Here is a 72089-nt window from a genome sequence, read left to right as displayed (position 1 = left end):
TCCGAGGAAGTGGCATTACATTCGGCCCCCGGACGATTATCAGTGCATTCCCTTTTGTATATACAAGAGGGTGCTGTGATTATCGGACAAATGTGGGTACTAGTTGCTTTCTCGTGGCTCAATACATTCTATGTCATAACAGAATACTACTTGTACAAAAAAAATTAAAATATGTGCCTAACAATATTGCCCTCTAAAAATTTCGTCAATTCCAAACTAATGAGTTAAATATTTCACCACTAATATAAAAATGCCTAATGAATTCGCCTGTTTAAAAGTTTCACACGTAAGTATTTCAAGCACTAAGTAATTTAGATACTAATACTAACTATTGTTATAGTTATGACTAGCGGTCACACCAAAGATAGAACGAGAGTACTAGTATCGATAAACGCTGCTGCTACCACTGAAGGAGGCAAGGCAGCAACTTCGCTCCGCCAATAAGTAAGGAAGAAACAAGACGCTACTCGATGTGACAAAATTCCAAAGAACAAACGGCATGAACGCGAGCCGCACACGGCTCAGTAATTTTCGTCAAAAATATAAAAGCCTTTCCAAGTTTCATTAAGTTTTTTGTTTAACAGTTATAAAGTGCAGTTAATATTGCTCATAATGGGGCATATGGGTGAGTTGGGTTTATGTAACTTAATTGGAGCTCTAAGCCTAGACAACTGTCGATTCATAATTTTTAATTTCCTTTTACGCTTAGGAGAAAATAGGCATTCATTTTCATCAATTAATTTTCTAATGGTGATTTGAAAATTTTAAAATGGCGTTTTCTGGCATCTCAACATTTTTTTGTTAAAAGATCCTACTGCTTCAGTTGTATACATCAACCAAAGTATTAACCTAATCCACGTTTGTAAGAATGCGCCGATGTAATGTAAGTTTATTGTTAATTACTTTAACTAGTGACATTTCACGATTATTTATGTTTTTATTTTTAATTTTTTTTCTCTTTACACACCCTGCCATTTTCGCGGCAATATTACAGCTAGTAATCGCTCTGCAGCGGAATTAAAAATGTCTGGAAAGTAACATTGAGGATGTTGACGAGATAAAATGTACCTTTGGGACAATTTTATGTAACTGACATAATACTACCTTTAAAAATGACAGAATTTTTGAACGTGTTTGGTGATTTGGAAAATAATAAAGAAATATGTGGTCAAGGTACCTGAAAAGGTATTAAAATCCATCCAAATGGTCACATCGTCTCATAACATTTTCATGGATTGGATCTATGACCAATCCTGTTCGAAATGTTCCCAGTGTAAGATAAGATGGCCATAGACTTTGGTGCCATCTCTATATTATCGTCAGTCACCCGGTTCACAATTGGTCAGCATCTGATCTGTCTTTTGCTATAATTATCCTGCCGAAAGGCGCGTTGTTTGTGGGCTAACTTCGCTGACAAACTGTGAGGGTCCGAGATGACCTGGGCCCTGCGAACTAAGGTACGAAGCATCCCTTCACGTTGAGCCGAACAGTGACACTATCAGCCTGGTGGTACAAGGCAGTGGGAATAGGCTTCCTATAAAAGGCCCATGTTCCATCCACCTTCCTCCTGACCAACGCGTCAAGCAAGGGAAGGCAACCACCAGTTTACGCTCCCATCGCAGAAAAATACGAGTACTGGCGTTGTCTGAATTCAGGTTTTCTAAAAATTTGTTCAAATTGTGTGACCCATGAGGGAAAACAACCAAAGTATTCTCTTCACATCTGAAAAAAAAAGAAAACAAGCAAGTTTCAAAGTCGACAACTGCTAGACATGTTCCTCGAGGTCTTCCAGAATTCGGCAACAATGGTTGATGAAGGGTTTCCTATCGCAACTCCATCTGTCTGCTCTCAGTACTGGTCATCGAATAAAAACTTAAGTGGAAGTGGACGGAGAGGAACCCCTTCATCATGGATATTAAGGAGCTCATGTAATCTACGGGGAACATCCCAATAACAATTAAGACTCTTGATAGTCTCCTGCGACAAGGAATTTTTCTTCAGGTGACTGTTGGTCTTTCAACACTTTTTTCCGGTCGTGCGATACGCTGAATCAGACTGCGTCGTGACTGAGTCGTTTGAACTCATTCCTGCTTGTCCAGATCAACGGTAGCATTGCCCTTGTTCGCGGGTAAAATAACAGTATCCGGATCAGCTCAAAGTGAACGTAAAGCAGCCCTTTCTCCTACTGTGATATTATATTTTAGTGGACGGCCCCCTGTCAACACACAACTTATCTGCCTCCTGGCCTCCTCTGCAGCAGCCTGTTCAACAGATCTAATAAAATCAATCAATACGATGAGGAGTAGGTGCACAATTTAAAACTTTCTCTAATACAGATAAAGCAGCGACGTCAAAAACAGTCCCCATGAGATTTAGTACAGAACGTCTAAATACAGTATTCCACCCTAAGCCACAGAAACGTTCACACTTCGCCCATAGCTGGGCAGCTACATAATGAAATTCCTTGTCAGTCTGTGGCCATAAAGTACTGTCAAACCAATCCCTAGAAAAATCGAAGATTTTTGAAGCAGTCATTACACTAAGTCGAAATAATTGTTTGTAAACATAATTCAACTAATTGCTGATGTAATGGATTCTTTCATGAACAACAGCTAGACCAGTCCATTGCTTGATGCGATTAGTGGTATGCGAATTACGTTGGGGACTTTGAAATTAGTTTCCCCTGACGACTGTGGTCAGAGAGATGTTTGAAAGGAAAAAAAAGAGAATGCGACGTTAAAGGTAAGACATATATTTATTTTTCTACATAATTTCCAAGTATATTGAGACATTTGTCATACCGCTTCAAAAAACCTTCCTTAAAAAATCAGGGCGTTGGGCGTTGCAAACGGAAGAAGTGTTGAACGGCTTGTTTGACGTTAGCATTGCTGCCAAAGCGCCTTCCGCCGAGATTCTTTTTCAAAGCAGGAAACAGATGGAAGTTACTTAGTGCGAGATCCGTACTGTAAGGCGGACGGTGTAGGCGCTCCCAACCAAGAGTTGCAATATGGTTTTGCGTTGCCGTCGCCGTGTGTGGTCTCGCGTTGTCATCCAACAGCAGAACGCGAGATCTGAGAAAGCCAGGCCGCGTTTTCCGAATCACCTATTTCAATTTCGATTGGCACAATACCGCGCAGCATTGATGGTTGCATCCTCCAGAAAGTCCAGCAGCAAAACTCCTTTGGCGTCCCAGAAAACGGTGAGTAGCACTTTACTTGCACACTAAGTGCTTTTGAACTTCTTTCGGACAGGTAATGACGGATGTTTCCACTCCATGGATGTAGCCTTCGATACGGGGGTGTAATGGTGGACCCACATTTCATCTCCTGTCATAATCCGAAACAGAACGTCATTGCCAGATTCGTGGTAACGCACGAGCTGTTCCAGGCTGAGTGCCATGCGTTGTTCCATGTGTGTCGGAGTCAGTTGGCGGGCCACCCATAGTGCTGACACCTTCCTGTATCGGAGAATGTCGTTGATGATCTCGTGGGCTCATTCACATCCGATTCCAAGTTGTTGCGCTACTCCATCGAGGGTGATACGCCGGTTCGCTTTCATCATGTCATCCACCTTCCTGACATTTGAATCTGTAGTGGCCGTGCGCCTCCGTCCAGATCTTGGTGTGTCTTGCACTTGCTGACGTCCATCATTGAATTGCTGACACCATCTCAGCACCTTTTGCCTCGATATCACACCTGGCCCATACACCTCAAAAAGGCGGTTATGAATTTCTGTGCCTGATACTCTACGTGCCTGTTCATAGCGGATAACAGTTCTCACTTCCGCTTTTGACCACGACCCCAAAACGCACCTTCTCTCCAGAGCTTTGGGAAAAGACTGAGCGGCTGGCCTCCACTTTGAGCGGGCACTGCGACAGCGCCATCTGCTTGATCGCGGTTGACCTCTATCCATTGGTGTATCGGTGTCTTGCACGTGCTCGTTAACCTGCCGTGTTGTCTCTCGCCCATATCACACAACTCTGCCACAGTCGACAGGGGATAGTTATTTTCGAACGCCCCTCGTAATATGATCCACAAACTTCGACAAATGTTTGAACAATAAACGACACTTCTCTGTATTCAAGATCTCTACGAACCTCTTTGGTCGTCTTTCGGCTAGTTAAGCGCTCGACGCTGTGGGGATAGGCATCACCTCGCTACGAGTACCGCCCTTCGATTGTGCCATTCCAGCACTAAGCGAAACGTTAGGGTTGCAGGTGGCAGACAGCCAGCCAACCAGCCAGCCAGCCGAGCAGCAGCATCAACAGCAGCAGCAGCCCCGGCCCCGTCTGAGGCAGCAGCAGCTGCGGCGTTCCTGCCAGCCGTCGCCAGCGCCAGCGCCAGCAGCGTGAGACTCTGGTCCTTGTCTTCGTTTGTCTTTGTCCGATCCCCGTTTCTTCCTCTCCTTTTCGTCCTGTGCTGTTTTAGTTCATTACTTTCGTCATGTCAGCCCCCACCACCACTGCTGCTACTACCACCACTGCCATAGTGTATACTTCGCCCTCCGCCACCACTACCACCATTACATGGTGTGCCCAGTCACCCCCCCCCCCTCTTTCCAACCTTCCTCTTCTAACTCTCCCTTTGCCCTCGCTCTTTGTCGCCCCCTCCCCAGCTTCTTCCTCCCGCTCCACTCCCTCTGATCCTTTCCCCCCACTCCCCCAGCCTGCCACTGCAGCTCCAGCTCGGGTGGTGGCCTGTCGAGCCACTGCCCATGCCCAGCTCTCCCCATCGCCTTCACCATCACCGCCACCAACATCGCCGTCGCCGTCACCTTCACCATCACCATCTCTGCCGCCGACTACTGCGTCCACGCCAGGACCTTGCACTTCCTGCCACCTCCCTATAGCTCCTATCCCTCATGTCACCACCCACCCTTTTGCTTCCGTAAAACGCCTTAGTGGCACCACCATCTCCTCCGCTCCCAAAAATGCCTGCCCTGTCCTCCTTACCCCCACCCCCCCAGGATGCCATGGATGTCTCCCTGCCTGGCCCTGCTCCCTCCACCTCCTCCTCCTCCACCGCCTCCCGCACTTTATACAAAGACCTCCTCTCCCATCCCGATCCTTCCCTTCTTGAGGCCCGGAACCTCTCCCTCCTCCTCCGCCAACATTTCCCTGGTGCCCCCATCTCCCTCCTCACTCCCAGATGGGAATCAGTTTTCATCCCCTCCCCCAGCCCCACCCTCCATACTGACATCCTGTCATACTTTCCCATCACGCGGTTTGGCCTTAATGCCTCCCTCACACCTTCTCCTTTCCATCTCCTACCCACCATCCCAAACCCCCGCGTCACCCACCGGCCCTCACAGCGGTGATCACTCGGCTTAGTCTGACGATCATGATGGAGGAGGCGTTGGCAGAGCTCAAGGCGTATCCCTCACTGGAGGTGCGGGTGGTCCGCCACTTTTTTAACTCAGCCGGCCCCACCTGCCTTATGTGGGTTTTCTCTGAGGATGCCCCCTCCATTGACCATCTCCTCAAGGAGGGTGCCCTCCGCTTCAACCAGCGAAATAATTTCGACCCCACTCGTTCCCCTCTTCAATCCTTTTGCTGCCAGAGGTATCTGCAGTACAATGTGCACCCAACAGCTGAGTGCCGCGAGGCCCCCACCTGCCCACATTGTAGGCAAGGGCACTTACTCTGGCAGTACCATAAACTTCAAACCCCTCCCTCCTGTGATAACTGCAATCTGAAATCTCCCCCATGCCACCTTCTCCCCAAAGTGTAAGGCCCGACCCCCTCCGACCACTCCTGAACTCACCGTCCCAATCCGACCTCTGGATGCCCCCACCCCTCCTGGCAATTCCCTTCATCCACCCCCCTCCCAAAGCTGAGGACATCATCAGGTTCCCCACCATTGTCCGACAAAACGTCCACCCTTTCTAGCGCCTTCACACCTTCCAACAGGTCTTCCATCTAAAAATGGATGACACCTATTCCCACAACCAGGCCCATTTCACCTGCTCCCGTTTTGACACCGTCATCTAAATCCCTGTCATGGTGCGACAGCACCGTATCCTGTTCAACAACATCTGTTCCCTTCCAACCAGCAAAAACCTCATCAGGCACACCCTTGCAACCCACCACGTGGATGCCTTCCTCCTCAATGAAACCTTCCTCCAACCCCACCACACCATCCACACTTCGCCCTACCTTCTCCACTGCTCCGATAATCCCCTCCTGATTGCGCGTGGCGGAGTTGCCATTGGTCACCACTGCCAGATCCCGGTTCGCCTCCAACCTCTCCTTCCCGACCCCACCGAACACCACCATCTATGTCCACCCTAACGACTCTATTCCTTTCGACTTCCTCTCCCATGTTGATCGCACCTTCTACTCCTACGTGATCGCCGCCAACCTCAACATCCATAGTAGTTCCACCACCCAGTTATGGCGGTGGCAGCAGTTCCTCTCCACCCTCCAAGGCGACCTTGTCCCCATTCCGCAGTACACTGACCCCGAATCCAACTCCACTCCCGATGTCATGCTCTCCTCCCCCAACCTCCTTGGCTGCATAGTGGTGGATGTCCTGGATCCCATTGGTAGCGACCATCTTCCTGTCCTCCTCACCAATTCAGATGATCGTCGCCCCTCGTAATGACCCTCCCATAAAGTACATCCATGATTATTCCTGTGCTGACTGGAATGCCTACCAGGATACCTTCTCCACCCAGGTTGAAGGCCACACCTTCACCTACCACCACCCTGACGATGCTACCCATGCCGCTTCCTTTCTCCAGCAGACCTTGTCTGACGCCATGGAGGCCCACGTCGCTACTGTCGTTATCCACCCCCACCATCCTACCTTACCCCCAAAGGCCGTCCTCCTCCTCCATGAATCCCGCCGTCTCTACTGTGCCTTCCTCTACACGCGTGACCCAGACACATTACGACGCCACCACCAACTCCTACGTCACATCCGAAACTTGCTCACGGCTAAGGAACGCCAGGACTGGCGACAGACATGCACCTGTTTAAATGCTACCCTACCTATAAAGTCGTCCAAGTTCTGGTCAGCCTTCAGTCGCCTTACCGGAACTAAACCCTCCCCCTACTATCCTCTTCTCCATGATGATCACTCCTGCCCTGACACCCTTAGTAAGGTCAATCACTTTGCCTCCTACTGCTCCGATGTCCTTTCCATCCCCGACGATCCCCAGTTCGATTACTCCCTCTTCCTGGATGTCCACGATCAAACTGTCCCCACTGTCCCTCCCCTTGCCCCTGGTTTCCAGTACTTGGACAACATTGCACACACGGAACTCAATGCCTCTGTCACTACACAGGATCTCATTGCTACACTCTGCACAAAACGCAACACCACTCCTGGTCATGATTGTATCATCTACTGCCACCTTCGTGAAGCACATGTCACTTTCCTCTCCACCCTGGCCAGGCTCTACGATGTAGTCCTGTTCACTGGCTACTACCCCAACCTCTGGAAAACCTCCCATACCCAATGTTCCTCAAATCAGGTAAACTGCCGTCCGCCGTCTCCTCCTACCATCCCATCAGCCTTACCTCAGTCTTCAGCAAGATTCTGGAATCCATCCTCACTGGACACATCCACCAGCATCTCAGCCAGCACCACCTCCTTCCCGTTACCCAGTGTGGCTTTCGCCCGTCCTGCTATTCTGATGACCATCTCCTCCATCTCACTCATCTCCTTTCCAACCAGCTTAATTCCCGTTCCTCCACAATCTTCCTCTCCCTGGACCTCCAACGTGCCTATGACCACATATGGCATTACAGTCTCCTCTTCAAGCTCCAAACCTTCGGTCTTCCCATTATCTACGTCCGTCTGATCGGCTCCTTTCTCTCCACCGTCCTTCCTACGTCACCATCCATAACACGGTCTCCCACACCTTTTCTCCCTCCACCGATGTGCCCCAAGGCTCCATCCTCTCTCCCCTTCTGTACCTTTTATATACGGCGGACATGCTGCCGCCATCACCCCCCATCCACCTTCTCCAGTTTGTCAATGACACCTCCTTCCTTGCCCTCGACCCCGCCCTGCAGCATTCCCAACACCTTCTCCAATCCCATCTTGACCGGTTCACTGCTTGGTGCAACCAGTGGTTGCTCAAGGTCAATCCCTCCAAAACCCAGGCGATCATTGTAGGCAAAACCACCCCTTCCTTCCGTCTCCTTGATTTCTATCTCACCATCTATGGCCGTCATATCGCCCTCATTCCACCCTCATTCCAAGCCAAGGCACACTCCCGACTCTATCTGCTCAAGCTCCTTTCCGGCCGTAAGTGGTTGTCTGGACCCCTCCTCCATCCTCCACACCTTTAAATCCCTCATCTGCCCCATCCTCTGTTATGCCCACCATGCCTGGATCTCCGTCCTCCTACCTTTTACAAATCCCTTCAGATCCTTGAACTCCATGCTCTCTGCCTCGCCTATCGCATCCGCCTTCCCTCCCCCACGCAGATTCTGTATGACCTCATTCCGTTCCCCCCTCCTCCTTTACCTTGAAAGGACATGGATCCCCTACACCTCCCATAAACTCGATCCTCCTCACAAGCTTGTCTCCCCTATTCTTTCCCACCCCCGCCCGCTGCCACGCCTGTATTCCCATGTCCCACCTGCCCTCCATCTCTCCACCCTCCTTACCCTCTCCAAGGTGTCTTCCGCCAGCTCCCCCTCCCTAATGATGCCCTCCTCCCCTCCATCTACCCCTCCTACCAACTTTGATCCTCACTCCCTCTTTCTGTGTTTGCTCCTTTGAGCACCTTCCATCCCTTCTCTCCCCCTTCCCTCCCCCCTCCATTTCTCCCCGTTCCTCCCCCGGGCGTTGCCTGCTGCTTCCTTCTATTCCTCCTCCCATCTCCTCAGCCATAAGCATCTTTGTTCTCCTCTCTCCCCTACCCCCCCCCCCCCCCACTCTTCTTCCCCTATTCGCAGGTCCCCAGACGTGGACATTCGCATGCGCCGGAGATCATCGCCATTAGTATCTCGTGTGTGCCGTCGTGTTTAGTGTTCAGTGTGCACCGTCACACTCCGTCGTTCACCTGTGCCATCGACATCTTCAGTGTTTGTGCATCGTGTCAACAGTTTGTAGTGTGGATTGACATCGAGTGTCAATGGCTTCCTTTTTTTATGTTCATGTGTCTATTGTTTTTTCCCCGCCGTTTTGTTCCAACTCACGTGTCTTCTCTGTTTTACCATTGTAATATCTTGGGGTGAAGAGCGGCGTATTGTGCTGGTGCCAGCCCACCTGTTTTTATACGGATATTGAAATCACAATAACGAAAAAAAGTTGGGATTGGGTGGGTTTTGGTCGGTTGGCTGGCGCTCCGGTGGGCAGTCTGGCTGACGGAGGTCGCTCTTTGCGCATGCTCTGCCTCTTTCTATCATGCTGACACTAGGGCTGCGGACGGAGATGTGAGTGCGGTTCGCAGTGTGTTCTGCGTCTAGTGAGACGGCGATGGTCTCACCTGTGCTGCTAAACGATATGAACGTGTGAAAAGTGCCTTTGGAATGTATCATCCTGCAGCCAGATAGGCTACAGAATCAAATGGCAGGAATTATTCAGGTTCTTAAAGTCCTACTGTATGTATGTGTGTTGAATTTCGTGCTTTTTGCAGTTAACGGCTCTCCCAGTGTTTGGACGCCCATGTTATCTGCTTTGTGTCGACCGCTCGTGCGCAACTTATTGACCTGTGGTTACCTATGTGAATAAGATTGCCTGTTTTGGACGCACTTGAGATACTGACAAGGAGTGTATATATAAGTGCGAGTCTTTAATACTCCGAAATAACCAACAGTTTCGATTTTCTGGCAGTTTCTTCTGCCTTTTGCTATCAAGTGAAATACATCTATAGTGACATGCTTCGGTAAAATTGAGAGTTTTATGAGACTGTATTTCTTCTTGCATGTAGTTATTATCTATGATTATAAGACAGAGTGAGTATGTGTTCTGCTATCTACTCTCATGGCGAATTTTTATGTATCGTGGCTCCTGTGAAAAGGGAATGCGAACTGTTGTTGTAGACAGTGACTGCAAGGGATTTAATTTGGCTGCAAAGAGTAACTGTATTATTCTAATGTTTTAAGGATTGTCGTACTCTTGATACATCCCGGTTGCTTTGTGGTTTCATGCTGTTGTTTCAGTGGTGTAATCAGCGGAGCGGCGTACGTTGTAGCTGGTCGTTTAACTAGGGGACGACGACTTGGCTGCGGCCATTTTAAACTGTAACCGATAGCGGGCTCGCCGTGTTTATCAGTAGACTCCACTTCTTCGGCGAATTTGAGTATTTTATTATTTATTCCTGGTGAAGCCGAGGCGTCCGTCTTTCCTTCTTCACCGTTCCTGTCAGCTTTCATTCAGGCTCGATATGAGCTGTAGTTTTCACGCACCTCTGATGTGACATTACTTGTCACTGAGGTTGTGTAATATCTGAAAGATTCCTTTCATTGTATTGGATTACTAATATCTCATTCAGAAAGAGATATTATGAGTTGTTTCTGTTGTTACATCTTAAAAGGTGTGCTGATTCTGTGGGAGTTTCCTCAGTAAACCTTTTATTGTTTGTGTGCTTCTTAGGATTTAAGTACAGAGGGTTTTATAATTATTTATCGTTTGGGGTGGGCTTTGATGCCCGTAGAATTTTGTTTGCTTAGTAACGTTTTAAATTCTAGGATAATTATGTATGTTGTTCTGGGCAACAGAAGTTTGCTGTTGTCATGCAATTGTTAAAAACTGTAGGAAATTACGAGCCCGAGTTTTTGTTTGATTGGTATTATCGCCTTGTCTTTATTGAGTGATCCTGGAGCGTGCGTCCCACGTTATAAACATATAAGCGAAAACGCAATCTTACTCTACTGCTGTGATGTTTATCCAACCTCCCCAAGCAACGATATATTTCCTCCCCATAGGGATAAACATTGTGTGACCTGAGTTTCTACTGACGTATACAAAGTTCAAACAGCTTACGGGAATGTACACTGGTTCAATTAATGAACCGAATCTTTAGCGTTTCTTAGTAATTGATTCTATTAATTCTGTTGAACAGGTTGTTTTTAAACAGCCTCCTGATGTTACAGAGAAGGCTCGGAGTGAGACATATCGTGTGTTGACTGTGGCATGTCCGCCCAAGCGTAATATCCCATCAGCTGAGAAGGCTGCTCCATGTTCACTTATAGTTGATTGCGATATATTTATATTACCTGTGGATAAGGGTAATGCTACCATTGTTTTGGAAAAACAGTTTTACGTTCAAAAGAAACAGAATTCACTCTCTGATTCAGCATACAGCAGGACCGTTGCTGACCACATAAAAACTGTTGAAGATAAGTTCACTGTCGCAGGAGACTATCAGGAGGCTTAATTCATATGGTGGCGTTCTCCCTAGGTTCCCTAAAGTCCATACGGGGCCGGTTCGTCTTCGTCCAATTGTCAGTAACGTTAGTGCTCCTAACTTTCATATAAAATGATACCTTGCTATTATGTTGAGGCCTATAGCAGGACGATGTCGGCACCACATTAATAACTCGGCGGATCTCTGGCGCTGGTTAAAGGGACTGCTTGTAAACGATTCTGATATAGTAGTATATATTGATGTTTTTCTCTTTTCAGTCGTTTTCCTCTGCCTAATTCGTTGTGGTTGACTGAGCGTAGCTTTGGTACTGGATTAAGGAGATTGTTATGACATGTTCTTGACTGCCACTTACTTTTTATTCAGTGACCAATACCACGAGCAGAGAGATGGTGTTGTCTGTTGTCACTCGTCAATGGCAGCTTGTTTACGGAAGATTTCGGGAATGTGGATTAGGGTCGAACAATTTGAGACGGCCGTGATTTCAGTTATGTAGTGTATACTTTTTCTTTGCCTCATGGCGGGGAGAATTTTTCGAAGTTTTAGGACACGTGATTTCAGTCCACCCGAATACCCGTGTTTCCTTTTATATGGATGAGGAAAAGGATGGCTGTCTGCCCTTGCTTGATGTGTTGGTCAGGTGGAAGGCGGATGGTACGATGAGACACGCCGTTTATAGGAAGTCCACTCCCTTTACTTGTATACGCAGGCTGATAGTTGTCACCATCCGGTTCGATGTGAAGATTCACCAGATACCATGATTCACAGGACTCATGTCATCTCGGAACCTAAGAGTTTGTCAGCTGAGTTAGGCCAATTCCAACTCAAATTTCGTCACTATGGCTACAGTGAAAGATTAGACGTGCGTTGCGCAATCGACCAACTGCGCACCGGGTGAATGATGACAATGCCGAGGTGGCACCAAAGTCTACTGCTTTTTTGCCTTACTCATGGAGAATTTTGAACAGGATTCGTCGAAGTTTGTGGAAATATGATGTGAAGTGTGTTTTTCGACCACCATCTAAGATCGGGGTTCTTTTGGGATTGGTAAAGGACGATCACGGTTTGCGTAAGGCGGGTGTTTATCGCATTACCTGGAATTGTGGTATGCAGGACTGAGGGGGACCGGTGTACTGAACAAACGCGAAACACACGCTTACAACAGCCGCTTACAACAGCGAATGAAATGTGGTGGGGTTCGTTGATGATTGGGACAACCAAACTGCGATGTTTCATGGCACCACGATTACTCTGAATGATCGCATTATTGCCAATGCTTACGTGACCATTTTGGCCGATCAGAACCATTTAATGGTAGCATGTCTTTCTTGCAAAGATGATTCTGTGTATCAAGACACCACGGTCTCCTATTGCTTGCCCCGTTCACGACTGGTTTTGTGATTACGAGAATAAATTTTTGTTGTTGCCCTGGTCACGACAGCCATCATCTCGATGTTATTGAGCCTTTGTATGTTACTTTAGAGCGAAGGAAGCGTGGTAGCTATCCACCTCCATCATCGTTTCCTGAATTTGCCTCTGTTTTGCAGGAAAATGGTTTAAGATTCCTTGATAAACATACAGGACCTTTATTTATCAGGACCTATATTTACCCATTTCGAGGCGAGTGGAAACTGCATTGAATGCCCACGTGCTTGCTGCACCATACAATCTTGGTAATGTGTTTTGGTTTTGGCATTTCTACATTTTAGTCCCCTCTCTGCACGTGACGTGGAATACAGATGAGGCAAGCTCCATTTTACCGATTCACAGTGGAACGGATCAGTGAATAGTGTACATCTGCGATCTGCAGTCGTGCTCGTACGTGCTTACCACTCAGCGGAACAAGACGCTTTCGAGCAGCGAGAAATGCAGTTGGTGGAAAACTGTTTCCGGCATCATACGAAAATTGTTGCAGTATGTCAAATAATTATGTACTCCGCAGAACAGCTGACTTCAGTAGATCTCTATAACGAACTAACACGACTGTTCAGGAAGGAATGTCGACAGAATGCAGTCTGATAGTATTAGTTGTAGTTTCACTTACTGTAATCCATTGTTATCTCTCTCTTTTCCAAGCAAGACATGCACATTCAAAAGAAATAAGATATACTCCCGGCTTAAGGAAACCTAAATCGACTTCGAAATTCCAAAAAACTTTGCATTATTCTTGACGAGAGTGAAATAGACTGAATGGCATGTTTCCTTAAGACTCTTTAATTTTCTCCGTATATTGTGCCATTGTAAGGTACAAGATCGATCCTTGACTTCTCTTTCCTTGTCTGTTCAACCTCTTTCTATGGTGTTGATTTTAACTGCAACGATCGCTCAGTTTGACGATCTGCGTACCTTTTCCTTCTTTTCCTTTGTAGATGTAATTTTTCGACGAGTCTCTCGTAGTCCGAAAGTGACCGAGCTCTGTGGAACAGAGCCTCTAGCACCGAATTTCTCTCTGGTGTACGGTGACAGCTCCGTGTGGTGTACCTACTCTTCTTCACACGTTATGACCATACTGAATCCTGGGTGACACTAGGAGAATTTGAATTTAATGGAGTTTTATAAATTGTATAAATAGAGAGACCTATGATCAGGGAATATTGGCATTCGTACGACATACTATAGAACCAATACGAACTTAGAAACGCTTTAGTGTAGTAAGCAAGTGGTAGTTATTAGAATGTAGTGATAATCAAATTTTGTTGATATAGAGGGAAAAACGGAACAGCTCGAAGGTCAACATTGGAATTATGAGACATTTAGCTGAGTACAAATGCAGAGCTATAATGTTTTCTGAAGTCCGATTCGAATTACTGGTTGATGTCAAAAAACGTCAAGGAAATTGGTATAGGTAACTGTATTCAAATCCAGACATACGTAAACTGGCAGAATGCGGCGCTGCTGTCGACATCGACTATATAAGACGACAAGTGTCTGGCGCAGTTTTTACATCGGTTACTGCTGCTATAATGGTAGGTTATCAAGATTCAAGCGATCAACGACAACTGAAGAGAATCGTTCAATGTGACAGAAGAGCAACCCTCCCACATATTGCTGCAGATTTCAATGCTGGACCATCAACATGTGTCAGCGTCCGAACAATTCAACGAAACATCATCGATATCGGCTTTTGGAGCAGTAGGCCTACTCGTGTAGCCTTGGCGACTGCACGACACAAAGCTTCACGCCTCGCCTGGTCCCGTCAGTACTGACATTGGACTGTTGATGACTGGAAACGTGTAACCAGATAGGACGAGTCTCATTTCAAATTTATGGACAGCCCTGCATGATTCATGGTGTCAGTTTCCCCCAGTACTACTACAGACATTAGTCGAGTCCATGCCACATCGTGCTGCGGCAATTCTGTATCCTCGCTGGGGCCTTCCACGATATTAGGCAGGTGTATCACTTTCTTTGGCTCTTCAGTATATGTAGAGTGAGTCACCTAACATTACCACTGGATGCACTTCCCAAGCCACAAAAAACACTGAATAATCAATTCCGCAAACAAAAGTGGGGAAAGGGGCTGGTGTAATTGGCTATTGCAAACCACTGTGAAATGAACGGAAGTATGAATTTCAACACATACTTATGTGTTTGTAAAAGGAAACCAGTTATTATTTTTAGCACAACTGAAAATAGAAGAAAATATTTAATAAATGACATTTATTACATTGTAAAATGTTAATTACATCCAGTGTAATTTGTAACATAAAGTTGACGCTTGAGTAATTCCTCAGCAGTGCAATAGTGTTTATAGGAGAGAACCCAATTATTTAGGGATACAGAAAAGACAGTGATTTAACGCAGGTACAGAAGAGACAGGAACAGCACTTTACGTCCACATGATAACATTTTTATTAGTCTTTTTCTCTGAAGAATACTGTACGGCACTGATTTATTAGAAGAAATGTATATTAACATGAGAATGTTGTAAAACTTACAAATTTCTTTTTGTTTTCAATTACAGGATGTGAAAGAGTGTGTCATGACATTTCAGGTCAATAAATGTTCATAGTGGTGCTCCTCATTTGCTGCACACATTTGCAATCTAAAGCGTAATGAATGTCTTACACGCCGCTGTAAATCTGGTGTAATATTGCCACAGGCTGCCTCAATACGATGTTTCATATCCTCTGGGGTTACAGGCACATCACGGTACACGGTTTCCTTTAACGTACTCCACAAAGAGAAGTCTAAAAGTGTAAGATCAAGAGAGCAGGCTGGCCAATGTATGCGTCTTTCACGTCCTATGGAACGCCTGTCAAACATTCTGTCAAGGGTCAGCCTAGTGTTCATTGCAGAATGTGCCAGAGCACGATCATGTTGTTACCACATACGTCTACGCCTTTCCAGCGGGACATTTTCTAGCAGTGTTGGCAGATCATTTTGTAGAAACCCGATGTATTTCGCTGCTGTTTGGGAGCCTTCGCTGAAGTGAGGACCAATGAGTTGGTCTCCAATTACTCCGCACCATACATTTATATTCCACGGTTGCTGTCGCTCTACCTGTCGAAGCCAGCGAGGATTGTCCACAGGCCAGAAACGCATGTTTCGTAAATTCACAGCACCGTGGTTTGTGAAACCTGCTTCGCCGTTAAACAGCTTGAGCTGCAACGCATTCTCTGTTGATGGCCATTGTCAGTAAATCACTCGATTGTTGAAGTTATCCCATGTACTTGCTAATGCAGCGACACATGATCCGGGCAAAGTACATAGCACTACTTTTACTCATTGCATTGCCTCTATCGATGTCACGTCAACTTATGTGGGGGTTCAGGGCAACAGCAGCTAGCACACCAACTGCACCTGCTTCTCCTGTGATGGGTTTGTTACGGACCCGTTGCGTGTTACGACAATGTCTGTTGCATACCATTGTTTGTAGATGTTTTCAAACGTGCGGCGAATGGATGATCTCTGTCTCGGTACCTTTCTGTCTACAACCAGCAGGCTGCAGCTGCGTTTTGTCTAGACTCGCCGTAGGTGAGTATCACCTCTGCCTTTTCACAGAATAAACCATTATCACAGATCTTAAAACACGGTGCACACTGTTGTATTTGCAACCTTATCACTTTCCCACTGTGCGTACTTTTGTTTTTACTTGTGTACAGTGTACTATCACAGACGTCCGGTAACACAGTGTCTACGGTCGCAGGTTCGAATTCTGCCTCGGGCATGAATATGTGTCATGCCCTTAGGTTAGTTAGGTTTAAGTAGTTCTAAGTTCTAGGGGACTGATAACCACAGATGTTTAGTACCATAGTGCTCAGAGCCATTTGAACCATTTCGGTAACACAGTGTATCAAAGTTATTCTGAGAACAAGGAGTAATTCAGCAAGCGCTACATGCAGACACTGAGACAACCAAACTCCTCGTAAACATACTGCTACAGATCTTGTTTGTTACAACATTCGACTGAACCTCTAAGGTTTGAAACGTTAACTTGACGTTACAAATTACTCCGGATGTACTTCACATTTTACAATGTAAAATATGCCATGGTTTAAGTATTTGTTTCTGTTTACAGTTGTGTTAAAAATATTAACATGTTTCCACTATAAAAAAAGTTGAAAATCGTACTTCCGTGCTTTTTTCAGTGGTTTGTATTAACCAATTCCACCAGCCCCTCTCCTCACTTTCGGTTTGTGGAATTGGTTATTCAGTGTTTATTATGGTTTGGGAGGTGTTTCCAGTGGTAACGTTAGGTGGCTCAAACGTATATAATTTTTTTTCAGAAACAGTATTCTCAAAGGTTTTACATAATAGAGATAAAAATAACGAACGGTGTGTACTCGCAACTAGATTCTGCACAAACATTCTAGGATAGTGGTCGAATTAAGTTTAAGTAACGTCTATGGCCACAAACATTTTCTTCACAGGTTACCAGTTTCGGTCTATAATGACCATCATCAAATCTGTTTTATAAAACACAGATCTGATGATGGTTATTATAGACCGAAACCGGTAATCAGTGAACAAAATGTTTGTGACCATAGACGTAAATTAAAATACATTTAGTTTATATACTGGTCATTGTTTTATACAATGTTGCAGCTTGTAAATTAAGTTTTGTTTCCAATTACGATGACATGTACCACTAACGAGAGAGAGAAAAATAATTCACAAAGGTGATAATAGCCTAGCAAGCGTAAGTGAAAGAATTTTTCAGTTCTTTACGTTGTGTAAATCAGGAAAAACAAATCAGGAAAAACTTCAGATGTTTACCAAAAATACATTTTTCTTTTTAATTTTACTATAGACATCAGTTCAGATAGGAAACGTTGTGGTTTTTATCTTTCTGCTTCTCTGTTTACGAGCAGTTTCATTGATCTCGCGTTACCATACATTTGCATTTGAAACATGAAACATGCCGTCCATCTGTTCAGGAAAAGTAACTAGGAACTGTTAACAGTAGACGTTTTTAACATAACTGATGAACAATGTATGGAATTATGACCTTCGTTAAAAAAAGTAGTTAAACGTGTTCACAGTTCTCTATTGCCAGAAGCAGAACAAATGAAATATTCCTCGGACAATGAGGCGTGTGAGTTTTAGAGTAGGGTGTTATTCGATTCCATGCAACAACAGAAGATTACGTTCAAGTCACTTAGAAGTGGAATACCAAAGCAATTGAAAAATCCTATTTGAGGCCTCTAAAAGACGCAATCTTATTATTGCAAGTATTGTTAACGTGAGTTGGTAAGTGTTGCGATGCGAGCTGAGAAATGTAGTGAACGTTAGCTGGAATGTCGTATGGATCTGGAGACTCCTCTGTAAAAGATACTTCATTGTTTCTTCCATACCGTATGGTATAGAAGAAATAGTTCGCCGCAACTATTGGCGCTGTCTGAAACAAGACTCCATTTCGAGTTATGCTGCATCTAACGGCTACCGATACATGGAATTCCGCTTCTATCTGTTAAGTTAATGTAGAATTTGATTTTATTAACGAAAGGAACAGCACTGCAGGAACTCGCATTATTCATAAAGAATGTAAAAGCCAATAGAGAGCACAGAAATGGTGCTACCGCGCCAACACAAGGCTCCAACGCAAAGTTTTTAAAGTAAAATGTAAAATGCTTGATTACAATTTTGATGACAGTAATAAAGCCGCTATTTCGAACGCCGTAGCACAACAGCAGGTTGCATAATGAAATTTTACTTGCAAAACAGGAAATAAACTACGCAGATGGAAACAAGCCTTTCAGGTGGTCTCGTACACTGCAGTCTAGGAGAAACTGTTACGTTAATGCGACATGTTGCTATACGCAGTTATCACACTGGTAAGATGTGTAAGTGATATGGGAGTGACTGACTGGAAAATCTGATGTCCTGCTGCAAATGATTAATCGTTTCAAACTAATGTAGCAATACAGTTAGTTTATTGAACACTTTGCATTATTGACCGTCATGACAAGCTACTAAAAGCCTTTTTGTCTATGGTAGGTATTTAAATCTCTCCGTGTAGTCCTCCCGGTTGCACACTTTGTTCCAATTAATGTGTATGCTGCAATTTCAAATGGTTCAAATGGCTCTGAGCACTATGGGACTCAACTTCTGAGGTCATTAGTCCCCTAGAACTTAGAACTAGTTAAACGTAACTAACCTAAGGACATCACATCCATGCCCTAGGCAGGATTCGAACCTGCGACCGTAGCGGTCTCGCGGTTCCAGACTGCAGCGCCTAGAAACGCACGGCCACTTCGACCGGCAATATCGATGTGACATCGATGTGTCAGTTACTGTCACTCTACTTAGAGTTTGTTTCATACTGACCTTACATTAGAGCTGTATCGAGAGTTGAAACAGCTGTACATGGGAGTAATGTTATTCCAGAACAAATGTATCAAATACACTTAATTAGGACACTATTAGAGAAACAGTCCCCTTCAGTACTCTTAATGTAGAAAACTGGAAATGAAGGAGATGAAAAAATTTGAAAATTTGTCAGAAATAGTTGCCTATAAGAAGGCTACAAACTGCTACTCAGAAAAAAATAGATCACTAAGTTGGAAGCATGGCTACCGATTTAATTTTAAACACAATAATTGGGAAAATCAATATCGAATGCGGAATACAAGTTACCTGCATGTCCTCCCAATACTAACGTAAATCATCCCATATTGCTGCACATTGGTGAGTGTGAGGCGTTTGCTACAATAGAGAATACACAGAAAAGAATCTGTTTGTGATCCTCCAGTCCCATTTGGATCTAATTAAGAGTTCACAAACAACGGGTAAATTTGAAATAATTGAAAATTCTCTGTTACGAGCGGGCATTGTGTATGATTTCTCTTTAGTACCTTAGTTCCAGTAATAATGTGTTGTAGTACTGTAATATGTTTACATGATAAAGCTGAAATGATACACATACAAGATAAGTAGACTTTTCTGATTTTCTATAGCATTTACATAGCAATAAGGACATTGTGTTGAATTCTGTTGAATTATATACACTCCAATTTTGCTGCTGCTCCGCTTAAATGAGACACCAGAAATCTAGATTCAGTATCAGTGCAGATAATACTTAGAATGATCCAATGCTTAATGTGACAGCTGTAGCAATTTTATGATCTTAACGCTTACGTCAAAATGCTGACTGTACTTAGAGCCATGACTTTAGGGTCAAAATTTAGAACTAGGGTCCTCACAATACCACCATGTGTCGACGTGGCATTTCACATGGTTAATAAAAAAGAAAAAGAAAAACCTCCCGGCAGAGAAATATTTTCGCTCCTTCTATAAGGTTTTGTATCATCTGTTCACTTATGCTTTGTGACGGGCGAGTAGTATCAAACTGGAAATACAATGAAATCATATCAGAAGGAGTCAACACGTATTCACTTGCAACTTAGTTTTAACTTGAGGCTGCAGTGGGATGCATACCATGGGAAGCATTCAGTTCCATTACGGCACACTTTTGCGTAACGTAACAATTTGAACTCGTTGCTTACACCCACAAGCACCCAGGGCTTACCACGACGCCCAGCCTCTGCAGCATCTTTCCCTTTCCATGCTGTATGTCTGTTCTCCTGCCGTTCTTTTTCTCCTACCTTGTGGAACATGTCTGGGATCTTTTTGGAAACGTCTTCTGTGTTCCAGCGTAACATAAAGTTCAGGCACGTCGGCCTGGAATGTTACAGTACAGAGGGCTGTGAGACGATATGAGCCAATAGTACCGCGTGATCAAAAAGTCAATATAAATTTGAAAACTGAATAAATCACGGAATAATGTAGATAGAGAGGTACAAGTTGACACACTTGCTTGGAATGACAAGGGGTTGATTAGAAACCAAAAAATACAAAAGTTCAAAAAATGTCCGACAGATGGCGCTTCATATGATGAGAATAGCCATAATTAGCATAACAAAGTAAGACATAGCAAAGATGATGTTATTTACAGGAAATGCTCAATATTTCCACCAACATTCCTCAACAATAGCTGCGGTCGAGGAATAATGTTGTGAACAGCACTGTAAAGCACGTCCGGAGTTATGGTGAGGCATTGGCGTCGGATGTTGTCTTTCAGCATCCCTAGAGATGTCGGTCGATCACGATACACTTGCGACTTCAGGTAACCCCAAAGCCAATAATCGCACGGACTGAGGTCTAGGGACCTGGGAGGCCAACCATGACGAAAGTGGCGGCTGAGCACACGATCATCACCAAATGACGCGCGCAAGAGATCTTTCACGCTTCCAGCAATATGGAGTGAAGCGCCATCCTGCATAAACATCGTACGTTCCACCAGGTGTTTATCAGCCAGGATGGAGATGATGCGATTCTGTAATATGTCGGCGTACCTCTCATCCGTCACGGTAGCAGTTACAAAACCAGAATCACGCATTTCGTGGAAGAAAAAGGCCCGATAACGGTAGATGTGGTAAATCCAACCCTTACCGTGACTTTCGCGTCGTGCAGTGGAGTTCCCAGGACAGTTCTATGATTTTCGGTAGCCCAAATTCTGCAGTTGTGGGCGTTGACAGACCCTCGGAGCGTGAAATCAGGTTCGTCGGTCCACAACACGTTCTCATCCAATCGTCATCTTCCGCCATCTTTTGAAACGCCCACACCATAAATGCCATCCGCTGTACTAAATCGCCAGGTAACAGTTCATGATGCCGATGGATGTTGTACAGATAGCATCGGAGGGTACGCCTAAGTGCCAACCAAACAGTTGTGTATGGAATGACGATGCGACGTGCGACTGCACAAGCGCTGACTTCTCCGTGCATAGACGAACCCGCTACAGTCTCCATTTCTTCCTGAACTGTCTCAGCAACATTACGCCTTGTGCTCGGTCGGCCACTACGGAGTCTATCGTATCAACAATCCTTGGCTTCGAAATTCGAAATCATTCTCGCCACAGCTGCATTTTTCAACAGACCCTCTACCCGTTCGAATCCCCTTCCTATAGCGATAGGATCGTAACGCTGAACTAGCACATTCCCCATTCTGATAATACAGCTTTACTAAAAGCACGTTTTCAGGTAACGTCAACATGTTGCGACTGCTGGCGCATCTGATTCTCTCTCTCATTACAGCTCCTTTTACACACGATTGTCATGCGCGGTCACTGACGTTTTGCGGTCCAGTGACATCTGTCGGACATTTTGTGAACATTTTTTGGGTTCTAATAAAACCCCATGTCATTCCAAACATGTGTGTCAATTTTTACCTCTCTATCCACACTATTCTGTGGTTTATTAAGTTTCCAAATTTATACTGACTTTTTGATCACTGGGTATAATGACTAGGACAACACCACGACTGGAGCAGCATCTACGCAAAGAGAAGCTAAGTGCTGTTTCGCCTAGCCACGGCTGGGGTGGAACCATCATACAACCACGGCAGTAGTGACTTAGTAACTGGTTTGTTTTGATTGCATTGAAATTGTGTATAACGAAGGACATTGATTATTTGCCTGGCGCCATTTGATTGCGACACACCTTTGTGAATACGCAAAGCTAAGAATTGTCAATGTACCTTACTATAAAAAGGCTATTAATATGATATGCTTGAATTGTTGTCTAGTTATCCGAGAACACAGCTTACCAGGCCCTCTGTATTAGACGAGTGGACAGGATACATCTGCACTAGTCTTTCTTTCTTGCCTTGTCTCTTGCATTTGTCTCTTCCATCATGACCATCCCACCCATCCCACCCCCTGCTCAGGCGCCATAGCTACCAGCGTTAGATCCAGGAAATATTCTCACTGCTAAACATAGCACAGCAGCTAGTGGCGAACCAAACTACTAATTCAGTACATGCAACACCTACTCCCAGTGTTATGCCGCCTTTTCGCCAGCTCTATGGAAAAGAATAGGTGTGACTCGAGTGATTTCAACAATTCGGAGCCCATGTAATTGCTCACAACGTGCCAGGTACTGCGAAACTCCCCTATTTGTTGTCTATAGTTGGAAGCGCAGTGTTCCGCCTCCTACAGGTGTTATTTCCTAATGCCACTCTGAGTGAACTTACGTTCAATCAGGTTGTGGATTCAGAAACTATTATGACCAACAAGGTAGGTATTAATTCTGCAAAAAACAGTCAGCACAAACTTATTGAGGATGGGGAACAGATTTGCAGGGTATGACGAGGAAATGTAAATTCAAAAGTGCTTGTGGTGCTTCAGATGTTACGTTGTGTGATGCAATCTTGTACAATGTACCTGATGTCAAACTCGGGGAAGAGATTTTGAGACAGTCCGATCCATCGTTTTAGGAAATAGTGCAAATACTAGATAAGTACAATGAAGGTGCTCTGTCAACTGACAAATCTGAGCAGCCAGCAATTTGTCATGTTGAGTCCTTTGGTTGCGACCGGCCCATTCAGCAGCGGCAGCTTGCACTCGCCAAGCCACGTAAACAACCCTGTATGCCACATAAGCAGCTCGCTAAACAGACAGCAACACAGGCAAACAAAATTAAGTCATACCCTCAGTGTCATTCACGGCACAACCGTCAAGACTGCCCCTCTCGACAACAGCTTGTGGCAAGAAAGGACATATACGACCTGTATGTTTGCAACGGAACAAACATAGGAATTCGTCTCACTGACAAAAATCTAGACACAAGGCCATATGATTAATGCAATATATTCAAAGTCTGCAACAGACATTAGCAGTACTGGCAATTGAGCAGTTTCTTCAGTGCTACACCAGTCCAACAAACCCTTTGTTCATTTGCTTCTTAATGGGAAACAGAAAATTCTGTTCAACGTGGGTGCCTGGGTTACGTTGCTGAATCGTCACATTTATGAAATGTTAGGCTCCCCATGCCTGCCTAAAACTAGCACACACCTGACATCTTGTAATGGACAAGATATTTCCACTCTTGGAAAATGTACTTTGCCTGCCATGTATCGCTCGCATACGCAAACTGTGACATTTATGGTGCTACAATCACACTATTGTGGAAACATATTTGGTCTGGATTAATTTGATTTGTTTGGCTGTAACAGTAAGTGTCTGTATTCCATGCAAAAGCCAATGTAGCTAGATTGCTGAAAATATTCCTGGAACTCTTTCCTGAATATCTAGGCAATGACAATGCTCAGCCTAAATTTTGCAGGGCCAGAACTGTTCCCATTGCGTTACGGGGCAAAGTCGTTGCTGAACTTAAAAGAATTGCAAGATAGCGAAGCTATTTCACCTATACAGCCTAGTAACTGGGCAAGTCCACTGGTTTTTCTCCCCAAACCTTCAAGTCGCATTCGCCTCTTTGTTGACTTTAAGATGACGGTCAAAATGGTTCAAATGGCTCTGAGCACTATGCGACTTAACATCTGTGGTTATCAGTCGCCTAGAACTTAGAACTAATTAAACCTAACTAACCTAAGGACATCACACACATCCATGCCCGAGGCAGGATTCGAACCTGCGACCGTAGCAGTCGCGCTGTTCCGGACTGAGCGCCTAGAACCGCGAGACCACCGCGGCCGGCGATGACGGTCAAACCACAAACTGTGAGTGATATTTACCCCTTGCCACGCTAAGAGGATCTCCTGGAAAAATGAGGCACTGGTCGCTACTTATCAAAAAATTGATTTCTGTGATGCATATCTTCAAATACCGCTCGATGAAGAATCTCAAAAAGTGTGTGTAGTGAATACACATTTCGGCTTGTTCAAACATTAGCGTTTGCCGTTTGGCAGTGCTTTCACACCCGTCATTTTCCAACGGTATTTGGAACAGCTGATTGCTCAAGTGCCAAACTGTTCAAACTATTTGGACTATATTGTCGTAGCAGCTCATACAACAGAATTTCATATTGCAAACTTGCATGCTTTGTTTCGTGTGTTGTTAATGCAGGACCTAAGTGTAGATTGGACAAGTACGTTTTTTTAAAAATCTGAGTTGCAGTATCTTGTTCGTGTTATAAACAGTCAAGGTGTACATCCCCTTCAGTTGCATTTGTTAGCCATACGAGATTTTCCAGTTCCTCGCTATGTTACAGAACTGCAGTGAGTCTTAGGGAAAATGAACTACTACATTCAGTTCATACCGAATGCTGCACAATTCGCAGCTGCATTGCATCGCTTGCGCCGCAAGAACGTCCCTTTCTTTGGACAGATAAGGGCCAAGTAGCTTTTCTAAAACTTAAAGATGCCTTGATCAGAGATCGATGCTTAGTTCACTTTGATCCTGACAAACCACTCGTATTGTAAGTTAACGCTTCCGACGAAACCGATCCGTGTACGAAATGCCAAAAAATTGCAAATATGGCCTTTGTTGTTGTCTCAGTACCAGCATGAGGATGTGTGTCGCCCGACAGCACAACATGGTAATGCGGACGCACTTTCACGTCCTCCGATTGGCCCTGATACAGACTCTGACGCTTCTGCTGCATCTTTTTGTCACATCGATGCTCAAGATTCTGTATTACTTAAATCTTTTCCTCTGAACTATAGGAAGATTGCACAGGCCACAAAAGCTGATTCAAATTTGAACATTTTGCTAACACACATTCGCACATCTTATCGTCATTCCTTGCACAGCATAAGGAACTCTATATTGCGCCGGTAATTTAGACGTCGATATAGCCTCGATATAGAAAGATGTGATTCTTGTTCATAATGACAGTGGACAGTCATGTGTGTTAATCCTTAAAGCCTTGCAAAACGAAGTGTTACTTCACCAAGGACACTGGTTGATTTTCTTTTCCATTCTTCTGTTTATTATTTTTGTCATCAGCTTGGATACATGAGCTGTGAAGCTGCTGGTTGTGCGATAGTTCTCGCACATGTCAGTTCTTTCACCCATCGGAATGGTGTGGATGATATTTCTCTTAAAGGCAATTGGTAAGTAGCCACACTCAAAAATTCTTTATACCAACGTGAATAGTCGTTTTGTTGCCATTTCCCCTAAAGATTTCAGAAACTCTATTGGGATGTTATCTATCCCTTCTGCTTTATACGATCTTAGGTCCTCCATAGCTCTCTTACATTCTGATCCTAATTTTGAATCCCCTATCTCCTCTAAGTCGACCCCTGTTCCTTCTTCTATCACATTAGATAAATCTTTCCCCTCATTGTGGCCTTCAGTGTACTCTTTCTACCTATCCGCTCGCTGCTCTGCATTTAACAGTGGAATTTCTTAATGTTACCACTCTTGCTTTTAATATCACCGAAAGGTGTGTTGACTTTCCTGCATGCTGAGCCAGTCCTTTCGACAATCTTTCCCTTTTTCACATTTTTCATGCAATAATTTCGTCTTCGCTTATTTGCACTTAATGTTTATTTCATTCCTCAACGACACGTATTTCTGTACTCCTGAATTTCACTTCACATTTTTATACTTTCTTCTTTCATCGATCAACTGAAGTATTTCTTGTGTTACTCATGGTTTGTTCGCAGTTACCTTCTTTGCACCTATGTTTTTCTTTCCAATGTGTGTGTTTGTCCTTTTCAGAGATGTCAATTCTTCTTCAACTGGACTGCCTGCTGAGCTATTCCAAAAGCGTTTGAAAACTTCAAGCGTTTCTCCTCGTCCCTTAGTACTTGCGTAAGCAACTTCTTTGCTTATTCTTCCTGACTGCACTCTTGAACCTCAGCCTAGTCTTCATCACCACGACATTGTGATCTGAATCTGTATCTGCTCCTGAGTGCACCCTAGAATCTAGTATCTGATTTCGAAATCTCTGTCTAACCATGACGTAATGTAACTGAAATCTACCTTTATCAGCCGGTATGTTCCAAGTATACCACCTCCTCTGGTGACTCTTGAACAGAGTATTCGCTGTTACTAGCTGCCATTTACTACAGAACTCAACTAGTGTTTCTCCTCTGTCATTCCGTGTACCAAGCCCATATTCTCCTGTAAAATCTCTTTCTAATCCTTCCCCTACAACTACGTTCCAGTTCCCCAATGACTAGCAGATTTCAATCTGCGTTTTTGTTCTGTATTACCCTATCAATATCCTTATAAACTTTCTCTGTCTCTTCATCTACAGCTTACGACGTCTGTGTTTCTATCTGAACTATCGTTCTCGCTGTTGGTTTTCTGTCGATTCAGACAAGAACAACCCTATCACTGAACTGTTCACTCTAACACTTTCTGTGCACTACTTTTCAATTCATAACGAATCGTACTCCCGGTATACCATTTTCTGCTGCTGTTGATGTTACTTTATACTCATCTGACCAGATATCTTTGTCTTCCTTCCATTTTATTTTACTGACACCTACTATGTTTAGATGGAGCCTCCTCATTCCTATTTCCACATTTTCTACCTTCCTACCGCATTCAACCTTCTGACATTCCACGTCAAGATTCGTGGAAAATTATCCTTTTGTTGATTATTCCATCTTTTTCTCATGATCACCTCCGCCTTGGTAGTCCCCTCCCAGGTATGCAAATCGGGGACTATTCGGAATCTTTTGCCAATGGAAAGATCATCAAGACACATTTTCCATTACAGGCCACATGTACTGTGATTACACGTGATGTGTCTTTAACGCAGTGACCTCCATTGTCTTCTGTGTATTCCTGCCGTTGATCACGGCTGATTCTTCTTCCTTTAGGGGCAGTTTTCCACCCCAAGGACGAGAGGGTGCTCTTTTCTTCTGTACGCTCCTCCACCCTCTTTGACAAGGCCGTTGGGAGAAAGAGAGTAACTTCTTATGCCGGAAGTCTGGCCGCCATCGCTGATTATTAATCAAAATATAAGCGGTGCTGGGTTTCGAACTAATGAAAGACTCACGATTCTACCCCTTGACCACAGGTGTTCCCCCACGCATCTTACGTTGTCTAAATACAGACCACCATCGTGGAATCCGTTTTTCCATTGGCACCTTTTGCACCGGCACGGCTGATAGTCTATATGCAGGAACTATTATACCAACGTAATGTTCTCCTTATCAGATACTCATGCCGTTTTCTGCATTCCAAACCACCCATCCCATGCCTACTTCTTCAATGACTCCTTTGACTGCCAATGTGGGGCTCGTCCCTTTTCTCTTTTACCTCTTGAAGTTCGTTTTCGGCTATTGCTCCGGCAGCTTAACTTCACGGTACCTGCCGCTTTCCCGATGGGTGTGAACTCTCCACAACCTTGGCTTCGTGCGGTGACCCGTATTCACTTTAGTCCTCATTCACTTCCTAAGGAAACTACCTCGGATTAGACCTACCGCTGCAACTTAAGGCTTTCGCGCCGAGCTTAACGATAGTACATCGTGGTGTCGGGTTTGCCTTCGTCATTGTCACCGACGGTCAGCTTCCGGAACACTGCTCAGTATTTTCAGCAGAGCTCTTCGCACTGTATCAGGCCACGTTGTACATCCGGTGACAGAGCCTTTTCAATTCTGTCACCTGCTCAGATTCTCTCAGTGCCCTTCAGAGCCTGTGTACTATGTACGCAGCTATCCCTTAGTGCAATGAGTTCAAGAAAGTTCCCACTTGCCCACTCTTGAGGGAGCCACTGTGATGCTTACATGGGTCCCTGGTCGCATCAGTCTGCTGGGAAACGAAGCTGCTGAAGCTGCTGTCCACGCTACATTTCTCCTATCTCTGCCATCTGGTTCTCCCATTACTTCCGATGATCTCCATGTCACCGTCTGGCAGCGGATCGTGTCACTGTGGTAACACCACTGGTTTCCCCTTCATGAGAAAACTTTCGGTTCTCTTGCCGCGAGGAGATCGTTTTAGTTGGATTGCGTATTGGGCACTGTCTTTAGCCGTCGTCATTTGTTAAGTGGTGATCCCGCATCACTTGGTGCTCATTGATATTAATTTTTGACGGCTCGCCATTTTTTGACCGAATGCCCTTGCCTTAACCAATTACGCTCTAATGTGTCTGGAGTTGCGGTAGTTTTAGCGAACGACATACAGGCTGTCGACGGCGTTTTACTTTTTATCCGTCGTAGCAATGTGTCGAAGGACATTTAAACTTTAGTTCGGCATCTCCGTTTTCTCTAAGGCGTGTTTTGTGGAACTACCTCCAAGAGGAAGTCCTTGTTCTTTCCTTCCACCGACTTTGTTTAATATGTAGTTGCTTTTAAGTCCTTTTTCGTATTAGTGTTCGAAGATTCTGACATGGGCGCGTATAACCTCTATTGCTTTAGCGCCCTAAAACGAAATAAAAACAAAAAACCAGACAAATACACACATATCTCAGAATCCTTTACAATTTCCAGTATCGTCATATTGAATTGATTTGTACACACATTAGAAAAAGGCAGTACACGAAGGAAAGAATCAGAGTTTCTAATAGGAAGTCTGAGTCCCCAATGACATCATATATATGTACTTTAAAAGGGGAAAGATGACACATTCTAACTTATTCATCGTATTACATAGTGTAAGGGTCAAACAAGCGATGTAAGCACATGTTGCCAATTGCGATTATGTTACTGTATAGGACGGAGAAGACACCATATAACTATGCTTCAATAAATCCATGACACTAAAAATTTCCTCAGTAAAAATATAGAACAAAACTTGATAACGGCGAACAATTAAGGTGGTATAAGAATAAAGTGATACCGGCAGATACGTGTGCGGATTTTCCGTTTCCAGTGTTCGCGATTTCTGCTTACTAACATGTCTTTGTAGATAGAAATGGGCTTCGTCTATCCAGAACATGTTCTATAATTATCCATTGTCCACTTCCGTGTGAGCAAGACATTCCAGAGCGAACGTTTGTCTTGCTGGCAAGTCAGCATGGAGTAGCTCCTGGACATGGATGGATTTTATGGGTAGTGCCGCAGGGTGTTTTATAGGATCGTAAGCATCTTGCATCGTCCAACGTTCGGGCTATTCCCCGTTCACTACGTATTTGCACACCACCGCTCGACCAGTCCTGCAATGCTGTGGCAAAATGTTCCACAGACGTCGGACCAACTTCTTTACTCCCTCGGCTACATAGCACTTCCAAAGCACCTGTCGTCTGGATTTAGTTTACTCGCTTTCAGTCTAGCGGCGCCGTAGCTACAGTCATATACTCCGCAGTGCGTAATGTAAGGCAGACGTATGAGGTGGGCAACTGTGTATGTAGCTGTTTTAATTGTGACATTCCGATGCATCAGCCTACTAATCTGTTACGTACCTTCCATTTCATGAGAAAGAGAACTTTTATTACTGTTTAGGACATAAGCAACAGGCTGTTTGTCAACACCTGAAGATAGTAACTTTGCCGAAAATGGATACCGAGAATAAAGATTATTATTAGTGATCTTGGCAAAGAAGTTTATCTTCAAGAGATAAGAACTTCTGGGCTACTAGGACACGCCGTATGTCCTTCTAAAATAATCGACGTATCGACGCAGCTGACTTCTTGAATTTTGTAATAATTTTTCATGTGCTTGAGTGTGAGCAACGTCTGCAGGACTACTGGCGCACGGTCACCGATCTTGTAAAAGAGCTGTACTAGCAGCGTGCGATCCTTCATTGAGACTGTTACGTTGGCCCTGTATGACGCAAACAGAGGAACAGCCGTGAGCCGTGCGTCTGATGGTGAGCGTGTTCAGAGTCGTCTACTGATCATGAAAAAAAATAAAAATAGAAATTAACGAAAACCTTAAGTTTCCCCTGTGTCAGTAATAGGCATTTCAAATTTTTGGCGTTGTTTTGAGCAGTGGTTCTCTTTCCACAAGATTCTGAAATTCAAATTTTAATTATGGACGCCATGTACAACTGAACACTTCAACACAGTCACAGATCAGAAACATCAATATGCTAGTAAGAGCGACTCAGCATCACCAACGAGGGGAAATTGTAGAAACATTCGCTGCTTATCCACCACAGTGATATTAGATAAAAATGTCACAACTGCCCATACGCTACCTCGAGGTACAGGCACGCTCCCGTTGGACACACTATCTGCTAATATTAAACATTTCATACAAAAATCTTTCGATTATCAACCACAATTCATATATTTCATAACCAACCATATAAGTTAGCCAGATAGTACAGGAATACCAGATCCAGGAGATCAGCTTCCTATGAGCCGTCAACATCGCATTGTGTCCATCTAACCATCATCCTCCCATGGGCGCAACTGACGATCCTCACACAATACTCGTCAGGTAGAGTAAATCCCATTTTTCAGACCACACTCCAGGAGGCGAACTCTATGAGCGCTGCAGCGTGGGAGTACTTAGCAGCACACGCCGCGCGCATCTCCTTGGCGCGGCCTTTAAATCTGCACGGACGTTTGACGTTTCGTGACGGTACAACATGTGTTCTGATTCAATATATTGGAAGCAAATGTAGGATGCTCGCCCGGCTAGCCGCGCCGTCTAACACGTTGCTTCCCGAGCAGGAAGACGTTCCGGTCCCCGGCACGAATCCACCCGGCGGATTAGGGTCGAGGGTCGGTGTGTCGATCAGCCTGTGGATGGTCTCTAAGGCGCTTTCCTATCTACCTCGGCGAATGCGGGCTGGTTCCCCTTATTCCGCTATTCCGCCTCAGTTACACTATGTTGGTGATTAATGACCAAATACTGTCTCCACGTACACGTACACCATAATTACTCTACCACGCAAACAAACATATGGGGTTACACTCGCCTGGTGTGAGACGTTCCCCAGGGGTGGGGGGGAGGGGGAATTTCCACTGGGGACCGAACAGCAAAATAACACTGCGTTCGGTGTGGGACGGTGGTGAGGTGAGTCGACTGCTGTGGCCTATTGTGGAGTGTGAACCACTGTGGGCTACGGCTAAACGAAGCCAATCCGTCGTTTCTAGGTCGCCAGTTTAATACACAATATACACACAAATGTAGGATGCACTGAAGGGTTGAATCGAAAGAAAAAAACAAATAAGAGTTATAGTCAATGTGTTAGTACAAAGTACACTGTACGGAAAGTCAGGCTGTAAAGTACCAAATACTTTTTGAGAAGCTTGATAAATTCGGATATCGTCACATTATTTAATAGTTATTAAGTGTCTCAATTTGTTCAACGTACTAGACTAAGATCTGGAAACCACCTTCCAATCTGGTCCCTTTAACCCCCACAAACCAACCAAGAATTACATCTGAAAAACGTTGATCATGGAAACGCTAGGGATTATTTCGTAAATACACACATAAGAAAAAGTTATGCATCACCCTGGTTCCCAGAAATCTTTAGGATAGACGTCGACTGTGGATATTGTATCACAGACACAGTCCCTTTTTCTGTTCAGAAATGTCACTAAACCCATCCAAAGATGTAAACAACCATGCATGAGCAGCGCCTATTAGACTGAAGGGGATCTACAGCCGATCAGTTCCAGTCGTTCCACCAGAAAGGAGGTACAAGGCTCGCGTTGTCTGTACTTCAACCATGCCTAGACGGTCAATACACCGGTTCGATTGCTTCCGAATTGTTACTTTGCGCCAAGAAGAGCTCTCAGCAAGGAAGTGTCCATGCGTCTCAGACTGAACACCAAAGTGATGTTGTTCTGACACGGAGGAGATTTTTTTTTTTTTTTTTTTTTTTTTTTTTTTTTTTTTTTTTTTTTTTTTTTTTTTTGTCTACTGACTGGTTTGATGCGGCCCGCCACGAATTATTCCTTTCCTGTGCTAACCTCTTCATCTCAGAGTAGCACTTGCAACCTACGTCCTCAATTATTTGCTTGACGTATTCAAATCTCTGTCTTCCTCTACAGTTTTTGCCCTCTACAGCTCCCTCTAGTACCATGGGAGTCATTCCCTCATGTCCTAGCAGATGTCCTATCATCCTGTCCCTTCTCCTTATCAGTGTATTCCACATATTCCTTTCCTCTCCGATTCTGCGTAGAACCTCCTCATTCCTTACCTTATCAGTCCACCTAATTTTCAACATTCGTCTATAGCACCACATCTCAAATGCTTAAATTCTCTTCTGTTCCAGTTTTCCCACAGTCCATGTTTCACTACCATACAATTCTGTACTCCAGACGTACATCCTCAGAAATTGCTTCCTCAATTTGATATTAGTAGACTTCTCTTCGCCAGTAATGCCGTTTTTGCCATAGCGAGTCTGCTTTTGATGCCTTCCTTGCTCCGTCCGTCATAGGTTATTTTACTGCCTAGGTAGCAGAATTCCTTAACTTCATTGACTTCGTGACCATCGCTGTTCTCATTTCTACTACTTCTCATTACCTTCGTCTTTCTCCGATTTACTCTAAAACCATACTGTGTACTCATTAGACTGTTCGTTCCGTTCACTTTCACTAAGGATAGCAATGTCATCAGCAAATCGTATCATTGATATCCATTTACCTTGTATTTTAATTCCACTCCTTAACCTTACTTTTATTTTCATCATTGCTTCCTCGATATACAGATTGAAGAGTAGAGGGGAAAGGCTACAACCTTGTCTTACACCCTTCTTAATACTAGCACTTCGTTCTTGATCGTCCACTCTTACTATTACCTCTTGGTTGTTGTACATATTGTATATGACCCGTCTCTCCCTATAGCTTAGCCCTACTTTTTTCAGTATCTCGAACGGCTTGCACCATTTTATATTGTCGAACGCTTTTTTCAGGTCGACAAACCCTATGAAGGTGTCTTTATTTTTCTTGAGCCCTGCTTGCATTATTAGCCGTAACGTCAGAATTGCCTCTCTCGTGCCTTTACTTTTCCTAAAGCCAAACTGATCGTCACCTAGCGCATTCTCAATTTTCTTTTCCATTCTTCTGTATATTATTCTTGTAAGCAGCATCGATGCATGAGCTGTTAAGCTGATTGTGCGATAATTCTCGCACTTGTCAGCTCTTGCCGTCTTCGGAATTGTGTGGATGATGCTTTTCCGAAAGTCAGATGGTATGTCACCAGACTCATATATTCTACACACCAGTGAATAGTCGTTTGATTGCCACTTCCCCCAATGATTTTAGAAATTCTGATGGAATGTTATCTATCCCTTCTGCCTTATTTGACCGTAAGTCCTCCAAAGCTTTTTCAAATTCCGAGTCGAATACTGGATCCCCTATCTCTTCTAAATCGACTCCTGTTTCTTCTTCTATCACATCAGACAAATCGTCACACTCATAGAGGCTTTCAATGTATTATTTCCACCTATCTGCTCTCTCCTCTGCATTTAACAGTAGAATCCCCGTTGCACTCTTAATGTTACCACCGTTGCTTTTAATGTCACGGAGGAGATACAGAGAGGAATTGTTGATGACATGCCTCGGTCAGGCCGCCTAAGGTCTACTACTGCATTGGATGACCACTACCCGCGGATTATGGCTTGGAGGAAGCATAACAGCAATGGTTCAAATGGATCTAAGCACTATGGGACTTAACATCTGAGGTCATCAGTCCCCTTGACTTAGAACTACTTAAACGTAACTAACCTAAGGACATCACAGAGACTTCCATTCCCGAGGCAGGATTCGAACCTGCGACCGTAGCAGCAGCGAACCATGACAGCAATGCTACCACGATGAATAACGCTTTTCGTGCACCCACAGGAATTCGTGTTATTACTCAAGCTGTGCGCAATAGGCTGCATGATGCGCACCTTTACTCCCGACGTCCATGGCGAGGTCCATTTTTGCAACCACGATACCATGCAGCGCGGTACAGATGGGCCCAACAACATGTCGAATGGACAGCTCAGTATAGGCATCACGTTCTCTTCATCGATGAGTGTCGGATATGCCTTCAATCAGACAATAGACGGCGACGCGTTTGGAAGCAGCAGGGTCAGCCTGAGCGCCTTAAACACACTGTCCATCGAGTGCAACAAGGTGGAGCGTCCCTACTGTTTTTGTCATCAGTAGTGTAGCTGTACAGTAGCGGATTTCTTTTCTTGGGTATGCGTGGTATGTTACATTTATTTACGATCAATGTCAACAGCCAGAGCCGAGCCTGCACCATTTATCAGTTCTCTGCAAGTCGTTCTGCCATTCCTTACTATCTTCGGGCGTTGGTAATTAGTTATAGACGACTACATCATCTGCGAATAGCCTAAAGAGAATCCGACGCTTTCTACTAGATCCTTTATACATACTGCAAACACCAACGGTCCTATCACACTTCCCTGTGATACTCCGGATATTATCTTTACATCTGTTTATTTAGTTCCGTTAAGAGCGTCGTATTGAATTCTATCTGCAAGAAATTTTAACACTAAAAGTCTTTTGTACTCAAACAAATGTCACATGTAATTACAAACTCTGTGGGAAAGTTAATCCAACAGTAGAGACTTATTTTAAACCTCGTCAAGGAACAAAATTGGCAGGATGTTTACAGTGCCCGATAACGTAGAGGTCAAATATAATGCTTTCCATAACACATTTCTCCTTCTCCTTGGGAGTCGCTTTCCATTAGAACTCTCTAAAAGGGGAGTAAAAGGCAGCGCGGGTGGCTGACTAGTGGGATAAGGATATCCTGTAGAACAAAGTTCGAATTATATCAAAACGTTAGAAGTAGTAACAATCAAGCTACAGTATCCCATTACAAACAGTACTGTAAGATGCTTAAAAATGTTATTAGGAAGGCAAAGAATATGTGGTAGTACAGCTTACGCCTTCTATGTTCATGTGACAGATTCGAACCACAGGTCCGAGTTTCCTGGTCAGAGGGGCGTAAGAAGGGCCGTTTGGTCTGTCTGGTGACATAACTCTTTCTCAAAGTGATCCTCAGATTATCTGACTGCCAGTATGTGCTAGTTGATTTAGGGTTACCCAGGGTGCACGTGTAGTGTTATACTGTGGTATGCAAACAGAACAGATGACTCACAGGATGAAATTAAAACAATGTGGTCAGTTGTGAAGGAAGTGATTGGTCAGCAGAACAAGGTCGACAATATAAAGTTAGTTCGTAGTAAGCCGAGACCTCCTAGGAGCTTTAGTCTGAAGCCGCGGGACCGCTACGGTCGCAGGTTCGTATCCTGCCTCGGGCATGGATGTGTGTGATGTCCTTAGGTTAGTTAGGTTTAGGTAGTTCTAAGTTCTAGGGGTCTGATAACCTCAGATGTTAAGTCCCATAGCGCTCAGAGCCTGTTACTGATAAATCAGATATTTGTACACTATTTAACGATCTTTTTCTGAGCATTGCTGGTGAACTAAATAAAAGTTTAGTTTCTGAAGGGAATCATATAACTCCCTTGGCAAATGCCTTTCCGAGATGGATGTCTGCAATATTCCTCAGTGATACAGACAAGGGGGTGATTGGGTCAATAATTAAATCACTGAAGACTAAGGACTTTCATGTATATGATGCAGTGCCTAGTAGAATATTAAAGTACTGTGCTGCACATATTTGCCCTGTATTTAGCCCTACTTGTATCTTTCCCTTTATGAATTGTCAGTTTCCTGAACGATTAAAGTACTCAGTAGTAAAGCCGCCTTATAAAAAGGGGGAGAGAGATAATGTAGACAATTTTAGACCAATTTCTATGTCATCAGTGTTTGCTAAAGTTAATGAAATGTATGTAAAGATAATTGATCGTTTTATATCACACGTTTTGTTATATAATGTACAGTTCGGCTGAAGAAGTCATATAACATCTGGAAATGTTATACTCTCCTTTCTCTGTGAGGTAATGGATGGGTCAAACAAAAGGTTTTGAACGTTAGGCAAATATTTTGATTTAAATGAAGCGTTTGATTGTGGTGATAACAAAATATTGCTCTAGAAAATGGACCATTACACAATATGTGGAGTAGCTGACAGTTGGTTCAACTCTTACTTTAGCAACAGACAGGCATAGGTAATTATTCACAGTGTTGAGAATCGTTGTGATGTGAGGTCTGAGTGGGGTACGGTCAGATGGGGGGTTCCCCAGGGATCAGTGTTGCGGCCACTCCTGTTCCTTAATTATATAAATGATATGCCCTCTAGTATTACGGGCAACTCTAAAATATTTCTGTTTGCTGATGACACTAGCTTGGTAGTAAAGGATGTTGTGTGCAGCATTGACCCGGTCTCAAACAGTACAGTTCATGAAATAAGTAGGAAATAAACTAATGCTAAATCACAGAAATACGGCATTTTCACAGTTTATAACACACAATTTAGCAAAACGTGACGTTTTAATTTCACAGAATGGGCATATGATGAGTGAAACTTAACAGTTAAAATTTCTAGGTGATCAGATAGATAGTAAACTGACGTAGAAAGCCCACGTTCAGGATCTTGTTCAAAGACTTAATGCTGCCATTTTTACTATTCGAATGGTATCTGAAGTGAGTGACCGTTCGACAAGAAAATTAGTTTACTTTGCTTATGTTCATTCTCTTATGTCGTATGGTGCTATGTTTTGGGGTACCTCTTCCCATTCTAAAACGATATTTTTGGCTCAGAAAGGGGCGGTTCGGGAAATAAGTGATGTAACTTCACGAACGTCTTGTCGACCCCTGTTCACGAGTCTGGGTTTGACTTTGGCCTCTCAATATATATATTCCGTAGTGTCATTTCTTATTAACGATATTAGCTTATTCCGAAAAATAAGCAGCTTTCACTCAGTGAGTACTCGGCAGTAATGAAATCTGCATTTGGATCGGACTTCCTTAACTCGTGTGCAGAAAGGTGTGCAGTACACTGCTGCATCCACTTTCAATTTTAGTAGCAATCCACACGCTTTTAAATCGAAACTGAAGAGATTCCTCACGGGCCACTCCTTCTATTCTGTAGGAGCGCTCCTTGAAAAATTAAGCAGATTCTTATAGTATTGTGGATTGCGTTTACTCAAACTTATGTTGTTGCTGTGGTCTTCAGTCCTGAGACTGGTTTGATGCACCTCTCCATGCTACTCTATCCTGTGCAAGCTTCTTCATCTCCCAGTATCTACTGCAGCCTACTTCCTTCTGTATCTGGGCTTGACTTTTTTGGGTACGGAAACATTCTGTTTTTATCTGTTGTAATTTCATGTACTGAGACATTCCATGATCAGTTTGGACCTATGGAACTTGATGTGTAAATAAATAAATAAATAAATAAAATCTTGAATCCAATCGCACGTCTGCTCCGATGCTCGGTAAGTTTGTATTTTTCTTTTCATTAAACGTCAGTGCGGGACGATGTCAGATGCCTTACTGAAGTCAAGGAACACGGGATCAACCTGAGCGCCGTTGTCCACTGGCAGTGGATTGCATGAAGATACAGAGCGAGCTGAGTTTCGCAGGATTTCTGTTTGCGGAATCCATGTTGATTTTTATAGAAGAGATTTTCATTTTCCAAAACCGTCATAATTCTGGAAAATAATACATGTTCCACAATTCTGCAACAGATTGACGTCAACGATGTGGGTCTATAATTGTGTGGATATCTCTAACAGCCTTTCTTAAAAAACAGGAATGACCTGCGCTTCCTTACAGTCGTTAAGTACGACATAGTGCCGAAGCCATAAATTCTGTACTACGGGGCAATGGAAGAACCTCAGATGGTCGGATGAATATCATTTCACACGGCGTCCAATTTCTGGTTTAGTCCAAAGAGTGAAACATGGTGGACGTTCGGTGATGATTTGGGCACCTGTATCATGGTTTCCATTGGCCACAGGAGTACTTCGCATCGTTGCGTTACTGCAATGTTTACGAGGACCTTTTTATTAATCAGGTGCATCCAAAGCTACAGCTTCCCTTCCTAAATGGTGGTGATGTGGTCGAAGACTACAGGACCCCTGTTCACAAAGGTAATGTCGTCCAGGACTCGATTTGTTGGTAAGAAGGCCGCCCAGAGTGGACGTGCGGTTCTAGGCGCTACAGTCTGCCTCGGGCGTGGATGAGTGAGATGACCTTACGTTTAGTTAGGTTTAATTAGTTCTAGGCTACTGATGACCTCAGAAGTTAAGTCGCATAGTACTCAGCGCCATTTGAACCATTTGTTGGTAAGAGGATGAATTGTCGCAACTCCCACTCCGACCACAGTTACTGGATCTCAAAACTAGAGCCTTTGTGGTCTACTTTGAAGAAAAGAGAGCTTGAGTACGATCCACCACCAGTAGCTGAACTTTTCAATATTGTGCGGGAATAGTGGTATAAGATTCGCTAAAAATAATACAGAACCTGTATATACCCGTTCCGAGAGAACTTGAAATTATTTTGAATGCCGACGGTTTTCCTACACCGCATTAAGCTTGATAATGTGTGGTGTTTCTGTCCGCCGGTGTATATTGTTAAGGAGAAATGGTTTTAAGAACAACTGCAAATGTACAAATATTAAATAAAACAAATATTAAATAACCAGTGCTCTTCTGAAGGTGTATAACTTAAAACATGAAATATGTCGCTCTGGAACTTAACTTCCCTAGAGACTCCACAAATGAAATATAATAAGCTGTGGTACGGATTTAAGCAGTAAATTTGACCACGTCAGCATTGCAGAATGGAAATACAAAGATGAAAAATCACTAGACGACATAGTTGCCTAATTACACAGCAGGAATCCCATGAAGACAATGTTCACTCGGGAGACGCTTAAGTACATCCAAAAACTGTGAAATAACATAAGCAGTACATGAGCACAACGTCAAAAATTGACTTTTGAAGTCACCAGGCACTGAAACCACCAAGAACAGCCCCGCCAACAATCTTGCGTCCAGTCAGAACCCGTGTTCTCTGTGTTATCCTTCTCCAAAAGTCGATGGCCTACGGGTTGCCACATTCCTCTCTTGACCATATGATTCACCGCCACAAGCGAAGCGTCATCCACATCAATGCTCCGGTCGTACGTTTTGGCGCCCCAGGCGTCTGCTCGTCTCAGCTCCCTTGACATAATTTTCAGCAGCCTGGGGCCAACGAGAAGTCTAATGCGTTGCAGCGACCATCTCAGGCAGAGAATGAGTTACTATTTTAAGAGTAGGTCGTATCTGCACTCAGGCTCTCGATAATACATGGCACTATTAGGCGCTTCAGTTGGTATATTTCCACTGAGTTTTTTATTTACCACCTTGGCCTCAGAAGTAGTCGAGCTTTCGTGATGTACGTCAGGCAAGGCAACTAGTGTGACGTCACAAGTTCTTTGCGAGACCCGTTATTTCCCGTCGGCCCATCGCCAGTAGCTATGACGGTTCCCACATCGATTTCCAAATCATTCTTTACTGGCGCCCTCTGGTATTTAGCAACAAAACTGCATGCAAAGTTACCTCCACCTAATGAACGGACTTGGACCTCCAGTTCTACTGCGAGTATCATGTCACACATATAAGCTATTCACGTTAAGTATATAAAAATTATAGTCTTTATTCTTATCAGATACGTGGATTACATTTGTTTTACAAAGAATTTTAAGAATCGGATTTCCTCAGTTTTTATTATGAGTGGTAGAGTTTGAGCTCGTTAAGTGACCGAGCTGCCGCTAGCGACATGCAGCGACGCAGTTTCGTACTACGGTGCAGCATACAAAATTAATCAGAGTTTCTCAATACATTTTGTAAGAACTAGAGAAAGGGTGTCAAACTAACGACCCGCAGGCCACAAGCGATCCTCCAACGGCTGTTTGTGCGACTGTCCCACCAATATCGTGTCACCTTACTCATAAGCGCACAAAAACCGACTAGCAGTACATAGTTTGATTGGCGACTACAGCTGACAGATGCAATGAGTGTGCAAGGGTATTTCAGTTAGATATTCAGCAGATTTGTACCCCCTTATGAGTCCTCTCCCTCCATTGCCCCCCCCCCTTTTTTTCGTTTTTTCGTCTCCTTCCTCCTTGTTTTCCCCCTCATCTGTCCCCCCCCCCCCCCCATCTGCCCTTGGCTAGGGAGTGAGGGAGTGTCATCTTTGTGCCGACATTTTCATGCAGTGTTTTACAGTGAGTGTTCAGTGTTGTGTGTCTTTTGGGAAGTGTTGCGAACGGACATCATACTGTCGCTGGGTGTGATTTTGACATTGCCAACCCCTTTGCTTAGGTTTTAGCTTTCCACAATTTTCCTCCGTTTTGCAATTTAAGTCACCGTTTTATCGCCTGCTTTTATTTTTCTTTTCTTTTTACGTTTTTCAAAAAGTCTGTAGGCTGTAGAGCAGCGTACTATGCTGCTTCCAGCCCGCCCCTTTTGGGTCGGAGGGGGGGGGGGGGGGATCGAAATACAATAAACGAAAAAATAAAAAACAGATTGGTACTTTCAGAAGGCGTTGCAGTGAGGTCCTTGTAAGAACAGTGTTTGCTCTGGAAAACAAAAGAGTGCACTGCTGCGCATTCAGTAAAAAAAAAAGGTCGGTCTGGACAACTTTCAATACAATATGTCGTCCCAGCTGTACCTGTTAACTTCAGTTATGAAATGAAATAAATCTCCAGTCAAATCCAAAATTTTAGACATTCAACTGGGGTAAGTTTACAGTTACTGCGAATAATTTTTCACATAAATACAGAGTTTAGCAGCACAAAACAGTTGTCAAATGCCATTAAGAAAACATTAATACTATCTTTAATGTTTTGCTTTTTACTTTATTTTTCTATATAAATTTACGTTTCTATGAAAATTAAATTTTATTTCCTTTTCTTTCTTCAAACTTAGATTCTTCTTCCAGCTAGCTATGAATAAATAATCTATGGTCCGAAAGCTTACTTTTAGCTTCACGAATTAGAATACATGTGTTCCAGCACTCAACATCTCCTAGTGCCAATCAGAACTTAACCTACAGAACCATGTGAATAACTTCATTGTTTGATATCGGTATTTCAGGTCGTTGTTGTTATAATGAATTCCGTTCATATATCTTTCTGCCCATTGAAACATACAGCCTTGAACTGAAGAGCAACAAGTTATTTACAAAGGAGGTATTGGTTAATGTTTTATAAATGTGCATGTGACTTTAAAATATTGTATTTCGTACACCTATGGTGTACGGGTAGCCTGTTTGATTAGTAACGAAAATATCTTCGGTCCCAGGTTCGAAGCCCGCCAATCTTAAATTGTGATTCACAATCAGCATTGGCGGCCGAGAACTTTTGGCATAAGAAGCCATTCAGCCAAAGGCGTTGTCAAAGAGGGTGGAGGAGCTGACACAGATTCAGAGCACTCTCTTGCCTTTGGGTTGGCAAACTGCCCCTAAAAGTGGAACAACGAGCAACGATCAACCGCATGAGTATGCAAAGGCAATGGAAACCACTCTATTAAAGAGACATACTATATATCCACAGGACATTTGGCCCGTAACTGAAAAGGTGTAATGATGATCTCTCCATTTGCCACAGATTTCGATATAGACCCACATTTGGATCTGCGAGGGGGGGACTGTCAAGGGAGAGGTGACCATGAAAAAAAGATTGATTAACCATCGAAGTTGTTGTCAGAAGGTTGAACGTGGAAAGGAAGCTACAAAATCTGAAACGGGAAATACAAAGGCACAACACTGATAAACTAGGTGTCAGGGATTTGAAATGGAAAGAAGATAAGGATTTCTGATCAAAAGAGTGTGAGATAATATCAAGAACAACAAAAAATGGTTTAGCGGAGGTAGAAATCGTTATGAATTGGAAGTTCGGGCAGAGACTGAGTTACTGCGAACAGTTCTGTGACAGGGTTGTTCTTATTAGAATCGACAGCAAACCAACACGGACAGCGGCAGTTCAGGTATACAGCCCAAGCTGAAGAGGAAGAGATAGAGATATTATATGAGGATTTTGAAAGGATAATACAGTATATAAAGGGAGATCAAAATCATGGGAGAATGACTCAAAAAATGGCTCTGAGCACTATGGGACTTAACATCTCAGGTCATCATCCCCCTTGGGAGAATCGAATGCAGTTGTAGGGGAAGGAGAGAAATATGTTCTTGAGCCCAGGAATGAGAGAGGACAAAGACTAAATAAGTTCTGTAATAAATTTCAGCTAGTAACAGCGAATAATCTGTTCGCGAATGACAAGAGGGGGGGGGGGGGGTGTATACTTGAAAAATGCCGCGTGATACAGGAAGGTTTCAGTTAGATTACATCATGGTCAGACAGAGATTCCGAAATCAAGCAATGGATTGTAAGGCGTATCCAGGTGCAGACATAGACCCAAGTCACAATGTAGAAGTGATGAAGACTAGGCTGAAGTTAAAGAGATTAGTCAGGAAGAATCAATACGCAAAGAAGTGGGATACGGAAGTACTAAGGAACGACGAGATACGCTTGAAGCTCTCTAAGACTGTATATATAGCAATAAGGAACAGCGCAGTGGACAGTATAGTTGAAGAGGAATGTACATCTCTGAAAAGGACAGGAAATAAAAACATAGTTATAAAGACGGTAACTGCGAAGAAACCATGGGTAACATGAGAAATACTTCAGTGGTCAATGAAAGAAGAAACTCCAAAAATGTTCGGGGAAATCCAGGAATACAGAAATAGAAGTAACTTAAGAATGAAATAAATAGGAAATGCAGGGAAGCTAAGACGAAATGGCTGCATGAAAAAGTGAACAAATCGAAGGAGAAATGACTGCCGGAAAGATGACGCAGCGTATAGGAAAGTCAAAACAATCTTCTGTGAAATTAAAAGCAAGGTGGTAACATAACAATTCATCGGGAATTCCACTGTTAAATGCAGAGTATACAGAGGATGGATGGAAAGAGGCCACTGAATGCCTCCATGAGGGCGAGATTTGTTTGTTGTGATAGAATAAGAAACAGGAGTCGATTTACAGGAGATAGACAATCCAGTATTTAATCAGAATTTAAGAGAGCTTTTGAGGACTTAAGATCAAATATGGGAGAAGGGATAGATAACATTCCGTCAGAATTTCTAAAATCGTAGGGTAAGTGGCAAAAAAACGAATATTAACGTTGTTGAGTAAAGTGTGTGAGTCTGGCGACGTACCATCTGACTTTCGAAAAAATATCAACCACATAATTGCGAAGATGCAAGTGTTGACAAGTGCGAGACTTATCACACAATCAGCTTAGCAGCTCATCCACCCAAGTTGCTTAGAAGAATTGAATACAGAAGGATGGAAAAGAAAATTGAGAATGTGTTGAATGGAGATCAGTTTGGATTTAGAAAAAGTAAAGGCACTATAGAGGCAATCCTGATGTCACTAGGGAAGCAAGACTAAAGAAAAATCACGACACGTTCTTGGGATTTGTCGAACTGCAAAAAGTGTTCGATAGAGTAAAATGGTGCAAGATATTCGAAATATTGGGAAAAATACTGGCAAACCTTAGGGACAGACGTGTAATATACAATATGTAGAAGAACCAAGAGGGATTCACGGGAGTGGACGACTAATAGCGAAGTGTTTGGATTAAAAAGGGTGTAAGACAGGGATGTAGCATTTCGCTCTCACTCCTTAATCGCTGCATCGAATAAGCAATGATGGAAATAATAAAAAGGTTCAGCACTTAAATTATAATTCAAGGTGAAAGAATATCGATGTCGCGATTCGATTTGACTTTGCTATCTTGAGTGGAAGTGAAGAAGAATTAAATGATCTGCTGAACGGAATGAACAGTCTAATGAGTACACAGTATGGTTTGAGAGTAAAGCGGAGAAAGACGAAGGTAATGAGAAGTAGTAGAAATGAGATCAGGGAGAAACTTAACATCAGGATTGATGGTCACGAGGTACATAAATTTAAAGAATCCTACTACCTAGGCACCAAAATAAGCAACAACGGACAGAGCAAGGAGGATAGCAAAAGCTGACTAGCACTGGCGAACAGGGCATTCCAGGCCAAGAAAATTCAACTAGTACCAAACATAGGTGCTAATTTGAGGAAGACATTTCTGAGCATGTAAGTTTGGAGCATAGCGCTGCATGGCACTGAACCATGGACTGTGTGAAAACCAAAACAGAAGAGAATCGAAGCATTTGGGATGTAATGCGACATAACGAATGTTAAAAATTAAGCGGGTTGATAAGGTAAGGAATTAGGAGGTTCTGCGCAGAATCGGAGAGTAAAGGAATATGTGGAAACCATCGACAAGGAGCAGGGACAGAGGGACAGGATATCTCTTAAGACATCAGGGAATGACTTTCATGGTACTAGAGGCAGATACAGAGAGTAAAAGCTGTAGAGGAAGACATGCTGGAATACATCCAGCAAATAGTTGATGATGTAGGTTGCAAGTGCTTCTCTGAGATGAGGAGGTTAGCACACGAGAGGAATTCGAGGCGGGCTGCATCAAACCAGTCAGAAGACTGATGGCTCATAAAAAAAAGTAAAAGAAAGAAACAAAACAACCTGACACAAATGAAGATAGACTTTTGGTATGGTTTTAACTTAATCAATGAAAATAAAAATTTTTTTATACTTTGTTGGTTCATGTTATTGTCGGTAGGGGTGAGCCTGGTGCAGTTAGCTCACTCATTCGTACGTTGTTTACCCAACGTACATCGAGTTCAGATCGTAATAACAGAGCAACAAAAGGTTATTTCGTGAAACCCTACCGCATTGGCACCCAGTTGGAACAGCATTAATTTACAATGACCTCCCTTAACTATTAATCAGCATGCGAATCTTGCACCATAGCCCTCCAAAGACACCGTATCTTATGTTCTTTTGTTTTGCAGAGTGCGTTTGTGGTTCTGTATTCCGGGGATTATGCCCTCCCGTGTTATAACGCGGTCTGCTGCGTTGAATGTTCGGCAGACGTCAGTAACGTAATGACGAACATGTTTTTGGTCAGGCTTGCGGAAGAAGCCACTCAGGCAGGAGAAGTCATTGACACGACAGGCAGTGCCAGATTCGATGGAATATGTAAGAAAAAGCCTCAGGAAATTAAACTCCCACTCGGTTGCTATTTAGGAGGCTGCACAGATCCAAGTTAGCCAGTTCCGTTTGCAGAGCCACTTGAATTTTGACTACAGGGAAGTAAAGCGATCAGCAGATGGCACCGAGATATACTAACAGTCCACAAGTCACTAAAGTCTTTGGTCACTTACCAAATAGTATCAAAAGTCTGACAGATAACCAACAAGTATTTAAGAAGTAATTAAAAGAATTTCTGAATGACAACTCCTTCTACTCCATAGAGGAATTTTTAGATATAAATTAAGAAAGAAAAATACCAAACAAAAAAATTATAAAAAATTAAAAACAAAAACACGATAAAAATAAAGTTTTAATATTGACTTAATTATGTTGTTGAATTAGCTTAATTATCTCATGTATTGGAAAATTTGTCTCGTTCCATATCATTACGAAATATCGTATTCATGATCCATGGAACTTGCATTAATCTAATCTAATGTAATCTAATCTAATCTGTCCAGCAGTGGTCATCAAGTAACCCTATGTGACCTACCAGATTTCTAAACTTGTTTAGAAATGTTTGCTGACTGAACTGTGTCCAGCCTTAACACCACTCTAAATCATGTATGTAGACTTTATCAATTTTGGGCTACGCTTCTAAGATATTCTTAGTGAATTTGTGTATTTTATCCAGAACCTCTTCATATGGCTTAAACTGTATGTGCTGTTTCTTAAATAAATACTGTGAATTTTATTGACACTATCCTTTGTACTTACGTATTCACCTTGAAGAAACACATTTATTTAGCGTGCCGTCACACTAGCGTGTAAGTAGGCTGTTTAGGTTTTTTTTTTATTGGTAACGCCGCCGCCACTAGCGCTCTGTATGAAAATCACTGGCTGTGCCGTGTGCAGTCTGTGGCTGGTTTGCATTGTTGTCTGCCATTGTAGTGTTGGGCAGCGGCATCTGGATGCTAACAGGGCGTAGCGTTGTGCAGTTGGAGGTAAGCCGCCAGCAGTGGTGGACGTGGGGAGAGAGATGGCGGAGTTTTGAAATTTGTAATAATTGATGTCATTAACTGTTATATATATATATATATATATATATATATATATATATATATATATATATATATATATATATATATAATGATTATTAAGGTAAATACATTGTCTGTTCTCTATCAAAGTCTTTCATTTGCTAACTATGCCTATCAGTAGTTAGTGACTTCTTTAGTTAGAATCTTTTAGTTAGATGGCAGTAATGGCGCTCGCTGTATTGCAGTAGTTCGAGTAACGAGGATTTTTGGTGAGGTAAGTGATTTGTGAAAGGTATAAGTTAATGTTAGTCAGGGCCATTCTTTTTTTAGGGATTATTGAAAGTCATATTGCGTTGCGCTAAAAGTATTGTGTGTCAGTTTATGCACAGTCGTGTATAATTTTTCAAAGGGGACGTTTCAAGCGGAACGGTGTGCTTCTCCTTGCATCAACTTCGCATGGTATATGACGTCACATGACAACCTTAATGAATGCAGTTAACTCAAACCTGTTGACAAAAGCAGAGGATGAGCTTGACCACTTTCATGATGTTTGTCTTGCTTTCGTGAAAGAGCACATTGAAGATTCCTAAAATATATAATTCTGAAAAGTGCCCGAAATTTGTATGTGCATGTAAGTACAATACCTATTCTTTTAGAATTTGATAATTCTTTTAAAAAAAAGAATTTTGCTGTCTTCGCTTTAATTCAGTAGTTGATTCAAGTATTTATGTTCATGCATATGTATCATAAGTCATGAAACTTTTTTGGAATAGGAAATTCGAAATTTGTTGCAAGTTCCTAAGGTACTAAACTGCTAAGGTCATCGGTTGCTTGGTTACACGCTACTTAGTCTAACTTAAAATAACTTATGCTAAGGACATCACACACACCCATGCCCGCGGAAGGACTCGAACCTCCAACGGGGGGAGCTGCGAAAACCGTGGCACGGCGCCTAAGACAGCGCGGCTACGCCGTGCGGCAAAACTTTTTTCGCAGCGAGACAGGTAACTGACAAAATGATGAGCCCAGACCGCATCATCATTCCATACAATACTTGCAAGCCAATATGGAAGCTCTAGGAAATACGACGAAAAACGTAAGCTCAGCATTCCATGTTAATCGTACATCAGTGGCATTCAGTGCCACGGAAACAAGGACAACCAGCACAATTTATTTACTGAAAAAGTTACCAAATGATACAGGACTTTACCGCAGCTTTGCCACCTTACTGTTGTGTGACTGGACAAATCGCCGAACTAAGAATCAGTTTCGAATAGAAAACCGGCGGACTGAGGATAGTTTAGTCTATGTCCGCGAAAGATGTTCAAATTAGAAAAGACTGGTTTCAGTATACAAAAAAATACCTAAGTATTCTCCACATAGTGTTTGCTGCCCTATGAAGTTTTGTATGAACAGAGCGCCCAAAATTTGCAAATCTTCCAACTAAATCGTGATCATTGATCATAACAGGTTTGAGATCTCCACATGCGTGAAAGTTACCTAGTATCCTAAAAGTAATTTGAATTGTACCGTAAAGTGTCGTGTGCCATACGTTTTAACAAGCAACTTCAAGCAATTTTAAAATTTTCTTCACTACCGTCAGCTGTAATTTCAATATTAATTTATTGGAAACCGGTTTAGACGATACACTTCTTCACCATCAGATCCTCTAAACACGAAGCGGCTGGATTCTCCCTATAGATATCTGTCAGGAAGTACTAAGTTAAAATATTCGGTATCCGCATCAGCTCTTGTAGTAAGCTAACACACACGGTGGAATTTTCTGATTGATATCTTTTGGGAGCCTTCAGCCACTATATATTTAGAGGACGAGATGGTGAAGTGTTTGGTGGAAACCGGTTGTCAATAATTTATTTGGAAATTACATCTGCCGATAGTGTTGAAAACTGTAATATTCTTGTGATTCTTGAGTTTCTCCCGGCGTATTTGATAATCAAAATATTCACGGGTGTACTGCCGGTCTACAGTCTCCAACGGTCACAATATTTCGGCGATCATACATGTCGCCATCATCAGGTGAACTGACGGACTGAGCTCCTGTGAACGTGCCGGCACGGAGATCCGGAGACCCGGAGTCCATATGGTCTAGGCGGTACCGGACCTTGGGGTAACAATTTCTTAGCGTCACACTCCGGTAAATCTGCGTCCTTGATAAGCGACCTCGTCTTATTCTCCACCTTCTTTGCAGGGTCAACGCTGATCTTCCGGTAGGAATCGTCATTTAGCAGGCTCTGCATCTTATCACTGTAGTCCTTATGGGAGACAACAACTGTAGCATTGCCTTTGTCAGCCGGTCAGTCTGAAAATCACGCTATGGAGTATGAACGCACGAGGATTCTGGTACAGACGTCGAGATACTGGGACAGCGTTGTTAGAGAGGCTATCGAAATTCGCACCAATGACGACCTCACAAACCGTGACTATGGCCATAATCTGAGTAAAGTTTGGGAACCAGCCATTGGGTTAATCAAGAGTAAATCGAGCAAACGTATAGTTGTGACGACCACGGCGGATAGAGCCATTAGACCGACGTCATCTCAGACGCCGTCGCAATCTGTTCCACCGCGCGACCGTGGCGCGGGGCGCGGACGGCGGGGGAAGCGCCGCGGGCGGAGGTTATTTAAATCGGGCGCCGCCGCAACCGAACCACTGTTCGCCCACTGTTAGAGTATGCGGCCGTGGTCTGGGGGAAAGCCGCATATGCTCCCATTGTGACTCTGCAACGGATAGAGAACCGCGCCCTGAAGACTGCTATGCATCTTCCGAGGCGCTTTTCGACGCGCCAACTCCACGAGGACACCGGGATCCTACGTCTCCGAGAAAGGTTCCGCGTCATCGCCGGAAGTTCTACGAGAGGACGGAACAATCCCGCAACCGGCTCATCCGTGGACTGGGCCAACAACCACATCACAGGCCAACCACGCGTTGGCCTGACCTGCTGAGGGATTAAGTTTTACTAATCCCTCAACAGAGTGTGTCATTCTCTTTTTCAGGCAAAACCAGACAGGACCAATCGACAAGAGTGTTAATATATATTTCTCTCTCTTACAGGAACTGCAGGAATGACAAATGTATGTCTATACTGCACCACCTCGAACCAAGGACAGGCTCGTCATTCCAGCGTCAGCGTCAACCGAACCCAGTTCCCCCGGAGCAGCCATAGCGTACGGATATTCGTGCCGGCACGTTCACAGGAGCTCAGTCAGTCAATCCATCTGATGATGGTAACATGTATGATCGCAGAAATATTGTGCCCGTTGGACACTGTAGACCGGCACAACACCCGTGGATATTTTGATTGTAATATTCTTATCGGCTGTCGTCTTTTCATCCTGCTTAACAATGATGAACATGTCGAAATACAGGTAACGTCTGCGGACCAATTGAACTGCCGTCACATGCCGAATCCGGCCAGCGGGCTGTAGTTTGCTGATCCTTGTGACAGGTGAAATGTAGTCAAATAAGAATAATTTTTTTTAAAATACTTTTTACTTGTAAGTTATTTTTCTGTTGGGGTACAGGCTATAGAAAAGTACATCTTCACCTCTGCATAGCGGATACGAAGTTTCTTGCTGTGTTCCCTGCGCCAGCAATCAGAAAAATGTGCCATCCCAAACTGTATCACCGAGTGAACGACACAGGCTGGATTATAGTACTATACTACCCGTTTCAACGTACCTGTTATTGTTGAAAAAAATTATAAGTTGTTAGGACGTATCCTCTTACGTAATGGCAATTCGATATTTTGAGGGTCATTAGCGGAGGGCATTTTAATAAAGGCACCAGAAGCAGAACGGACGGTTTAATTACCGGACCAGTTGGACGGACTACAGCCTACTTCTTCCGTATTAATCAAAGCACAGCCCGGCGGCGCTGACACACGCCAGCCCAGCCGAGGTAGCTCGCCTCAATTAATCACCGCGGAATTCAGGGGCGGCGGTCTGGAAATCTAATTTCAATCACCGCAGGTACGTGCCGCTTCATTATGCATACAGCTTCCTTCTGGGTACCTCAAAGACGTCGGCTCCACAGGATATGGCGCGCGGGGACCGCAGCGGCAGGCCCTCAGGCCGAGTCTGTAACCGCGGCTCGTCACCTAGGGGATAAAGGCCGCTCGCCAGGAGAGAAAAAGAAGGAGAGTCATAAGCCTCGTCATCAATCAGACCTCGCCTCACGCAAGGTACATTATGCGACAAGTATCTTCAAAGGTTTCACGGTACTAACCGAGAGAGGAAAATAATTCTCCCGAGTGAGAGTACAGAAACTCTGCTCTCTACTCCGTTCCATTCCTCTTCTTGTCGCTGATCAAGATTAGTTAACTAACACGCTGTAAACCAATTCTGTATCCTCGTCTACTTCTATCACCTAATTAGTTTATATAGTGCTTTGCGGCTGATAGAGAACTGTGCAGTTTTGCAGGCAGCTAAACACGTTAAATATTAGTCACTAAGCGTCGGTCATTTGACGTTGTATTACGAATACAGGGCGGAATGGATCCACTGATCTTACGATGTTAGACTTCGCTTTGAATTGCTTTTCGTACGACATTCTCTTACTTGTTGGAGTTTGAATGTTAATGGGCGGTGCGTGAGATGACAAGACCGGAGAGGTTAAGAACGCTGTTGGTGCGTTTGGATATTTTTCCCTCCATCATCATGGGTATTGACGATCGCAAATGCTCATACAGTATCATCAAGCATGCACTGTACCGCTGGACTAGGAAGTAATCACTATTCGTTTTCTGCTGTATTAGCAGGTGCTTAGTGCTTTCATTTCCTATGATTTCTTGCTACCTTCTCAATTCTGCTGTATTTGCTGCCGTCTACACATCATCCACGACCTGAAATATCTTTCTCCCTCTCTTTCCCCTCCCTTTCACATCCCCAAATTAGAGTGCTTCTATAAATGCCTCCTTTCTTGATACATTCCAATCTGGTTCCTTTTACTGCTTTTTATTATTCGGTAACTGAGTTTTCTCTCCCACTCTCCTCAGTGCCTCTTCATTCTTCACTCTACCCATCAAATAATTCTTTCCATCGTAGCCATAGCCACGCCTCGAAAGTCTGTAAAAATGGTTCAAATGGCTCTGAGCACTATGGGACTCAACTGCTGTGGTCATCAGTCCTCTAGCACTTAGAACTACTTAAACCTAACTAACCTAAGGACATCACACACATCCATGCCCCAGGAAGGATTCGAACCTGCGACCGTAGCAGTCGCACGGTTCCGGACTGCGCGCCTAGAACCACGAGACCACTGCGGCCGGCTAAAAAGTCTGTAGTATTGGTCTATGTTTCGTGCTTAGTGTCCACCTTTCAGCATAAGACAAGAGGATAGGCCATATAAAACATTTTCTTAGTCTTTCCCTCATATCTTTGTCAATATTGCTGCCGATATTACTCCTTTTCTTATAAAATGTCTCTTTCACCATTGCTATACTGCTTGCAATTAATGTATTGCTCTTCCAGTCGGTTTCTAGCTACCTTCCGAGGCATTGAAAGCTTTGCAGTTCTTCTAATGCTTCTTTATTCATAATTAACTTTACAGTTTTCTTTCTTTCTTTTGCTTTGTTGGTACTGATCTTCATGTCATAAATCTTTCCTTTAGCATCAATGGTATCCGCTACATCGGTAATTCTATTTCATCTGATGCTAGAAGGACCATGTCGTCTGCTAACTTCGAATACCATATTCTTATTTATCCAGCTGTAACCATTGTCATCTAGTACACAGTAGTCAATTATATTTTCTAAATGTAAATTAAAAAGGTGAAGTGACAGAAAACGGCCTTGTGTTTACTCCTTTTCTCAGTTCTATCCAGATGGATCATTCTCTTTTCAATTTGACTAACAATTTTTTATTTAAATGCAATGAGTTTTTGTAAGTCTTCTGGTTTTCCAGTCCACTCTCTTTCCCCTCATTACAGTTGCAAGCTTTTCCCAAGCCACATTATCAAAAGGAATTTTCCAGGTCTGTAAAATGCATACATACGGCCAAAATTCACAAGATTCCTATTGAATATTGTGCCAGTATTCACTCTAGAACCAAATTGCTCCCCAGCCAGTTTCCCTTCCATTACCCTTCAGAATATTTTAGTAATGATTCTTAACATAACTTTATCTGATTGTGAAATAAGGCTAACTGTCCTTGACTCAAAGAATTTCTTGGTTCCTTGTTTCTTTGGTATCGTAATCATTACCGTCGTCAGAAGCTCTTCTATCATTTGTCGACTGTCATATGTTTTCTTAGATTTCTCTAACTCATTCTTGGTTTAAATATTGAAGTATTTCTCCTGATGCCGTAGGCGTATCTACTGCTTTACTTTCCCAGTTTTCATTGCCGCTGTTGCACTCCTTACTTCCGCCGTTTCGCACTGAGATCGTGAGGAGAACACTAGATTAATTATAACACGCACAGAGGCGTTTAGGCAATCATCTTCCCGCGCTATATCCGTGAAATCCTAGGAACTGGTACAATGGGTCATACCCTCTGCCATGCAGTGCACAATGGATTGCAGAGTACAGATGTAGATAATCGTTGGTCTCTACTCACCATCATTTGCGTTATTCGATGATCCTAGTTGTAGGTTTGCAACATGTCTCATATAGCTCTGTAGGACACCCTCGCGATCTTTATATTCATGTTTACTGAGATTTCAACAGTAGCACTTCCTGGTTTATTTTGAGTCCATGTTTTAGTGTTTACTCTGTTTTATAGTAAATCGTAGTGAATGTCACTGGCGTGAAAAGATAACATGGCCATAATTTCAAGACACATTACACATGAATAGAAGAAAAAATAGTATTATACGAACTTGTGCCATGAAATGATTTTGAATTATTTTCGTATATTAATTATGGGAATACACAGCAACAGAAAGTGATAATACAACACGCGACATTCTTTCAAACATGAATTGTTCAAAATCACCTGTTGGTTTCGTCAGGGATATTCGTAATTCTTCCGTTTTCCGACAATGTTTAGAGCTCAGTGTTACCAAATGTACTGGTGGCATGCGACTCACGTAATTTCTTGAGGTGTCATACGAATCTCTTCATTTACTTACGTATGGAAACAGTCGTTTAAGTGTCCATTACGCCACGGATAACTGTTCACGAACTTCGTCACGGAATTCATGGGCTTCGATACAATGGAGTGGATGTGTATATAAATGTCATGTTGCCCCACAACGTTTTAATGCATAGATTGCTATACGGTAATTGTGACGTTGAATGTTTGTGTCAAGAGAGAGGATGCCATGACGGAAAGAATTTTGAAGTAGCTGTCGTTGTCTCAAGGAAAGTGAGAGGTTTACGTGTGTTACTAGCGGTTGGGATAGCCCTAAAGCGATGAACACACGGAAGACTGAGGAGATAATTATTACTTCCTGTGACACCCATCCCAGTTCCAGAGCAAGATAAGTAATTGGAACGAATGCTTTAAATCGAATGCCTGTATTTTGAGAATTATGAATAGGTATTAAAGGATTTTGTGTTCGAAGACCACACAAACCGCTTGTCGGTGCTTATGTACTAGGAGTCGCAGCGTTGCATATAACTTAATGCAATGCCTGGAAACTATAACTTTTTTATCGCCTCATATACATGACAACTAGCTATAGACATGACATCTATTGATTGTACCAGCACCATTGGTAACTGAATTTCTACATGTTGTTGTTGTTGTTGTCTTCAGTCCTGAGACTGGTTTGACGCAGCTCTCCATGCCACTCTATCCTGTGCAACCTGCTTCATCTCCCAGTACTTTCTGCAACCTACATTCTTCTGAATCTGCTTAGTGTATTCATCTCTTGGTCTCCCTCTACGATTTTTACCTTCCATGCTGCCTCCAATGCTGAATTTGTGATCCTCTGATGCCTCAGAACATGTCCTACCAACCGGTTCCTTCATCTTGTCAAGTTGTGCCACAAACTCCTCTTCTCCCCAATTCTATTCAATACCTCCTCATTAGTTATGTGATCTATCCATCTAATATTCAGCATTCTTGTGTAGTACCACATTTCAAAAGCTTCTATTCTCTTCTTGTCCAAACTATTTATCGTCCGTGTTTCACTTCCATACATGGCTACACTCCATACAAATACTTTAAGAAACGACCTCCTGGCACTTAAATCTATACTCAATGTTAACAAATTTCTCTTCGTCAGAAACGCTTTCCTTCCCATTGCCCGTCTACATTTTATATCCTCTCTACTTCGACCATCATGAGTTATTTAGCTCCCCAAATACCCAAACTCCTTCACTACTTTAAGTGTCTCATTTCATAATCTAATTCCCTCAGCATCACCCGACTTAATTCGACTACATTCCATTATCCTCGTTATTCTTTTGTTGATGTTCATCTTATATCCTCCTTTCAAGACACTGTCCATTCCGTTCAACTCCTCTTCCAAGTCCTTTGCTGTCTCTGACAGAATTAGAATGTCATCGGCGAAATTCAACGTTTTTATTTCTTTTCCATGGACTTTAATACCTACACCGAATTTTTCTCTTGTTTCCGTTACTGCTTGCTCAATATACAGATTAAACAACATCGGGGAGAGGCTACAACACAGTCTCACTCCCTCCCCAACCGCTGCTTCCCTTTTATGCCTCTCGACTCTTATAACTGTAATCTGGATTCTGTACAAATTGTAAAGAGCCTTTCGCTCCCTGTATTTTACCGTTGCCACCTTCAGAATTTGAAATAGAGTAATCCAGTCAACATTGTCAAAAGATTTCTCTAAGCCTACAAATGCTAGAAATGTAGGTTTGCCTTTCCTTAATCTATTTTCTAAGATACGTCGTATGGTCAGTATTGCCTCACGTGTTCCAACAATCCTGCGAAACCGAAATTGATCTTCACCGAGTTCGGCTTCTACCAGTTTTTCCATTCGTCTGTAAAGAATTCGCGTTAGTACTTTGCAGCCGTGACTTATTAAACTGATAGTTCGGTAATTTTCTCAACTGTCAACACCTGCTTTCTTTGCGATTGGAATTATTATATTCTTCTTGAAGTCTGAGGGTATTTCGCCTGTCTCATACATCTTGCTGACCAGAGCTTAGTCAGGACTAGCTCTCCCAAGGCCGTCAGTAGTTCAAATGGAATGTTGTCTACTTCGGGGGCCTTTTTTCGACTCAGGTCTTTCAGTGCTCTGTCAAACTCTTTACGCAGTATCATATCTCCCATTTCATCTTCATCTACACCTCTTCCATTTCTATAATATTGTCCTCAAGTACATCGCCCTTGTATAGACCCTCTATATACTCCATCCATCTTTTTCTTTCTCTTCTTTGCTTAGAACTGGATTTCCATCTTAGCTCGTGATATTCATACAAGTAGCTCTCTTTTCTCCAAAGGTCTCTTTAATTTTCAAGTAGGCAGTATATATCTTACCCCTCGTGAGATAAGCCTCTACATCCTTACATTTGTCCTCTAGCCATCCCTGCTTAACGATTTTGCACTTTCTGTCGATCTCATTTTTGAGACGTTTGTATTCCTTTTTGCCTGCTTCATGTACTGCATTTTTATATTTTCTCCTTTCATCAGTTAAATTCAATATTTCTTCTGTTACCCAAGGACTTCTACTAGCCCTCGTCTTTTTACCTTCTTGATCCTCTGCTCCCTTCACTACTTCATCCCTCAAAGCTACCCATTCTTCTTCTACTGTATTTCTTACCCCCATTTCTGTCAATTGTTTCCTTATGCTCTGTACAACCTCTGGTTTAGTCAGTTTATCCAGGTCCCACTCCTCAAATTCCAACATTTTGCAGTTCCTTCAGTTTTAACCTACAGGTGATAACAAATAGATTGTGGTCAGAGTTTACATCTGCTCCTGGAAATGTCTTACAATTTAAAACCTGGTTCCTAAATCTCTGTCTTGCCATTATATATCTATCTGAAATCTGTCAGTATCTCCAGGCTTCTTCCACGTACGCAACCTTCTTTATGATTTTTGAACCAAGTGTTAGCTATGATTAAGTTGTACTCTGTGCAAGATTTTACCAGGCGGCTTCCTCTTTCATTTCTCTCCACCAATCCACATTCACCCACTACGTTTCCTTCTCTCCCTTTTCGAATTCCAGTCACCCATGACTATTAAATTTTCGTCTCCCTTCACTACCTGAATAATTTTTTTTTATCTCATCATACATTTCATCAATTTCTTCATCATCTGCAGAGCTAGTTGGCATATAAACTTGTACTACTGTAGTAGGCATGGGCTTCGTGTCTATCTTGGCCACATTAATGCGTTCACTATACTGTTGGTAGTAGCTTACTCGCACTCCTAATTTGCTAATCATTATTAAACCTACTCCTGCAATACCCCTATTTAATTTTGTATTTATAACCCTGTATTCACCTGACAAAAAGTGTTGTTCCTCCTGCCACCAAACTTCACTAATTCCCACTATATTCAGCTTTAACCTATCTATTTCCCTTTTAAATTTTCTAATCTACCTGCCCGATTAAGGGATCTGACATTCCACGCTCCCATCCGTAGGTCGAAAGTTTTCTTTCTCCTGATAACGACGAGCCACTGTTTATGAACTCCGGTACAAGAGGCAGGGTGTCTCCTCGCCCGTACTGTGGAATCCTCACAAACCATGCGAAGCATTCCTGGTATTGATCTGCACTTTCGAGATCCACTGCTACGGTCGGCTGATGAATAGTGATGATAACAGAGAAAGTGCTTTACATCTCGTGTTACAAAGAGCTTCGTATGGTAGCCGCTACACCAAATTCCTACGTGCTTCATTTCATTAATGTAGCATGAAGAATTGTGTAAAGTGAGCTCCAGAGTGGAGAAACAAAAGGGTTACGGAACTTATATCCGTATAAAATACGTTCGTGTTTTGTGTATGAGGAAAGTGTTCCGCAAATTTTGCATCATCTTTTTGTTCCACCCTGCAGCTCTAACGAAACACTATACCTGATGTTTCGCTCTAGTATTCTCAGAGACGCTGTTCTCAACTATGGGCACCGAAACTTCTCAACTTCAGGCCTCTGGCAAGTGCAATGAAAAGAACGGCTTAGAGTGCAATGAAAGAGCTGCTGATACATTGTGTTGCAGCTTCCGGTATGCAGAAGAAGCCATAGCTTAACCTTTCAGTGTCACCAAAGAACATTCTCTTGCTACTTTACCCACTCCTCCGCCGCTTTTTATTTTTATGCTATAGAAATTTTTAAACCTTTGCGCTAAGCAAATGCTGTTGACCATCGTTGTCATAACATAATTTGTGTATTACGACTCTATTAATAAATGAAATAGCGAACCAGATTGAATGGATTCCAGTCGTAAAACCAATACTGAGAATGTACCACAGTTTGAAGTTCGTGTAAAATTAAGGGTCAAATGCCATGGGAAGTCACTGAATGTGACGCAGATTTTCGGTGGCTGAAGTCTACGGGATGCATTTGTCTCCATAAATTGCTGGTAGGAATGGATTGCTCGCGCCACAATTTCAAATCGACGGCGACCTGACTTCTGTTCATCAAATTCTTTGTTTTGTCCCTTTCGGCGATTTATGCGTGTAGCCATCTTCTCTGTGACGTTGAAGATATGCCCTAGACGTTGTTGACCTCGCAAAAACAATGACCCCTGTGCCTTGGCCCGATTGCCATCTCAAGTCTTAAGTCAATTAACTCGCCGCGACCGTAGTATTATAGTATTGTGTTAAACAGACGACTCAGAGATCATGCCTACGTTTGTTCCATGAGAGGCATCTAGCCGCAGTATGCGGGCATAAAACATGTGTTTAATTGGGAGTATCGATTTTTGTCCACTGAGTTTGTTTCTTGTTGCTCTGGCTGCAGTCAGAGTTGAGTCTACAGGATGGCTATGTATTCGTAAGAAGCTGTGTACACATATTACCTCTAAAAAGGCAGTAACAACCGAAACCTTCCAGTGCTTTACACCACCATGTTATCTCACAACAAGAATAAATGACTATGGTTACAGCCGCTGAAGATTTTCCTTATACACACTACAAACTGATTTGTTAAAATAACTCCACAATGACCCTGAATATCACGTACAGGGTTAAAGTAGCCCAGAGATATCGGAACAATTTTTGCGATTCTATGGCTCAAGGTGATATTAAAAAGTACAGAAGAGTTTTTAGCGATTTATTCCACTCTACTTGCGTATTTAGCGCATGTATAATTGTGTACACCGCCATTTAAAACAAGTAGTCCTGAAACCAAGCTTATAATTACAAGACGTAATTTACTCACGGAGCCGGTAGAGACTTCTCATTATGCTGAAGTTGGAACAAACAATGTTCTTTCGTCTCGGAAATTGAGCAGTGGAGTTTGATGTTAATTACACGCTGCTTACGGCTGAGACTCAGTTAGTAATTACACTTATGTGGGTTTTGTAGACGCAAGATGAAACGCAAGATGAAATGGTGTACTATAATAAGCTGACAACAGCACAATATTTCGGCTTGCTAGGTTTCACAGGGAAAGGTGTACTACGTTTTCAGAAAGGAAACAACGGAGCCGGCGTAACTCTGCAACCTTTGTCGTAGCTCATTTCCGCTAGAGAGATTTTTTGGCTGACACGAACTCCGAAACTCAGGAAGGGTCAAGAAAGAATCCACAAAACAACCTACACGAATTGCTCAGCTTACCCATCAGGCAGAGGAGCACTTACATATACTTGAGTAGACCAGGCCTCTGCTTTTGACCGCTTCATTTGAATCGACTAACCATAACATGCACATTTTCTATGAGTACCTTGAGAACAATGTTAACTGACTCTTACACTCTGGCGATTCGGCAACTAAAACAGATGACAAGACAACAAAATTGTGCATTGGCAGAAATGATGAAAAGCGCAGATTACACGAACTGTAGTTTGCTTTGTGTAAAGATTCAGTGTTATCCCTAGCTTTGAAATTTCTTCTGAATAAAAATACCTCCATTTGAAGCTCGTTGTCATACGGTTCTTTCTCTTTAAACACTCTGTCGTTACCCTTCTGTCACGTATTGCAATTCAGAAAATACCATCGTATAAGGAATCTTAGCATTGCGACAGAGATGAGATAATGGCAGCTCTGCCGCTAGTTGCGGATTTCGGGTACCGACAGTGAAGGCAGTTTTATGTACGTTGCAGAGTGAAGACGCTAAGCAGGTAAAAGTTGCGGAGCTCGTGTGCGCCACTTTTATTTCCTCGAATTGATTTCTTTTGTTGTGACAACGTTCTTTATGTGCTGAACACATGAGCGATACACAGTCTCTACTCCACAGGTTGCATTATTAAGACAGGCTTTGGCAAGAGCCAAGGAAACAGATACTCCTGCTTATTATGGCGTAGGACCCACGTGAGCACCAGAAGCGTCGCAACACGACGTACACAGAGACGACTAATGTGTTAAGTAGTTCTGGAGGGAATTGACATCATGAATTCTGCAAGGCTGTTCATAAATCTGTAAGAGAGACGGTGCAGACCTCTTCTGAATACACGGCATCCCAGATATGCTCATTAATGATAATGTCTGGGGAGTTTGGTAGTCAGCGAAAGTGTTTAAACTCAGAAGAGTGTTCGTCGAGCCACATCATAGCAGTTCTGGACGTGTAGCGTGTCGCATTGTCGCTGGAATTGCTTAAGTCCTTCGGAATGCGCAATGGACATAAATGGATGCAAGTGATCAGATAGGATGCTCACGTACGTGGCACCTTTCAGAGCCGTATCTAGACGTCGCAAGGGTCCCATACCACTAAAATTCGCGCTCTTTACACCATTCCAGAACCTGCTGCCATGCAGGATCCATGTATTCATGAGGTTGTCTCCATAACCGTATACATCCATCCTCTCGATACAATTTGAAACGAGACTCGTCCGACCAGCACCACGTTTCTTATAATCAATAGTCTAATGGTTCAAATGGTTAAAATGGCTCTGAGCACTATGGTACTTAACATCTATGGTCATCAGTCCCCTAGAACGTAGAACTGCTTAAACCTAACTAACCTAAGGATATCAAACAACACCCAGCCATCACGAGGCAGAGAAAATCCCTGACCCCGCCGGGAATCGAAGGGAACCCGGGCGTGGGAAGCGAGAACGCTACCACACGACCACGAGATGAGGGCTGGTCTAAAGTCGGTGTTGACGGGCCCAGGTGAGGCGAGAAGCTTTGTGTCGTTCAGTCATTAAGGGTACACGAGAGGGATTTCGGCTCCGAAAGCCCTTGTCTATGATGTTTCGTTGAAAAGTTCTCATACTGACAGTTGATGGCCCAGCACTGACACCTGCTGAAATTTGTGGAAACGTTGCACTTCTGTCACGTTGAATGATTGTCTTCAGTTGTCGTTGGTCCGGTTGTTCCGTTGTTGTAGGATTTTTTTCCGGACGCAGTGATGTGAGAAATTAGACGTTTCGCCGGATTCCTGATATTCACGGTACGCTCGTGAAGTGGTCGTGCAAGAAAATCCTCACTTCATAGCTACCTTAGAGATGTTGTGTCTCAACGCTCGTACACCGACTGTAACACCACGTTCAAACTCACTTAAATCTTGGTAATCTGACATTGTATCAACTGCGCCGGACACTTGTTTTATATAAGCACTGCCGACCGCACCGTAGAATTCTCCTTTTTACCTATCTCTGTGTTTGAATACGCATGCCTATACAGTTTCTTTGGCGAATCAGTGTAGTTTTGAAGTCACGGAGAGAGGGTGTTATACTATGGAGGAATGATTAGCTTGTATAACGGAATTGCCACACAGAGCTTTCGATCTGAGATATTCCATGATGTATCAGCTGTGGATGGAGGAGGGTTTCCATGATGACTATATAAAGAAACAGGAAACAGTACTTAAGAAGAAGGTAGCTTATTCTGGGTTTGTTATCTGCAAGCGAGAGCTTAGTAATCGTTGCTGTGATAAGATTTCATTGTGGCCAAGAACAGCCACGTTTTGATGTTTAGGGAGGACTATAAATCATGTGTTCAGTATTCTAGTTAGCGCTCCCCCATTTAGGTTATTTTAATAAGAGTGTGTTAGGAAATCGAGGAAATAAAATTTTATAGCACATAAATGTTATAGAAGCAGACGTTTTTGAATAAAGCAAATAAAGACAGAGAGAGAAACAGAGAGAATGCTGATTATTCATAATAGTTGGAATTTAATTTTGTATCATTAAAAGGATTTAATTTTAAAGCACTTCCTTTTGTCATTAATAAATATTTCACACAAAATATCCCAACTGCCTAAAGGAACTTACATAGCAAATTTGAAAATTCAGGCCTTGTACTTTCTTCTGAACCATAATTAATAATTCTTGGAAACATTGTTGGAGATATTAGAACTCTGAACAGAGAATTAAAAAATAATAATTTGCTAAAACATCAGCGTAAATAGAAATAACAACAAGAAGGCAAAGTGCAGTGCAACGATTTATTTTGAATTATCATTTACAGTGTAGCCAAAGCAGAGTAAAGTTATCATTTGCTAGATAAGAATTTGCTGTAGGGCCTATGTGAACCTTTTTTTACAGTAGATTAGGTACAGTTTTCAGTTAATGATATTCCTCATAAATTCAAAAGATGCATGTTTTTGTATTAGGACCGATTTAAATCATGTAACACTTAGTCATTGTGAGTATTCTTGTGAATTGTACTCTTATGCAGTTTAATTTACAGGCCATCAGATGCATTTCATGTTAATTAAAATCACATTCATTTGCATTAATGTGTGTGTGTTCAAAAGTAAGGCAGCTCCACCAATTCTAAATCTGGATCTGTAAATGTTAGTGTAGAAGTCATGCAGTTTTCACATAGTTAGCGAGAAATTCAGTTACACACAGTTTCATAATACAGCAACAACACTAAACAGATAACTTTCACATGGCGACTCTGCCAGGATAGATTTTTTTAGTTCTTTTTTTCTCTCATATTGTGGTTAGACGAAGTGGCCTGCTCTACACTCTAAATTAATTAATGTTTCTTTTATTTTTCATTACTTTTCCTATACTAGTAAGAATGTGCCAACATAATACATAGCATTTTTGCCATTAACTAATTATTTGGGTATTGTACTTATTGATTAACATTGTTCAAAGGATTGTGATTTTTTTATTTGTTTTCATCTACATCTGTATTGTAGGCAGTGGGCGCAACCACTTCTGACACCAAATCTGTAGGCGCCCCGGTGGTCCCGGTCGCCTACGGTGGACTGGATGGCCGAGTGGTGACCTCTCCAGTTGTAAGGATGCTATTAAATAGCTGTAGAAGCGTCAGAAACGCCAAAGAAACATTATTAATTCATAACACCTTTATTCCTGCCGAATACAATGTGGCTTGGTGATATCAACGACCTTCCCCGAATCCTCGCTGACTCGTAACGATGACGCCACATCCAGGCCGCACAGTCTTGCTAGCGCAGCGCCGCGTGCTGTGACATTGCGGAGGAATATCCTTACTTCGGCATCGCGTGGCTGGCGGCGCCCAGCTGGGCGGCGGCTCGGCTGCGGTCAGCAAGCTGCTTCACGTGGAGGCTCTGGGTTGGAGTCCCGACGCTGTCGGCACGAGAAGCGTTCTCGTAGCGTGGAGTGTACTCTATCCCACACCGTCTTCTTCCCTGCTCCTCCTGGTGGCTCGTCCGCGGTGGACGGGTGGAACGGGCTGCAGTCCCCCAGCGTCGTCGGCTCACCCGGTTGTGACGGCGGATGCACAGGGCCTAGGCCCCGCACGATCTCGACGACGGCTCACAGATGTGGTCAGCATTGGCGGCGAGCGAGTCCTGCCGCGATGTCTGCTAATCCTGGGTTGATGATTGACAGCGGCAGCAGAGAGGACCAGAGCTGGTACTGTCCCCTCACGTCTGCTGCTGGATGGGCCGCCCTTACTGCACCATGTCCTTAATAAAGATTAACATCTCGATCACTGAGCTGAGTGCTACGCAGCGACCCAGTACACATCTAACTGCAAGTCTGCGAGTCTGACTGCGAGTGCCCTGTTCCTATCAAAGCTGGCGTAATAAAGGAAGCACGAGCAACGCTCTGACGTCATGCTCGTTTGTAACGAACGCATTCGTTCCACTTATACTGCTAATTCATGTGTCGTACTCGCCCCTTATGTGTTCTTATGACAGAGTTACGTGTTGTTGCGGCAGACTTAAGCGAAGTTGTGAAATTCAGTACAGCTGACGCTATACCTATGTCTTGCACTCTACGAAAGTCTCCGTCTAACACAAACCCACGTGCTAATCAATTCTCTCTCGCCTGTTGTGTGTAACCAGGCCGTTGCGAATGCGTGACGACACATTTCGATATATGTGCAATCCTCTTAGCTCTAGGCTAACTTACTGCCTCTGGCTCTCGGCATAGGCAACAAAACTTCGACAATACTCCACGTTTCCAACTCTTTACTATTCTGTGACACAACAGATCCCCCTCCTTTAAGAAAATTCGAAATTCGTGCCGAATTTTACTATTCTGGACTTTCTGGTTGTGCACTCCATACTTCCTTATACTCTACAGCTATTTTACAACTACTCCTTCAACGCTGTCAAACTTTTGTTACCCGCTAATAATCTTATTCCAATCTTATCATTGGTTATCTATTTATATTACGTTCCACTATTCCTGATCCATCCCATAAGTATTTGATGTACGGTCGTTATTTCAGAACGAGACATCTTTTTCCGCATACAAAAGTAAGTTGCACAAATGAACACTGGAACTAAGATTATGCTAGTCGTTGACACACCAAACATAATTGTGTTTTGCTGACGTTTCTCCCGATATTGCTGCTCGTGCTGCAGTAGTTAATTAACTGAGGTCTGCTCTTTTTCTGGGATAATCAGGCTATCTAAAGATTGTAGCAATGTGGGATCCAAGGACTCGTTAATAAACGTTAGGTTCTGGAGAGGCAATATGTGTGGTTGTTCCTCTGGATAATACAATATATGCTGTGTCACGTTAATCATTGTTGTTCCCGGAAAAGTAGCTGGTAGGTGAAAATGCTTCCCCACTATTTCACATTCAGTGTCATTAATCAATAACCCACTGCCCTGCAATTCAAGCTTTGATATATCTGTCAATCTACCATTTCTGTAACAAGTGGCAACTACGGTCTCTAGTTTGAATACACAGTAAATCCAATGTTCGTATAGACCTTCAATTCCTGATACTCGTTCCTTATGTCTTGAAACAACCCCTCCTTCTCCGTGGCCGCCTGTAGTGTCCGTACATCATTCCTCACTTTCCATATAGTATACGTGAACACAATTGTCCACCTGTGTATTTGACAATACCACATCTAATTGTCTGGCAAACAAAAATTCCCCTATATAGTGGTGGCACCTGCACCTCTCCTCCGCAACAGTTTAGCAGCACCACACTGACGGAAAGTTTCCTGGGCCACATCCTCGCACGGCACCTGAAGGAAAAGGAAGCCATGTCAATCGCTCCCTTCCTTGCCACGTCTAAAACACACAAATCACAAGTAAAAAGTACACGTACCCTATTACCTAATAACAATAAATACGACATGTTCCTCCCCGAGGACACTTAATCTATTTATCCCTAGACCCAAGTGCGTAAGGAACGTTCCTCTGCTGTTCTTTTAGCTTCGGTACCCTCACACCCTTTGTTACTGCTGGAGGAATCTGCGGTAACGCATCCACTGCGCCCTTAAACGGCTTAATCCTACTCACAAGAACTACTGACGACTTGGTTGGTAACTGCAACTTTACGTTCACTGGAGACACTCTTTCATTTACCTGATACGGTCCAGAATACTTCATCGAAAACTTCTTCGTTTTACCCTTCGGAACATAAGGATTAGCCAACAATACCCATTGACCAATTCTGTATTGCGGCAGTTTCCTTTTCTTTGCACAATACTCTCTTGTTTCCCCAAAGCTTTAGTATTAGCACGTTGTACCCTTTGCCAAATCTCTCTCAATTTCTTGGCGAAATTCTTCACTGATTCATTATGTGAACCTACCTGAGGTTTGAGCACATCAAATGGTGATGGCATTTTCCGACCACAAATTACCTCATACGGAGAGAGCCCCGTTCCTGTATGAACTTTCGCGTTATATGCGCTTGTCAACATATTTAAGTACACGTCTCTATCCGTGTGTTCTGAATTTACCTAATGACTAATCATCTTAACTAACGCCCTCTGACCCCGTTCTGTTCGTACATTCGACTGAGACTGAAATGGGCTTTTCCGCAATTTCTTAACTTTCAATAAACGGCATAACTGCTTCATCAGCTCCGACATAAAGTTACTACCCTGATCTGTAATTATAGTATCAGGCACACCATACTTCAGCAACCAGTTATTTACTAAGGCTTGCGCAACAGTGCTTGTCTTCTGATATGGAAAAGCTACCATTACCAGGTATCTGGAAAAATGATCTAAAATTGTTAGTACGTATCGATTCCCCGCTTGGCTCTTGTAAAATGCCTCGATTAAGTCTAATCCTGTGAATGCGAACGGACGATCCGCTTCAAGTAGCCTCTGTAACTGAATTTTCTGATGACTTACATCTGCTCTCTGCGCATACGGTATAAAATTTTGCACATACTGCCCTACATCATTGCGACGTGTCTTCCACCAAAACATTTCAGCTACCCGTCTAGTAGTCGTTCTTTTACCACCATGGCCCGACAATACACGGTCGTGCCCTTGTTTCAACACTTCTTCCCTCAGCGACTCCGGTACTACGATGCGTAGTCCGCACTTCGTCTTCCTGCAAAGCAACCCATCCTGCATTTCAAACTGCGGTTGCGTTCGGAACAATTGACACTCTCTGTCAGTGGCTTGTGCCTTTATCCACTCCTCCTCACTTATGCCCACAACTTGTACAGCTGCTATTTTTCTACTAAGCGCATCTGCATTCGTATGTTTTACTCCTGGTTTGTGAATTACCTCGTAGTCAAATTCACTTAGTTTCAGTGCCCATCTCGTTAAACAACTCGCAGTATCTTTCAACTCCAACAACCACTTCAGTGCTGCGTGATCTGTAATCACCTTGAACTTACGCCCATATAAATAACAGCGAAAATACGAGATACCGTAAATCACTGCTAACATTTCCTTCTCTGTAGTTGAATCATTCTTCTCTGCCTTATTCAGTTGCCTGGAAGCATAAGCCACTGGATGTTCCAGTCCATTAACCCTCTGAGAAAGAATACAACCTACAGGAATATTACTAGCTTCACAAGATAGTATGAACTCTTGTTCGAAATCAGGAAGTATCAACACTGGGTATTATGTTTGTGCTTCTCGAATGCCTCCTGACACTGTGCTGTCCATTCAAAATTAACACCTCTCTTTAACAATCTCGTTATTGGATGTGGAATTTCTCTATAATACTGTCCCTTAGCTATTGATTATAAATTCTTCCACTAGTGGTTGTAGGTGTTTCGCTATCCTGTATGGTTTTCTAGAGACCGGCGGACTATCGCCAGTCGGTATACGGTGCTGTGTAACAGGAGTTGCTGGTAATGGACCTTCTGAATAAAACAAATCTAAATATTCTAATAACAAATCTTTCATAGCTTTACGATCACCATTCTCCAAATGCCGAAGCTTATCACGTAGTACAGATGCCTTGACGGTTTGCTTGACGTTATAATCACCTTGGGATATCCTCATCGCTACCACTAAATCCTCTGGGAGAACCACTTCATCTGCCCCAAAATTATCTACACTTACCGGAATCATCAGTTCTCCATTTATATCCTTTACACGCGCGAAGCTCCTCCTAATAGAACAATGCATTTCATTCAATGCTCCATTGCTCTGCAGTGGCTCTACCACACATAGCGTCTGCTGTGGTACATCGGTACCTACTGACAACCAAACTAACTTCCCTGTACCCGAAGGCACTTTGAGATGCGTAATCATCTTTAATGCCCTTGTACGCGGTTCAGTTGGTGACATCTTAGCAACGGATGCACTTCGCGAAGTAGAAACATTTACAACTGTTGTACCCGTTGAAAACAAGTTTCGACTAAGTTCAATTGTACGCTGTGAAAGATTAATTTTAGCAAGGTGTTTATCGAGGAAGTCCAGTCCGAGAATCACAGAATACCCTTGTCCCACAGTTGGCAACACTTCCATTTGCTCTCCGAACTCTGCAGTTCCAGTCTTAAAAACGAGCTGTGTTGTACCGAATGATTGCAACTCATTATTCCCTACTGCACGTAATCTATACCTAGGAGTATTTAGTCTTCTCCTACCCACGAGGTCTAGACTAGCAACAGCCTGTGTCAATCAAAAACTTACATCTGGTATTCCTTACAACACCCATTAAGCCACAATCCGTGTTTGTACTAGTTTTCACCGTACTTCTGCTTACCGGGAATGTCTTCCGACGGACGAAACACTCCCGTTCCCGTTTAACGCATTTTTCTGTTTATTCCCGTTACCATTCTGCTTACTACGACACTCATTCGCCTTGTGACCGTAGCGTTTACAAGCATAGCACTGCGGCTGTCTGCATTCAGCATTCACGTGACCTTTCCTACCACAACGGTAGCAATTCCTCTCCGACGCAAAGATGCGTTTATCATTGCGAACACTTGTTGCAATATCTATCTCCTGCAGATACGTTGCAGGATTACCCGATAATTCATAGGTCTGCGAATTAATTTTCCGTATCCTATCTGAAAAAGACTCCACTGTCTCATTGACCTTCTGTGTCAAATTAGCTAACTTCTCCCTAAAAAATCTTGCACTATTATGCTTACGATATCTTTGTCCTAACGCATCTCCAATTATTCAAACGTGCTCGCCTTACTAAGCGTCTCATGGTACATCACGAACTCTTGGGTTCCCCCGCAAATCGCAGATTTGCCATATGTAACGTAGTTACGTCCGACCAATTGCTCATTGCAGCTGTTGCCAAAACATCGTTAATGAACGCTGTGTCATCCTCTGTTGTTTTACCCGAGAAAGGCGTGATCAGGTTAGCTACTGAAGGATATATTGCAAGGTTGGGCATTGCTACTGACTTGCACTCACTTGAACCCGTTTGCGACTCTTCCGCCGAACGCAAGGTCTCCATTTGCGTCTTTAATTCTACATGACGTAAGTTATGCTGCGCATTCTCTTCTGACAATTTTGAGACTTACTCCATCAGAGCAGCTATACTCACTGCAGTACTAACGGATGTTGTTTCCGGCATCATTTGTGTAAATTACCAACAACTTACACTATACAGCATTTACTCCTCAGAACAATAACTACACTAGCTACTCAACTCCTTTGTCACAGTTGAGAACTAAACACAGTAAGACAAACAACACTCACAATGCACAACTAAACAAAAGAAATCCTTCCGCCTTGTTATTGCCCAGCGACACTCTCCAATTGTGAGCTGCGTGACCAAACCGTCTACATATTGAACATTTTACTGGTACAAACTTCGTGCATGGCTCCCCATGACCCGTTAAATTACACACAGTACATCTGACTGGTACCAAGTACGTTTCCCAACTCTTTCCCTTAAACTCAGATAAATCTGCTGTTTCCGCAGGTCTCACAAAGTCCACTCCCAACAAAGAACGTGCATCCACTGTTATTAACAAAAATCGCCTCGTGCACTTACCACTACACCAAATCTGTAGGCAGTGGGAGCGACCACTTCTGACACCAAATCTGTAGGCGCCCCGGTAGTCTAGGTCGCCTATGGTGGACTGGACGGCCGAGCGGTGACCTCTCCAGTTGTCAGGATGCTAGTAAATGGCTGTAGAAGCGTCAGAGATGCCAAAGAAACATTAGTAATTCGTAACACCTTTATTCCTGCCGTATACAATGTGGCTTGGTGATATCAACGACCTTCCCCGAATCCTCGCTGACTCTTAGCGATGACACCACATCCGGGCAGCACAGTCTTGCTAGCGCAGAGCCGCGTGCTGTGACGTAGCGGGGGAATGTCCTTACTTCGGCCGCGCGTGGCTGGCGGCGCCCAGCTAGGCGGCGGCTCGGCTGCGGACAGCAAGGAGGCTCTGGGTTGGAGTCCCGGAGCTGTCGGCACGAGAAGCGTTCTCGTAGTGCGAAGTGTATCCCACCCCGTCTTCTTCCCTGCTCCTCCTGGTGGCTCGTCCGCGGTGGACGGCCGGAACGGGCTGCAGTCCCCCAGCGTCGACGGCTCACCCGGTTGTGACGGCGGATGCACAGGGCCTAGGCCCCGCACGATCTCGACGACGGCTCACTGACGTGATCAGCATTGGCGGCGAGGGAGTCTGCCGCGACGTCTGCTTATCCTGGGTTGATGATTGACAGCGGCAGCAGAGAGGACCAGAGCTGGTACTGTTCCCTCATGTCTGCTGCTGGATGGGCTGCCCTTAGTGCAATATCTCCTTAACAAAAATTAACATGTCGATCACCGAGCTGAGCGCTACGCAGCGACCCAGTACACATCTAGCTGCAAGTCTGCGAGTCTGACTGCGAGTGCCCTGTTGCTATCGAAGCTGGCGTAATTAAAGGGAGCACGAGCGACGTCCTCACGTCGCGCCTGTTTGTGATGAACGCATTCATTCCACTTATACTGCTAATTCAGCTGTCGTACTCGCCCCTTAGGTGTTCTTGCGCCAGAGTTACGTGTTGTTGCGGCAGATTTACGGGAAGTTCTCAAATGCAGTACAGCTGACGCTATACCTATGTCTTGCACTCTACGGAATTCTCCGTCTAACACAAACCCGCGTGCTAAGCAATTCTCTCTCGCCTGTTGTGCGTAACCAGGCCATTGCGAATGCGTGACGACACATTTCGATATATGTGCAATCCTCTTGGCTCTTGGATAACTTACTGCCGCTGGCTCTCGGCATAGGCAACGAAACTTTGAAAATATTCCACGTTTCCAACTCTTTACTATTCCGCGACACTACCGTATTAACATATCATAAGCATCGAATCCCTTTAAAATGCTAGAGGGATGGACAGAGCTGCTACTAAGAATCAATATATGGTGAAAACAATAAGCAAATAAATCTCTGTTCACATTATCAGTACTAAAGGGGTAGGCGAGATAATGACAGACAGACAATGTGAGGGTACAAATATATCTTTGATTAGAGATTAATTAAAGAATGTGGTAGGAGGTTTCACATACGAAAACATATTTGTAGGATGTCTTCTATAATAAAAGACAAGTTGAGATACTAATGCAAACTGATGGAAATTTAGCACGTGCAGTAATTGTGTAGACATTGGTAGGGAGAGTCCTATCAAAAAGTACGCTTTCTAACATAGAAAACATACCAGAATACAGAATGAAATAGTGCTAGTGGAAGAGAATGACAATATATAAAGTGAATTAAATCACTTGATCGTCACCAGGTCTGTTGGAAATACCTTATTACCTGCTGTTTTTCACGTTGGAAGTCCCATTACTGTTATTAGTGATACAACTTTTGGTAAATGTATGATAAAATTAGTTTGCCCCTCATTACCACTAATTATAATAAATATTGAAGTCTCTGGGAACAATCTGCCAGTGGGAAGTTAGCAATAAATATTGTAAATTTAAAAAAATGCCACCAGTACTTTTCCAGGAGAGAATGACAGTAGCCAAAATTCTTTCTCTACTACTGGTGAGACAGCTGAACCACAGGTGGAAGGCATTTAGTTTATACATACACTCCTGGAAATGGAAAAAGGAACACATTGACACCGGTGTGTCAGACCCACCAAACTTGCTCCGGACACTGCGAGAGGGCTGTACAAGCAATGATCACACGCACGGCACAGCGGACACACCAGGAACCGGGGTGTTGGCCGTCGAATGGCGCTAGCTGCGCAGCATTTGTGCACCGCCGCCGTCAGTGTCAGCCAGTTTGCCGTGGCATACGGAGCTCCATCGCAGTCTTTAACACTGGCAGCATGCCGCGGCACCGTGGACGTGAACCGTATGTGCAGTTGACGGACTTTGAGCGAGGGCGTATAGTGGGCATGCGGGAGGCCGGGTGGACGTACCGCCGAATTGCTCAACACGTGGGGCGTGAGGTCTCCACAGTACATCGATGTTGTCGCCAGTGGTCGGCGGAAGGTGCACGTGCCCGTCGACCTGGGACCGGACCGCAGCGACGCACGGATGCACGCCACGACAGTAGGATCCTACGCAGTGCCGTAGGGGACCGCACCGCCACTTCCCAGCAAATTAGGGACACTGTTGCTCCTGGGGTATCGGCGAGGACCATTCGCAACCGTCTCCATGAAGCTGGGCTACGGTCCCGCACACCGTTAGGCCGTCTTCCACTCACGCCCCAACATCGTGCAGCCCGCCTCCAGTGGTATCGCGATAGGCGTGAATGGAGGGACGAATGGAGACGTGTCGTCTTCAGCGATGAGAGTCGCTTCTACCTTGGTGCCAATGATGGTCGCATGCGAGTTTGGCGCCGTGCAGGTGAGCGCCACAATCAGGACTGCATACGACCGAGGCACACAGGGCCAACACCCGGCATCATGGTGTAGGGAGCGATCTCCTACACTGGCCGTACACCTCTGGTGATCGTCGAGGGGACACTGAATAGTGCATGGTACATCCAAACCGTCATCGAACCCATCGTTCTACCATTCCTAGACCGGCAAGGGAACTTGCTGTTCCAACAGGACAATGCACGTCCGCATGTATCCCGTGACACCCAACGTGCTCTAGAAGGTGTAAGTCAACTACGATGGCCAGCAAGATCTCCAGA

Source organism: Schistocerca gregaria, chromosome 7 (genome assembly GCF_023897955.1).
Source record: "Schistocerca gregaria isolate iqSchGreg1 chromosome 7, iqSchGreg1.2, whole genome shotgun sequence".
NCBI classification, from domain to species: domain Eukaryota; kingdom Metazoa; phylum Arthropoda; class Insecta; order Orthoptera; family Acrididae; genus Schistocerca; species Schistocerca gregaria.
The sequence above is the reverse complement of the archived record's forward strand: the minus strand, read 5'-3'. Positions refer to the sequence as shown.